Source organism: Podarcis muralis, chromosome 10 (assembly GCF_964188315.1).
Source record: "Podarcis muralis chromosome 10, rPodMur119.hap1.1, whole genome shotgun sequence".
Lineage (NCBI taxonomy): Eukaryota > Metazoa > Chordata > Lepidosauria > Squamata > Lacertidae > Podarcis > Podarcis muralis.
Genome location: NC_135664.1, coordinates 47,496,208 through 47,557,155, shown reverse-complemented (window position 1 = coordinate 47,557,155; position 60,948 = coordinate 47,496,208). Strand labels below are relative to the sequence as shown.

The window sequence follows — 60,948 nt, the reverse complement described above, 5'->3', positions numbered from 1 at the left end:
TATCCCGGGCGAGACAATCTGTCTCAGAGACAGAAGTAAATAGAGGCAATCCCCCATTCAATCACAAAATGGGTTGGGGTATTTGATTGGCTTTGGCATATGTACACTCCTTCTTATTGGCCGCCACGATCAAATTCCCGCCTTCTTTTCTCACCTACTCACCTCGGCCGTAATCTTGCTCTCTGATTGGCGGAGGCTCCACTCCCGCCTATTACTTAAATATTTGCCACGATTGGCGAGGAACTTTGTTTATCATGCATTCTTCCTTCCCATTGGCCGCGAGCAGGTAGAAAGATAACACCGCCCCGCTCCCACCCGGAGTTTCCAGAATAGAGATAAATAAAAATCCCGGTAGCGCTGCTGCTACTGCTTTTATTTTCTGAACCAGAGGAACCGCAAAAAGGGTATTCGAAGGAGGCATATGGCTCATCCATATTAATAAGCTCTAGCTGCGGGTTGTCATAGCAATACAGCAATTAATGTATTAACAGTGCTGCTCCCCGATTGGTCAACAGGGTACTAAATTATTAAGCAGGCCCGTTCGGGGGGCGGAGCTCGGCGGGCTCCTCCGGCTCGGTCGACGCGAGGGGTGGGCGGGGCCTATGCTAATGAGGCCGGAGAAGGAGGCCGGGGCTGCCAAGATGGCGACGGAGCGCAGTCGCTCCCCGATGGGGGGCTCGCCGGTGCCGGCCTCGATGTTCGCCCCGGAGCCCGCCTCTCACGGCGGGGCAGTGGCGGCCTCTTCCAGGTTCCACCGCGGCGTCGCGGACTCGGACTGCAGCGAGGACGGCGAGGTGCTGAATGGGGAGCCCGAGCTCGACCTCACCAGCAAGGTAGGCCCGGCGGCCGGGGGGCAGCGGAGACCCAGGGCCCCGCCAGCCCAGACCCCGGTACCTGGCGCCTCCGGTCCCCCTCACGCGCCCGGAGGCAGCTCCGGCACTTCCCTCTCTCTCCGTTCGGTCTGGCGGCGGTGCCTCCTCTTGTCCTTCCGGGCACTTCGTCCAGCCCCCTTTAAGGAGCGCGGAGCGGGTACCCCGGGCCCCTTGCCGACGCTCCCTCCTGAGGCGGCTACCCCCCTGCGAGTCCTGAGGCACAAGGAGGGCGAGAGTGTCGCCAAGGGGCGACGGCGGCAGCTTCAAGGGTACGGGCTGGTGTACGTGGCACGCGAGAGTGGATTCAGACGGGGACGAGAAGGGGGGGGGGCCGTAAACAGGCTTACTCGCAAGTAAGGCCCTCCGTTTTCAGTGGGGCTTACCCCACGTTTAGGCACGTTTAGGATTGCAGCCCCGCAGCCCAGCCCTGTAAATAATGCCTGCTCAGAAATAAGTTCCATTCATTTCCGCGAAGCTTACTCCCGGTTTAAGCGTAGGTAGGGTTTCAGCTGAAGTTGTTGTTTCCCCGTTTGTAGTTTCCTTAACAACAACAACAACAACACCCTCGTGCTGTGTTAATACAGCCCTTCTAAGTGCAAAGTTCAAGCTCCTCGCTTATCTTTTTATGGCATTGCTTTAAAAAAAAAGGTTAAAGTTGCAATTGTTAAACAGGTGCTGTGGGTGAAGTACTGTAAAGGGATAGCCTTTATGTTTTGTATTACTACCCTAAAGTGCAATAAGGGCGATGTTTAAACAAAAGAATGGGCAGCGATACCTGCATGGCTGTTAGTTAACCTGCTGGATGGGCATCATGTGATGTGCTCAAAAGGGACAAAATCTCAGAGCAGAGTATCCATGAAAAGTGATGATGGGCCATTTTATAAGTTCAGACATTTGGGGCTGTTGTGCTTTACATTTTGTGTGTGACCTCTGCAGTTGTGGGTAAATGGAAGTCATAGGGAAAAGTGGAGTGGCTTTTCATGTGATCTAACTCATGAATAAAATAGGAGTACCTTGAGTTTATTTTTTGTTTTAAGCCATCACAAAGCAGCATAATATTTTTTACGTTACTAAGAATTTGTTTGATCGGCAGTGTTTTTAAAATGAACACACACATACACATATATATATTATACACAGACACACATATACATACATACACATATACACTTCAGTCTTCTTCACACTGCTTTTGCTAAGCTTTCTGAATTTCCCTTTCTACTTTGTGGCTCCTTGGTGTCATATCAACCCTTTTTTATTTCCTCTGTCATAACCCGCCCCCCAAAGGACTACATTGCATATCTTTTGAGTATAAGCTGAGTCTCATAATTATGAACTCTTTGAAAAACAGTTCATAAACAATTTGAGAGAAAATCATCTACTAGTTAGTGCCAGTGATTTTGGCCCTCTCCCCCATATCAGCATGTTTAACACAGATACCTGGTTTATTTTCAGCTAGTAATGGTGAGCCCAACATCAGAGCAGTATGATAGCTTGCTGCGGCAGATGTGGGAGAGGATGGATGAAGGATGTGGGGAGACCATCTATGTCATTGGACAAGGATCAGGTGAGCATGGTTTCCTCCTTCAATACCACAAGCCAAGCTAAAGATGCTATAGTGGTTTCAGCAGAAACAGCTATTGCTTGAAGTATAGTGTTTGTGGGATGGGACAGTTAGTATATTAGATCTCAAGTGTTAAAAGCCTTTCTTTCATAACACAAATAAACTCATTGGATTATTCCTGCATGCAGCTAATGCTGTGTTGCATGTTGGCCACATATGCCTAGTAGTAACTATTTGCTTTCAGTAAACAATTCTGACCTGCGTTTTGAATAAGTATATCCCATTCAAATGACATGTGGGCTAAAGAAGGGATGTGTTTTAGCTTGTCTGCTATTAAACCATAATTTGAATGATCTGTTCCAAACCATATGCTCAAGAGCACCACTTTCCCAGAGAGGCTGGCACAGAGATCCCTTTGTTACTGTGCACTGCTGATGTGTACTATTCTCACAATCCCAGGGTGGACTCAGTACAGTTATGGCAAAATTCAACCATGAATGAACTGAGCATAATTCTAGCAGCTAGTGAATTGTTTGTTTTCCCCAAACAAACTGTGAATGGTAAACCAAGAGCAAATCTTGGTTACAATAAGTTCACCGTTTGTTGAGAGCGAGGAAAACCTCAAGCTTGGGTTTGCATGTAACACTAAGGCCAATGGTTTGGCTCTGAGTAGTGAAACAGCAGCAGGACCAGTGGAGGAGCAAAGCCGCCACGGTTTTCACTCTGGGTAGCTGCGTGTTTCGTTGTTGTTGCTAATCCCTGGTTTAGCTTAGCATTGCATGCAGCCATGGGTTTTTTCCGTAAAGCAAGTTGAAAATGTTTAGGGCAGTTAATGTTTTTCCTCTAATTGGGGTTTTGGTTTTTTTGGTAGTGCTACATATTTACTTTTCTCTGCTCCCACCACCCAGTGTAAAAGATTAAAGGGCATTTGCTGCCTTTGAAGTGACTGGTGGTTTTGGCATTGGTGTTCTTGGCTCAGGTGATGTCAGTCTGCTCAGTCTTCAAAGAAACGGGTGGGGGGAGGGGGGAAGTGTAGCAAGTGTTAGATTTGCACCAGCATAAGTTTCTCAACTGTTATCAGTATTTAATGGGTTAGGGTAGGAGGAGTCAACCACATCTTGTGAACTACAGCTCCCATCATCCCTGACCATTGGCTATGGTGGCCGAGTCTGATGGCAACAGTGGTCCAAAACATCTGGAGGGCATCTTGGCTACCTCTAGAGTAGGGTGTGGGTTTAGGTAATGACCTTCTTGCTGTGTCTTCAACTAATGGAGCCAAGGTTTTGAAGAGGGTAGCACAATTGACTCTCGTACATCCCACCTTTCCTTCCAAACTTTTGAGATGGACACTGTTTAGCCTGGAGAAATAGGGCTAAATGAACAGTTAAATGCATTGCATTGCATAAGCATTTGAAATTAAAATGGATTCTTCATTTCCTTGCCTGGCCCATTTGTGGCAAGACCCTGGTGAGGTTACATTAATGACAAAGTAACTCCTGGTCTGACAAAACATTTGAAGCAGCTGTTCCTCATTTCTTCCCCATGCCTACATTAGATGGGACTGAGTACGGGCTCAGTGATGCAGATATGGAAGCATCCTACGCCACCGTGAAGAGCATGGCTGAGCAAATAGATGCAGATGTGATCCTCTTGCGGGAGCACCAAGAGGCAGGAGGCAAAGTGCGTGACTACCTGGTGCGGAAGCGGGTGGGTGACAACGATTTCCTGGAGGTCAGGTAAGGAGATAGGTAGAAGGAGTGTTCGTCAGCATGAAGCTCACTCCTGTAACCTGTACACGTAGTGGTGAGAAGCTGGAAACTCTGGTTTGGCTATGGGAGTGACTCTGCCTCTCCTTACTAATTAACTTTCCTTTCCTCTGTGCTTTGTATACAAGCCAGTGGTTAGGATCTTGCGCACATACTTGGCTGATCAAGCAGTATCTGAATGAAAGGATTGCTGTTGTAGGTTTTTGCCCTCTTTGTGCTATGTGTAAGCCTGGATACTTTAGTTGGTTAGAGCATGGTGCTTATAATGTCAAGGTGGCAAGTTTGATCCCTGTACGGGACAGCTTCCTATTCCTGCATTGCAGGGGGTTGGACTAGATGACCCTCAGGGTCCCTTCCAGCTCTAAAATTCTAGTCTATGAAACCCCATAGGTCCTGTCTTTTACTCATTTTTAAAGGGTTTATTGATTTCGGCCATAATATCGATTTTGATGCGTGGCAAGAACTAAGGAATGTAAACATGAAATTTACGGCTTGTACTGCTTTAAAAGAGAATTTGTGGGAAATGATCTACAGATGGCATCTAACGCCGGTAAAGCTAGCAAGGATGTATAGAACAAAAAATAAGAAATGTTGGAAGTGTGGAGAGGTAGAGGGTGACCTCTACCATATGTGGTGGACCTGTAGTAAAGTGAAGGGCTTTTGGGAACTAATCTATAACGAACTTTAAAAAATCTTTAAATATTCTTTCCCAAAAAGACCTGAAGCTTTTCTACTAGGATTGATTGGAAAGGAAATTGAAAAAAAAGATAAAAACCTCTTTTTATATGGCACGACAGCAGCCAGAAATATGTTAGCTCAGAATTGGAAAACAGACATAATACCAAATATAATGGACTGGCAGGTTAAAATGATGGACTACGCAGAACTGGCCAGACTATCAGGAAAATTAAGAGATCAGGATGAGCAGAAGTTTCAAGAAAATTGGAGTAAATATTTGATGTATATAAGAAACAATTGCAAATCTTTGAAGACACTGGTAGGGTTGGAATAACTCTTACAGCGTGTAGTTGATAATAAGATATATAGAGTATGTGATATTAGAACTTTATTTGATACTTACCAAAGAAATGGAGGGAAGTCAGAGGCATGATAGAGCCTAAGTTAAATATGTAATCTTTATATGTGTAATTTATGAATGTATGTATGTGTACTGAAAATCAATAAAAAATAAATTTGCAAAAAATAAAATAAAGGGTTTATTTCAGAGATTGCACATGACCGATGACATTCTGATGGCTTCCTTTTGCCTTCCTACAGGGTAGCCGTGGTTGGCAATGTGGACGCAGGGAAGAGCACGCTGCTGGGTGTTCTCACCCATGGTGAGCTGGACAATGGACGTGGCTTTGCCCGGCAAAAGCTTTTCCGCCACAAGCACGAGATCGAATCGGGCCGTACTAGCAGCGTGGGCAATGACATATTGGGCTTTGACAGTGAGGGCAATGTAGTGAACAAGCCCGATAGCCATGGTGGAAGTCTGGAGTGGACTAAGATTTGTGAGAAGTCAACAAAGGTCATAACCTTCATTGACCTGGCTGGGCACGAGAAGTACCTGAAGACTACAGTCTTTGGCATGACTGGGCACCTACCTGACTTCTGCATGCTAATGGTAAGCTGTGCCATGGTGGTGGGATGTCAGTAGCAGCACGGGGCTCTTAACATCCACAGCACTTTCCCATCTTTTTTGTTGGAGAGTTAAGGAATTATTGAAAACAATATAGGCTAGAATTCTCACTGTTATTGTGAACAGGAGCTCAAAAATTAGTTGGAGCCGTGGGCCATGTCACTCTCAGTAAGTGGTGATTTCCTACCATAGAATGTTGGAGGCTTCAAGGTTGGGAACAAACTGCTTGGAGGACTGTTTCTTGCGGTTCACCATGTTCCTCTTTTGCCTATCTGAGGGTGATTTATGGCCTATGTTAAGGATTGAACTGAGTTCTCCATTCATGCTCATGCATCAGATACGGGTGCAAGCTTCTACATAAGTAAATGCTCTAAGCAAAAACACCATGAAGTTCAGAAAAGTTCTTTCTCAAGTGCCCCCTGCCCATGTGTCAGGGTGTCAAAGATATTGTCATGTGTGCAAAGCATTCAAGGTTCGGTACCTATTTCCAGAACTTAATTTGACATTTGTCCTTGCTGGTCTCCCCCACTCTCCCAGCAGCAGCAGCAACAACAACAAAGATTTTTTCTGCACTGTAAGGACACCTAATTCTGCCATAGTGGCTTAACACAACTTGTCTCAGGTTCTATCTGTATCAGTGGATTTATTTCCGCAACCATGAGAGGCAAACTATTCCTCCCACTGTGGCACATTCCTGTGTTGGTTTTGGAGTGTGTGTGCTTCAGTCACATAAACAAAGAATTCTCAGATTTATTGGCAAGTACGGTAGTCTAAACAGACAGGTGCTTCCTTGTGAGGAGATTAAGTGGTATAGAAATTCTTTAGCTTAGTTTTCTGTTCATAGGTCAGTATCCCATATCAACCTTTCTTATCAATAAGAGCCACAGCCTGCCACTTGATGACATGCTTGCAGAATGACATTAAGGGGTAGCTGATACACTCTGAGATAGTGGCTCAGTTGGGACATTGTTCCCAGGTTCATCAACCATGGTATATGTCAAGAAAAGGAAAACCTGTGGCCCTCCAGATGTTGTTAGATTCTCAAGTCCATTCGCCCCAGCCAGCAAGGTTGGTGGGTGGTGATTAGTGAGGTGAGGTTCTCCAGAGAATATTCTCCAGAGAATATTCTCAAGAATGAGAATATTTTTGACAATATTCTCTGCTAGAAAATTCTCTGGGGAATATTTTCCATGAACTGTAAATTCTAATGTAAGAACCAGTTTTACAACCCACATTAAAAAAATCTAGTAAATAATAAGTCAAGCTGCGATATTGCCAGTGTAAATAATGAATAATGATTTTTTTGATCCAGTTACATTACTGGGCATTGTGTCATTCACCATTGGCAGTTCTGAAATGTGAGCTACAGAAAACCTATTTTTTTTAAAAAAAAAAGTTTTAAAAATGCTATTCATTTAATTTGATGAACATTTGGATTTGTATGTATTTCAACTATTTGTAATAGCCTTTTTTCTATTTTGGTGTGACCTTATTCTTAGCAATTCTATACCCTTGGCCATAAGTGTGATTTTTTTAAAAATTTTTTTACAGAAAGTAGTTTTAATGCTTTCTACACTTAAAAGTACCTAGGCCTATACAATTATGTGTAACAGCATGTGAGGTGGCCTTGATTTAAACAGCTGACTTTTCTATATTTTTATTCAGTGCCAGTAACTGGTTTTTGCAATGCCATTCAATGGTACAGTATTTTCATTAATCGAGAATATTCTCCAAAAGATTATTCTCGAGAATTTAACATCACTAGTGGTGATGATGAGAGTTGGAGTTCAAGAGCATCTGGAAGGTCACAGGTTTCCTATCTCTAGATTGTGATGCTAGATTATTTTCCAGTTTTGTTAATTGGCATTAAACCAGAGTTCCCCAGTTTGGGGTACGGGGAACACCCATTTTAGGCACGACCTATATGTGTGCGACCGTGCACATGCACACAGCACCAGCCCTGGGAGTGACCAGGAAAGATGTCATCAAAATGGGGGGGGGGGGCAGGGCATTTCCATTGCATGTGATTTCATGCAAGCTTGCAATGACCCGGAACATAACCCCCCCACAAATCGGGGTTTGGCTGTAATTGAGAATTCTGGCTTGATACAAGCCAGGAGCTTTGTGGTGAAGCTGGCATGTGATGTGAGGAAGAAGAGTTAGGGAGGAGTGCTTGGCCCCAAAGCTAGTCCCTGACTTCATATGCCAGGGAGGCTGGGAACATCATCGGAACAGCGTCACTGGCTTCCCTACATCAAAACAGAGAAGTAGAGTTCTAGTTATGGCACTTATTTTGGAGCAGACTATACTAGCCATTCTTGGCAATGCTAGGAGAAGGAGGTAGTGGGCAGGCACCCACAAGAAGGCTAGCTCTGACACAATGCCACCTGCAAATGCAATGGTTTTTTAAAAGTGATTTTGTGATTGGCATGAACTGGGAAAAGTTTAGTTGATAGCCTATTCCACCGTGGCTCTTCCTGAGAGGATTCTGGGAATAGGACCCAGGATTCCTCTTCCATCTATTCTTGACATTATCCTGGTGAAGCAGTAGGAAACAAGCCTTTCTGGTTTACTTTGCACACCATGGAACATACCAGAAACGTTATTCCAAGAGTGGCAAGTGCTAATGTCTGAATTAGCTCTTACTCTATTGTAAGAGCGCTGGGTTTCTGTCCAATGCTGTGTGAGCAGAACTCCTGCAACCGTCTGGAGCAGGTTTTGAAGCTGTACAAGGGGGCTGAATTGGGAGGAGAGGAAAGAGAAGCTCCGTTGCCTAAATAGAAGTCTCTTGTGCTAGTGGGACAACAGTATTAGATAGAACCATTGCTCTCATAATTTATTAAAAACTGACCTCTTGCCTTTCTCTTGTGGCGTATCTGCATTACACTGCCCAGCAAAGTCGCAGCCGTATATCTAGACAGAGACTTAAAATTCTGCCTGCCTCCCCCACTCCCCACTTCATTGTGCTTTTCCTTGATACAGGTTGGCAGCAACGCAGGAATTGTTGGGATGACCAAGGAGCACCTGGGCCTTGCATTGGCGCTCAACGTCCCAGTCTTTGTGGTGGTGACCAAGATTGACATGTGTCCTGCCAACATTCTCCAAGGTATTTGCCTGTAAACTGCCCTGTGATTGTGGGGTGAAGGGTGGTATATAAACAAAATAAACTGAAGATGGCGCAAACAGCTTCTCTCTCCTGTGAAGTGTTTGCCATCTGTTTTGGTAGTGTGTCTTCAGACTCTACTAAGGAGCCGTTTAAGCAAACTCTTCTTTCTAGCCATCTCCAATTCCTGGCCTGCATTGCTTCTTACTCGTTGAGACTTATTTGACGTACAATTTTTTTTCTCTGTAGCTGGTCTCTTAAAACTGTCATATCAGCAGTTCTAAAACAATTGTTTTGCAACAGTGAAGCTGCTCAAAAGCAATGTTTTGACATGTGTTCTTCCCCAACTGCTGTAAATAAGATTATGGGAAAGAGAAGGCAGCTGAGAGTTAGACTTTTTGCCTCTGTTCACTTCCTGGTTCTTAGGGTCATGAAAGAGCCAATTAGTGTAGCCTGTTCCCCACAGGGCCCAACACGGTGCTTCCTAAAACAAAAGCAGCAACTCTTTCCTGCTGTTTCTCCTCCCGCAACTGATGTTCAGTTACATGATATCCCTGAACACTGAGAAACCATTTAGCTATTGTCACCAATAGCCATAAACACTGCAACCAAAATGAGTGCTTAGGAAATATTATTGCCATTTCCCTTGTATGTAATTATGCACTTCCAAAAAAAGAGGTCCACAAAGATGATCACTAGTGGCAGATGCTGGGCATCAGATAGAAAAGGAATGCACTTTGGGACTACACAGTGGAAAGCGAGAGAGCAAATGGTTTGCTACCAAGCTCATTCAAAATGTGCGGGCTCCTGTTCAAGAGACCCCTGTTTTTCTGGTACTGCAGTTATTGGCTTTTCTGTTACTTGCTGCATAAGATGACCCAGGAACCTCTGCAATGTGCAGCTAGCACTGTGGTAGAAAATGGAAATTTGAGAATTGGTCAGGTGGACCTAGCATTCGGTGTGCTTCAAAGTGGGCGCTTTTAAAATGTGTACATGATGTTGCATACATCTTGGCACCCATCTTTCCTGTGCACATCTTGTTTTTCACTCCTCATCATAACAGTAAGCATTTGTGGGGAAATCGGTTTATTCCGGCAAAGACAAGCTCTCATCTTAGAGGAGCATCTAGCACAACATGCAATTAGACATGGAATCCACCGCCAGGAGCAAATTTTGAGACAAGGGTTTGGCTAGAATTGGACATCTTTTCAAAGCTCTGGTAGCACTGCTAGCTTTGTAAACAAACAAAATGAAACCACCAATTCTCAAGCAGAAAACACATCCTAGTCTTTCTTGTGAAAACGATAGCCTTCCAGTCATAATATTCCATGGTTTCCCTGCAGGCTTCCTGAAATTGAAACAGGATGTGTAGTACAGAAAAGCCTATGCAAATTTCTGGATTGTATGTAATGTTTTGATAGCTTCTTAGTAGCAATACGGAACTTATTTCTCGCTCTGAGGCTTAGCTTGACAACTTCTACAATTAGAATAGCAGTGGAAATTCAATACATACTAGCTGTAATAGCTGGCTTGTTTTTCAGATCAATATCCTGGTGCCCACCAGATGCATTTACTATGGCTCCCATCATCCTTGGTTGATATGGCCAATGGTCCATAATGGGGGGTGGTAATCCAGAAATCTGGAGGTGTCAGACTGGGGAAGGTTTGTCAATGTGGTCAACATCCAGACATGGACAGAGAAAAGATCTGTTAAGGGCACAAGAAGCCCCATATTACAACCTCTAAAGCCCAATTTCACTAACCCTTTTGTGTCAAAGACTCCTGCATGTTCTCTTATATGTTCTTGATACTTAAATAGCTTTCCTTTTAAATTTAAAATCTGTAACGATATCCCAGCTTGCTCACACATACATACAAACTTGGGGCAAAGAAAGTACACCCTCTCTGAATTCTGTGGTTTTACATATGAGGACATACAGTGGACCCTCGGGTTACATTAACTTCGGGTAACGTAATTTTCAGACTGCGAATGCGGCAAACCCGGAAGTGGGTTTGGCACTTGCGTGTGCGCAGAAGCACTCTTTGCACAGAAGCGCTTTGCACCGCTGCATGCATGCGCAGAAGCAGTCCTCCGGTTACGAAATTTTTGGGATACAGCCAGGCCTCCGGAACGGATCCCGTTCGTAACCAGAGGTACCACTGTAATAAGGTCCGTTTCTTAGAAGGTCTTAAAATTAGGTAAATAAACTAAGGCACTAAAGTTGAATCCAAGAAAGGGCATATTGATCTAATCCTCTCCATTTTATTCATCAAGAAACCCTGAAGCTGTTGCAACGACTTCTGAAGTCCCCAGGATGCAGAAAGATCCCTGTCCTGGTCCAGAGCAAAGATGATGTCATCGTTACTGCCTCCAACTTCAGCTCAGAAAGGTGACGGAAATGAAAACAAAGTGGACCACTCTTTGACTCTTCTGGGATGATAATTGGTTGGGAGCACAAACAGGTCTTTTCTAGTTGCAGTATAAGGAATTTGTAACAGAGATGTGGAATATGTTTACAGGCTTAAATAGCAAGGATCCTGAATTGGTGGGATCAGCGCCTTTAGCTCTGTTGGGCAGGTTCAAAACAGATTATCCAGGTTTCTGGGCAAGAAATGCATGCGAAGAGGTGAAGATGGATGGTAGAAATGGCCAGGACTGGAGTTAACATGGACTTCAGGAATCATCTTTCTTTTTGCCACATATATTAGTTTGTTTTTCTTGCCAGTGAGTGGGAAATGCCAAGGTCAAATTCTAATGAAACCATGTGGAGTTGTCTCTGTTGCTTTGAATCCATTTCTGGCATCCACAGTTGGTGCAAGGATGAAAGCAAGCAGAGGACTTAGGAGGATGGGGGGTGATGGCTAGGAGCAGAAAATGAATGGCCCTGCTTGTGTGTAGAGGCTGAAGCGAATGGCCTTGCAAGAAGTCTGGCCAGGAGTCTGCTGCTGATCTATTGCATGAGACACCCTCCCCGCCGCTGCCGCAGAATGTGGATGCCATGTGTATGGATCAGAAGATAAGCCATACTGGAAAACTGGGATAAATGAAGGAAGTGAACAGTTGCATGAGGTTGGCAGCTAGCATTGTGTTAGGTCTGTCCTTTTCTTGAAATATCCTGGACAACTGATGATGGTTGGCATGTCTGCTGGACCATTCTCTTAATGGCTTGGTCCCAACTGCTGATGAGAGAGGGAAAGAGAGTAAAATTGTAGGAGCTAAAAATGTAAATATTACATCTGATCTAACTAAGAGCGTGTGATCTAAAAGGAAGCTGACCGTGCAAGATGACTCTCCAGTTGAGTGGGCACTTTTGCTGCCATCCCAGAAAAAACAGAAGTAGATATAAAGTTATTTAACTGAATGTCGCTAGTGTTAAGAGTACTACAGCTAGTACTTTCCTGTAGGGAATTTTCCTTCCGATACTGAGCATGCCAACCAGCACCTGTGATGTCTTGCAAGTATTAAGATCAACCTGTGAATAACTCATATGTTCTCTCTCTTTCTCTCTGTTCCAATTAGGATGTGCCCAATATTCCAGATTTCCAATGTCACCGGTGAGAACCTGGAATTGCTTAAGATGTTTCTCAATCTCCTGTCTCCAAGGACCAGTTACAGGGAAGAGGAACCTGCAGAATTCCAGATAGATGACACTTACTCTGTTCCAGTAAGGAGAGTGGTGCTGAGAGTCTCACTTCAGTCTAATTTTTTTCCAAGAGGACGAAGGAATGGGGATGTTGGCTTGATTCTGCTGTTGCTCTACCATTGTGACTAATTCATTTGCCTTTTGCACTTCTCCCTGATGCAGGGTGTAGGGACAGTGGTGTCTGGGACAACACTAAGAGGCCTGATCAAGTTAAATGACACCTTGCTGCTCGGCCCAGACCCTCTGGGTAACTTCTTGCCCATTGCTGTGAAGTCCATCCACCGCAAGCGCATGCCCGTCAAAGAGGTTCGAGGAGGACAGACTGCCTCCTTTGCTCTGAAGAAGGTGAGTGTGGACTTCATTGGCCAAGGGTATTCCATTGCTTTTCTGCTGGGAGAAAATGAGGGTTTTTTTGGGAAACTGCCAATGCAGTTATGAGAATGTTTACTTTGAGACTGCACAAAAAGTAAATCTAGTTGCGTTGGGCCATAAGAAAAAGTTCCAAAATCTACATGAGGGCAATCCCTAATGCTATAAAATAACATGCAAGCTTTTAAGTTCTGTAGAAATCTTCATCAGACTAGATGGGAAATAAAATAGGGTTGTGGGGAAAGAGAATATTAGGGCTGGTTTTTGAGCTGCCTTAATGGTGTCATTTCATCACAGTTTTAAGGTAGCATGTGGGAGGAGATAGCGGACAATCAGATGGGGTTCTGTTAGGTGCTTGGTTGATTTCCTGTTGCACCCAGAACTGTTGAGGAGAAACATATGGTGGCTGGTACTTCATGTTTGGGACATATGAAATCCAGCTGTTAATCACATCTGTCTTCATCCTTGGGCAATGGTACCAAGTCCTCCTGCATTCAGATGTGGTTTTCTCCCTAGTCATTGTTTTTAGCATTGCAACTTCTCAGGCTTAATATATGGAGCTGAGAGCAGGTTTTATTTGCAGGGTCTAATATTGCAAAGGCATGCTAGGACTAAACTTGTCTAAAGGCAGCAGTGGACATTGTGCTTTTAAGTGAGTCGTTTGTTTGGCAGAGAGAAAGCCAAAGGAATACTTTCACTATTGCATCCCAACTTCTCTACATCCATGAAGGATGGACATTTGTAATTTCTGCATCATTTAGGCAACATAAGTGTGTCTGTGACTGAAGTTTGTCCTCATAGGGATGAAGGAAGGACAGCGTTGTAGGAAAATCTGATAACATCCCTTAAGGATAGCAATTTTGTGCTGACCAAAACCATCCCTTGAAGTTTTTTTCTTTTGAAATTATTTCATTCTCATGTTTCTCCCAACACCTTTGTAAAACTCATGCTCAGCAGTATGTTCAGCTGGATGGGCATCCCATTCCATCCCAAAATAGTCTTATCTGATCTTTCATCTGTAAAAATGCTAGGAAAATATATAGATTTCTTCTTTTTAAAAAATCAGCCTAAGTGAATTAATTACTAAATTATGCTTTAAAATTGTTGCACTTCCAGATCAAGCGCTCCTCTATCCGGAAAGGCATGGTGATGGTGTCTCCCCGATTAAATCCTCAAGCGTCTTGGGAATTTGAAGCTGAGATTCTGGTTCTGCATCATCCTACCACCATCAGTCCACGTTATCAGGCGATGGGTATGTGTAGGGTTTTTTTGTATCCCTTACACACTCCTCCTGCCTTGGCCCTGGGTATTGAATTAATTTGTGGTTGCGTCATTTAAGTTCTGATACCAACAAATTTACGAGGAGCAGCAACCACAAGAGGATGGCTGAAAGAGAAAGCAATTCCTTGTGGATCAAATTTGGGACGTGATAGAAGGCTCTTATGGGATCTGTCACCAGGGGCGCTTGACTTGCACCTTCATCAAAATCCCACTTGAGCTATGGGTTCAGTGGATAGCTATAGAAGAATTGCACTTGGCCTCTGTAGCCTTCCCTATAGAAGTTATGAGGCATGGTGGTAGGGCTGGCTTGCTGAGCAGATTAGTGGTATGTACGTAGATTATCTTCTGACGTTGCCTCTCCACTGGAAATTGAATATACAGTACCTGATGACAAACATGGATTCGTAAGGTGTTTGTATTGTGAATTTAGCGGCATCTGCATGCAGCAGCATAGCTGGTGGCAGTTCAGGGTATCCTGTGCTACTGAGATTTGTCTGCTTGTTGCAGTTTGAGTGCCAGTGAGAATCTTACTGTTCACAGTGCATTGTGGCAGCATCCGCCAGACAGCCACTATCCTCAGTATGGACAAAGACTGTCTACGCACAGGAGACAAGGCGACCGTGCACTTCCGCTTCATCAAGACCCCGGAGTACCTGCACATAGACCAGCGGCTGGTTTTCCGTGAAGGGCGTACCAAAGCTGTGGGTACCATCACCAAGGTAATAGAGCTTTTGGGGTACAATAGGACATAGGTTCTCAAAGTTTGTGCATGCCATAGGTACAGTACTACAGACACCTACCTTCCCTCTAGTTAGTTACTGAAAACCCTAGCTTCTTGATAGATGATGATGGGGAAGTTGCTTGGTTTATCAGAATTTTCATACCTTCCTTGAACCCATGTCATATGCACTAGTGGCTCTGTTCTCCTTTTCCTTTTTCCCTGTCTTTAGGATAGGAGTGAGTATTGCTAGTTGATTTAAAAACAACAACAAAAACCCCAACCTTAAACCCAGACTTGCATATAACTCTGCTAGACAGAACAAGCTTTCTTTCTCTTCCACTAATTCCTGTATTCCCTTACTGAATGGGGATTATTGCTCATCTGTGCTCCCCCCTTTAAACCATATGTTTCTCAAATGGCCAAGTTTTTTTAATACTTGCCAAACTTTTCTGCCAGCCCGGCCACCTAGTCTGTGCTGTGAAGGCCTTGCTTCCTTTCTGGGTGAAGGGCAAGTTGCTTGGCATTCAAGTTGTTTCTTCCCATCTCTATAAATTACTTTTTTAAAAAAGATCTTGGGAACTTTGTGGGACCTGGTTGTTGACAGAAAGCGGTTTCATGCATGACCTGGGTTAAAAATAATAATGAAAGGAGACTATTTTCATCCTGACTTGGCGCATGGCCCAGCGAGGCTTAGATGTTGTTATCACACCTCTGCTTTACCTACCTGCCCTACTGCAGGTAATAAGAGACATGAAACAGAAAAGTGCTTAAAGAACAGAGAGGAAATTGTTGTCACTTCCCTTCCCACTGCAGGGGAAGTGGGAGATAAAGAGAGCTGTGCGGGTGTGAATGAGATTTGGTGTGTTGCTGTGTGCGTGCACCATTCTCAGTCCTTCTATTTTATTTACAGGGCAGTTTACAATATAAAAACACAAAGATACACAACATTGTAACAAACAAAACAACACATACACACACACAAACCAGTTCAAAAGGCCATAGAATGTTTAATTAGCGGAGTAAGAGGAATGGTTTTCCTTAGCGCTTAAATATGTGTCATGAAGGTGCCAGGTGAGCCTCCCTGGGGAAGAGCATTTTCTTTCCACATATTGAAGTCCTGTTTAATGTCAAAGGTGAACTTTGCTTAAACCAATTCTGTGCTTAAAATGAAAGCAACAACACAAGCACAATTCTGTTTTTTGCCTCTACCGTCCTTTCGACTGGCAGTTACTCCAGACCACAAATAACTCTCCAATGAACTCCAAGCCTCAGCAGATCAAGATGCAGTCCACGAAAAAGGGGCCCCTGACCAAGCGAGAGGAAGGGGGAGCCCAGGCTGGCATGGCGACGGCGAGTCCCACAGTGGCAGATGATGCGGTTTCGCTGGGAGCAGCCCCCTCAGCACCTTCGAGTGCCCAACAGCCTCAGGTATGCAGAACAGCCTGTGCCCTCCCTCCTATTCCATTTCATGGCTTCTTAAGCTTTTTGTAGTAAACATGCCTACCTTTTAAGGTGAGCCAGATTTCACCTGCTATCTCCTAGTCCTGTGCCTGAATACTAGTGAGTGGCTGGCTGTGAAGTGGCTTTAGGAAGGGAGGATGGTGAGAACCTTTGCCAAGTGGGCAGAAACAGCAGGCCTGGCCTGGTGTGAGGCCCTGGGCAGTTGCCCCTGCTTGCCCATAACTGTATTGTTAGCTTTCCCCATTGGAGCCCTGCTGCTGTTCTGCAGCTTACCGGTTGGGCTTTTCTTGTGCATGTCTTTGCTGTGTGCGGTAAGGACATGTAGAGCTCAGAGAAGGACCTCTTGTGCAGTTGTGCACATGCTGTAGAAGGACCTCCTTGACCAATGACAGAGCTGTTTCATGGGGCATCTGGCTGATGAATCTTTGAAATGAAGTTCTTTCTGCTGAAGTGAAATCTTAGTCCCAGCTCCTTTGCTCTTTTGTTTTTCACTTTGCTGTATTTTAAGTGTGTGTTGGCATTATTCTGAGACTCCTGAAACTGGAGGGGTGAGGTTTAAATGCTGCAATTGCAAGCATCAGCTACGATGATAATTGTAGCAAAGAAATGCTCTTTTATACATATGTTACAGGGTGCCCTCTAAAAATCGGACTGAAAGAATCTGAGCTGCTTTCTTGCTTTCCATCTTGGGTGTAAATGTGGCTTCTTGGTGCCCTTGCTGTACTCTCTTCTCCAAAGTTTGTCTTGGGGGGGGGGGCAAAGTCTGTCATAGCCTCTGTCTATATCACTGGTGCTTTGTTTCCTCTCTTGCTGTGCTCACTTGGTGGCAGTTTTTAAGGGACTGCTCTCTCCTCTGCTGATCTTTGTCCAACATCTTGGATGTCTGCTGCCTTCTGCTCACCTATGCTTCTCTTTCCTTGCTGCTTTCCTTCAGCCTGCCCTGGATGAAGAGCCCCACAGCCGAGAGGGCAGCAAGGTACTTCTGCATCCTCTGTTGCTTTGACTTGATTGCCTTGGGGAGAAAAGGCCACCCTTGCAAGACATCCCCCTCCAAAGTCTTACAATTTTCCTTTTAGAATTCCTGCTTGCTTTGGTAGAAGCCTGGCCTATTGCAAAGGTGCTCATAGGACCAGAAAGGACAAAGACAACTTCACTTCTTTCCTTCCCCCAGGGATGGGAGACCAGTGGCACTCCAGATGTTGGACTATAACTTCCAGCATACTTTGCCATGAGTCAAACATCATCTGGGGGACCACGGGTTCCCTACCCTTGCCTTTTACTTCTGGATACAGTTGGTTGACACTGTCCATTCCCGCTCCTCTTGTTCAGTTTAGGGCTGAGAGGTTCAGATCCTGCCTTCCCCACCTTGCCCTTACCTGAGCGCTCTTTTTATCTACCCCCAGGTGAAGACTGGAGGAGGTGGCCGCCGACGTGGAGGGCAGCGCCATAAAGTGAAGTCTCAAGGGGCTATTGTGACTCCTGCTGGTGGCTGCTGAACATCGTTTTTAATCACTGCGGAATTCGCACCCTCCCCTTCTTCAACCCAAAAACCCAGAGCAGCCTAACCAAAATCCATCCCAGCTGATCTGCTACTGTGGAACTTCTCCTCCTCCTCCTCCCCTCCTGGAGAGGAGCCACCGGGGGACGCAGGGTTTACAGTTTAAGCTAACGAAGGTGACAAAAGCACACGTGGGACTGACCAGCTGCTGCCTTCTCCCTTTTTACCCCCACCCCCGCCCAAACATTTTGTACATCGTGAGCTCTTAGTCATGATTTTTTATTAGTTTTTATTATGGTGGATGTTTGTGTGTGGTATGCGTGCGGATGAAGAATCGGGAGGATCTAGGTATACAGAGTAAAGTAACTGCCTCCTCTTCTCTTCCCCACCCTGTCATATATATATTTTTGAAACTGACCCTGTGTCTGTGGTCTGCAATCAAGAATTCCTGAAATCCCATTCATACAAGTATGAATATGCTAGTTGGTTCGGAAGAGGTAGGAATTCCCCCCCCCCCTTCACACCAGTCAAACTGCGTGAGCCCTGGGCGGCCTCCTTTAGTTTAAAGTACCAATGCCTGCAATTGGTAATCGACATGAAGGAACACACACACACACTCCAGCAGCATCCCAAAAGCTGGATTGATATGAGATCCTAGATCTCATAATTATGCACTTGTAAGCTTACTTTAAAAGCGAGACTTGTGGGAGGAGTTGGAGCAGGCCACAAAAGCACTGGTGGCTTTGGTGTAAAGTCAACAAATTGATTTCACACAATCCTTTTTGGGCCTTGTGTTCAAAACCTACTATTTTTCTTGCAGTCAGTCATGGGTGCCTGCATATTCTGAATCCTGCCATATCTGGTTTTCTAACCAGCTACGTCAGATTGGGGAAAGGGAGAGACATTGCAAGTTGGCTTCTTCTGACTCACCCATTTCTTCCCCGTGGTATCCAAGTGTATCTTTAAAGGCAGTGTTTCCTTCCCCTCCTCAAGAACTGACACTGTCAGTGGGCGACTTCTCCCTGCATATTTGTGTAATGCAAGAATTCATTTCTCCTCATTAGGGAAATGGGTGTTGCTGCCTGTAAGTGGGCATGGGCCTCTTAGTGTCAAGAAGCCAGCTTGCACCCCTCATTTCAGCCTCTCCTCAGAATCATAACTGTCGTGGGTTCAGACACACTCACTGTGTAAAAGCAGGAAGAGGTTTACTGGAGCCAGCTCTGAGCTGTGCTTTTAAATTTGGACACATGTTCAGGATTTTATAACTTTGATACACATTTGCTGCTTCTTTTTGAGGCACTTATTCTGAATTGACTTTTAACTGGCATCATGTTTTTGTTTAAAAACAAAAACCAGGTTTGTAGTTCACTGGTTTGTAGCTTTTAAAGTCTCTCCCCATGTCTCTCATATTGCTGTCTGCAACATCATCCTAACATTTTTGAATGGCTGGAGTTTCCCGGAAGCTAAGAGTGAACACTGATGAGTGGGTAGGCATGGCTTATGGTCTACTTTCTTGCCTGAAACTTTGTGGGCAGCATTCTAAGCAGTGACAGTATTAATAGCACCCTTGGGGAGAGAATGGGAGCGTGCTGTGGCTAAAGGAAGACGGCAGCCTGTATCACTTGGTGCCTTGGGCACCCGGTAGCGACATCCACCTCATGGCCTTCTATTTCCAAGGGAAGTGGAGACCTTGGTGTGGTGTCCTTTTTATTTTTTCTTCTCCTTTCATTCCTTAGTTCTGAAAGAGGAATGTGCAGTGCTGAAGTTTTCATTATAAAAAAAAAAAGCCACATGGTGCTGTGTTCTGTTTTGTGACCAGCATTTAAAGACTACTGAGGCTGGCATGATGTAATAATAATAATAATAAAAAAGAAAGGTTTGTTTAAAGTTTTAAAATTAAATGGCTTTGTTGTTTGTCAGTTCTTACAACTGTAGAGGGAATGAAGCAGTGACTGTGTTGGTACCTCTGAATCTGCATGTGTCAGAGGGGAGGCTTAGATGTTTTCAAGCAGGCATCATGCAAAGCTGAAGCTACTCCTTGAGATCAGGGCTGGCTGCTCTCCTGGGCTAGGAACACACCTTGGTTTTTGTGCCTAGTCAGGGGTGTCAGTAGTGCTGACCACAAGAGAAGGGTCATTTTGCTCACTGTATGCAAAATGAGCCCCTACTTTCATTATTTATTTATTTTTGCTATTATTGACAAGAGTACAAAACTTTAAGGAGGGAGGTAGTTTATCAGTGTAATATTCAGGTGAACAGCATCTACATATTCCAGTGCATGTGAACTTTGTACCCTCTGGTGTTGGCAATAGGTATTTTACATTTTTCCCTCATTTTTTCTCCAAGCAGCTCAAGGTTGGGGAGCAGTGTACACTATGACACTATGAAGTAGGTGAGGTGCAGAGACCAAAGGTCACTTGGTAAGCTTTATATGGCCGTGTGGGGGTTTGAACCAGTGTCTTCCCCAGTCCTGGTCCTTATCTGACATTCTAACCACTGCATTTCAATCATGCTAGCTCCCGTCTGCTGAATTCCTGCTATTCGTGCAGCTGTTAAAGGCAAAGCAATAAAAGTTGGCAACCGGGCAGTATACCAGTGAACTTCAGCACCTAAGCAGAAGCCAAAAGGTATTGCCAAATTTTTAATAGGAGGAAAGGGCTTCTCTCTTAATAGTGACACATGGGGAAACGCCATTAGTTGTAGCATCCTCCCTCCTTGTGAGAAGGTGCATCTGCTGGAGAAATGCTGCTGGTCTGTTAAGCCTATCAAACACATGGAAAATGATTAAGTATTGCCAAACCTTGGTGGTGATCTTTCAGATGATAGGAACTGGAGAGAATGAACTTAACATTTAGTAAATATGTTGGAATGGTAGGTTTTAATTTTTTACACTTTTGTTTTCAGTACTTGTACCCTGCTCTTATAAGTGGAGCGGTTTTCAGAGTGGCTTAAATTGTACTTTAAACTTGAGTAGCAAAATATATTGAATGGTAGTTTGCAATGGACCAGGAGGCAATGCAGTTGGAGCTCAGTTGGAACTTGCTTATTTATTGCATTTTTATAGTGTTTAAATTACCAAAGTCTCCCAAGTTAGTGGTCTGCAGTAGTTGCAAAATACAACTATGTTGGAAATGGGCTAGAACCTGCGAACGTCTCTGCAGTCATGAACCCTGTTCTGTTTCCCATCTAGGCACAGCTAAGAGAGCCAGGCTTTTGTTCGATTCATCAAAATTGCTGCAATTAAAAATAAGGGCATTGGCTGAATTTTACAAGAGCATTTGTATCCACTCTTCAGTCAAAAAGGCTCCCAGAGCAGCTTACATACAATCAATTGAAACAGGGCAGTTTCTGCCTGCAGGCTTAGAATGTAAACAACACACAAGGGGGGGATTTCTCCTTGCCCACCCTCCTTTCCCCCCTCTAATTGGCTTCATAATGTTGAGTTTGAATGCACTGCACTGACTGAGGGCTCATCCACACTTCTGTACCTCCTGTCTGAGAGGTTTTTCTTCAGTCCCACTGCTTTCCCTGGGAAAACCTGCTGTGTATCACTGAATTGGAACAAATGTCAATCAAGTTTTCTGCAGATTACTGCTGAATTGGAACAAGCATCAAACAGTGGGGTTTCCCGGGGAAAGCGGTGGACAAAAGAAAAACCTCAGGCAGAAGGAACAGAAATGTGGACGACAGCGACAACAGCTCCAATGCAACTTATTTACAGCATAGTCTCTTCTCGCTAATGCTTCTAGCCTTCACCAATGGTCAGCTTCACCTTTTTTTAAAAAATGGTTTATTGTCTCGAGTTTCTTTTGCATAGGCATAAATTACAATCCAGAGATAGAAAATAAGGAACAGAACAGTGCAGCATTTGCAACAGGCTACATACAGTCTTAGATACAAATCCAAGCACACTTTGTACATAACTGTTTTTCATAGGAGAATCATTATTATTAATACAGCACCATCAGTGTGCATGGTGCTTTACAGAGTACAACAGGCCAGGTCAAAAGTAAAGGGAGCGGGCAAAGAAGTCATGCTTTGGAAGGTGCCTCCTACTTGCTGCCACCTTGCAAATGCCATCTGAGCACCTTGCTACTGGTCAGGGAGCTGACACAAGCATGAAATGCCTACAGTGGTCATGAAGCCATTATGTGCATGACTCACCAGCATTCTTCAACTGTTGACTCTCTGCTTGGTGTGGCTTTGAGTAGACCCTAGGACCAGGAAAAGTTTCATGCTTTTCCAAATGCATTCATTCATAAGCTCACTGAATTTTCATTTGGTCACTCTAGATTTTTAATCACTTTGTTGCACTTAGGGTCTGTTAAACACATCCTTTCTTTCCATGCAACTAATAGAGCAGAGAAGCCTATCTAAATAAATTATTGTATGGAGCCCAACTGTGGGAAACTACCCCACAATGATCAACATGGGATTTATACACCCCTAAACAGACTTCTCCATTTTCTCCCAAGTACAACCTAGCCATCAACCTCTTTTATGAGGAGTAGAGAACAGGTAAAAATCAGTGCTTATTACACCCCCCATCTTTTGGAGAGTACAAAGACAAGAGTAAGTTACCTATATTTTCTTTTGCCTACAAAAACACACACAAGTTTTTATTAGAAATTCCCACCTCACCCCACCCCACCCCAATACCATAAGTTGACCTAGTGCTTTGTAGAAGCACAACAGGTTGCCTACCAAGCATGGTGAGCTGAAGCAAGCCTCTAAAACTGCCTAATTTCAGGCTACCTCGCCCAACATTGCCCCATCACTGCAGAGAATCTGGAGCTGTATCACTCCCAGCTAATAGCGATCTGCTCAAAGACATCCAGTAAGCAAAAGCCCAGCATCCCTCAAGGCAATTGGTTCCACTGTCAGATTGCTCTTACCTTTAAAGAAGTTTCTCCTAAGGTTTAACCGCAATCCACCCTCCTGTAACAGCCTGGTTTTTTCCTAGCCCTTATTCTGTATTTCAGATGAAAAAAGCAGGAAAACCTGGCCAATGTATTTTTGTAATGCAAACCGCACACACACGCCTTCCAGAATGCTGCTTTTGCATGTCAGATGCAACTCCTGCCTGATATAAAGCAAGAGTTGCTTTTGACCATGTGGTCCTTCTACTTGCTTTCTAGGAAAAAAATGTTGGAACTGGCCTTTATTTTCTTGTTGCGTGCAAGGGCATCAAAACACTTCACAAGGATTCTGCCATAGACCAAAGAGCATAGCAGTTATCACTGGACCCTGATAGAATGATGTGCCTCTTCTAATAGTGCAGGTCATCTTAACTGATCCTGCAAGCCGCATGGCTGTGTTAGCTGGAGCAGCTAACAGCACCAGACTGGGGAAGCTGTGAAATGCTTAGCAGATAAACTGTGTTGATGTACTTCCACAGTAGCTTAGCAAGAATGCATAGATAGATAGATATGTGTTTAGTTAGCAATGCTAGGCCCTTTAGTTATAATCAGGATTATGTGTTACCAGAAGCATCCAGGCAAAAGCTGTTGTTGGGGTGGAGGTGAGTGTATGCTAAATCCCACCACCACTCATGGTTTCAGGTTTAAAATAGGAAAGCTGCCCTCTTGTCATTTGAACTACCTTCATCAATCCTTATGACTTTTTTAACACTGAAGCTGTGAGATCCACGTAATACTGTTATTTCCTTATGGACATGTTCTGTTTCTTAGAATCACACAGAAGCTTGTCTTCTTTTCAACCCCTTATCTACTTGATGTGTGTCATTATGTAATTAATTTATATACTGCCAAAGTGGCTTCTACACATAACTAATGCCACTTTCCTGTTATAGCATCCTCAAAAGGTGTGCAACTGTGCCCTTGATCATATTTACTCAAGAGTCTACTTGGCCCCTCGATATAGTTGAGAAACCAGCTGTATTCTATATAGCTTGGGGAACTACTCAAGCTGAACATAGCATTAGCCCACTCCTCTTGGGATTTAGGATGAAGACAAATGCTTCTCCCTCCAGGAGTGAGAGTGGGTTTTTCTGCTATGGGGCAAACCCTGTTTTTCCTCCTACCGCACTGACTTCTCCACTGACATAACAAATCTGCGGCCGGTATGAATTTTTGCAGCTTCTCACTCCCCTTTTCAGGCACAACTTAGCTTTTGCCAGTTCCCCAAATGCCCGTATGTCTTATATTTCTAAATGTTTATTTGGTGCCATCCCTAAATGGACATTGTTGCTATAGCCAAGCCCAAATGAAAAGCGATGGGCCAGCTGTTGTGGCAATCAGCACTCTCCACAGATAGCTGGAAGGGAGGTGGGAAGGACACAGCTTCCTGCTTATGTTAAGTAGTACTAGCTTATCGGAGCACAGCCAGCTTGCCCTGAAAATAAAAGGCAGGTAGGAAAGAAGCCCTGATTGCTCCTACATTAATTTCAGTTCAGAAATTTTCATTACTCAGCACTGCCCATTTGTTTTCAGCCTTAAGTTTGGTAAAAGCCTAGATGAAGGCACTATTTTATGAGATACTGTATCCATACCAGGAAGGCTGTCCCTCCAGAGTACAACTGTTACTGCTGGCAACTACAGATACCTATTTACTATAAATAACTAGTCAGCAAATGTTAATGTTAAGCAAATGTAACAAATTCTGACCTCTATTACCTTACCCAAGTAGTCATGAGATTTCCCGTATGGGCTAGTCTATATATTGCAGAAGAATGAGGCAATCACATAAGAGTGTACCACTTCAGAGTAAAGATGGGTATGTATGCCATTTTTTAAAATACCCTTTGCAAATTAAAATAAAAACTGGCATAGCAGGGAGAGAAATCCCACCTTTATTCCTCTGCTAGTTTTCTACTAACTATGGACGGGAAAATGCAAGGCTATCCATTGTACCACCTCAGAGCTTGAGCTGCTTATACTACCTTGTCTTACTGCACATGGGGATCAGGTGCAGAAACGTGGAAAGATTTTCCTCACCCTTTTTGACCATATGAACCCACTGGGCATTGCAGCAGCATGTGAGTTAAAACCTGCAGAACAAGAGCCAAGCACCCCTTGTTTCCTTTACAATGGAAGAAAATGAAGTTTATTTGAAGCAGGGCTCATCAAGGCCCTGTAAGCTCTATTTTAAGATTGGGGCACATTCTCTGAGATAATGGGTGTCTCTGAACATGTACAGAATGCTTTCCCTTGCCACTTAACAAGCAGCCCTGCCACACCTGGGAGTTAGGCTAAGCAAGCACGACCGTGCTGGCCAGACAATATTCATTCCCTCTAGAAAATTAAGCGTTGTAGAATGGGAATGAGTTCCAACAGTGATACATATTAGCAGAGCTAAGCAGTTCCATTAGAAAACCAACTCTGAGCACTGTAAAGTAGACTCTTCTCCCATCTTTCAACATGGCAGCCTTTGTTGTTAAATACTTAACCTGACAGGGCAAGCCCATGCATGTTCACGCTGAAGTAATTCCCACTAAGCAAAATGGGGCTTACTTGCTAGTAAGCTTGGTTAGGATTGCAGCCTCTCTCATTTAAATAAACATCAATTTCCCCCTCTTGTCTTTTTCTATGTGCAGGCTTCTTTTGCAGCCAACGCCAAACCACTTTTTACAGTGTGATTAAAGAAAAATTAAACCTTTCCAACCCAGGAAAGGGAAAAACGACAGCATGGGGTCTCCTACTACCCTTATCAAAGAAAAAATCCATAGATACACTCCCCCCCCCCCATATAATATTATTACATAAACACTGATAGAACTATGACAGTATCATGGCACAGCTTTCTAAAGGAACACCCAGAAACTAGTTTTCCTTGATGGTGGAGGGGGAAGAGATGAACTGCATAGGCTTTTGTTTCCCCCCCAAAAAGCTGAATATAAAATACCAAAAATCAATAAGCCCTCTTTCTCCCTCTGTATACTGAAAGGTACCCCCACCCCTGCCCTTAGGAGAGAACCAATTGACCAGGATAGGAATTTTGAAGTCTCCATGCTTCCCCTCGTAACAAAAAGAAGCGTCACTCATCCCAAGTTGCTCTCCTTTCCAACACTGCTCTTCTCCGTCTGCCTTTTGTCAGTCTGAGGCGCAGAACTTGAGGTAGCCAGTGAGCAAGGCTGCGGCATGCAGGAGGGGTTAAGGGACCGGCTCCCCATGCACGCGGAAACGATAAATACAGGTGTACTCCGGGTGGCCCCAGTTGCTGAGAACTCTAAGCTCAATAAGCTGGAAAGCTGCAATCCTGCCTTCATCCTGAGGATGTAAAAAAGGGGGAAGCAGGGAGGGAAAAGGGAAGAGAGAAAGGCAAAATATTGAGGAGGGCCAGAGAAGCATCAAGCTTGTTTCTTTGGAGACATAGGGCTGCCATGCCGCCTCCTCTACCACCACCCTCTTCTGTGAGATGCTCTGGCACTGCTCACACTGGCATCTTCAGGTAGGGCTGAGAGAGGGCCCCTGCCCTACCTGAAACCCTGGAGACCAGCTGCCCATCAGTGTAGACAATACTGAACTAGATGGACCAAGTCACCTGATTCAGTCTGAGGTAGCTTCCTAAAAGCTACCACACTCTCTAGTTCTACCTTGGGCTAGGGTTTCGACCCACCACCGCCCTTCAAACCTTGCACCTTTTCCTTCCTTACCTGCAAGTGGAATGTTTGGATGGGATCCCCATCCTGGCTGTACGTGAACTGGCCAAGGAGGGTGCCCTCTTGCTGCCCTTCTTCTGTTAAGCCCTGTGGAAACAAAAACAGGTTGGGGAGAAGGAGGGAAGGGGGCGAGAGAATGGGGAGGGGAGGGCCGTGGGGAGATCAGAGCAACCGCAGGATCAGAGAGGGGGGAGGGACACAAGTGCGGTTAAAGGCCAGTCTTGTGGCTGCATGCCAAAATGAAACACACAGGGCTACGAGGAGGTAAGGGACAAATGGGAGCAGTAGAGGGGTGGGGAAAGAAGGCTGATGGTAGTTATGAACGTCAATGCCTCTTCCTCCTTTCCCAGAGAGGTGCAATTTTGGAATCTCACACCTCCACACCTAGGACCCGTCATTTGTTAAGGGTTCTGAGAGTGGGGTAACTACGATCCCCAGGATTTTTGAGAAAAGCCATGTGCTGTAAAAGTGTGATGTGAATGCAGTGCCTTATACTGTCTTGATTTATTCTGTCCCTCTTGAATACCCTGGGAATTGCAGTTCTGCAGGATGGGCCTTGGGCTCCAAATGAAATTTCAAGACATTCATACTACAGTTCCCAGGATTCTTAGGGAGGTGGGGGAGCTGCAGCAGTGCACTTGGACAAAGACTAACATCAGTATGCATCGTACATATGCCTGCAGTCTTGGCTCCTGGTTGTACCAACCCAAACTTCATCATTAATGATCCCAAGGTGTCTAACAAATGGCTCCTTTCACCCCAGACTCTTGGGTTGCCTGGTGCACCTGTATTCACACTGCACATCAGCCTTGGCCAACATGGGACTCTTTGGACTACAACTCCCATCAGCCTCAGCCAGCACAACTGATGGAGGTTGTGGTCCAAAACACTTGGAGGACACCAGGTGGGTGAAAGCTGATGTATATGATTGAACTGAGAGCCAGTGTGGTGTAGTGTCAGACTAGGACGTGGGAAACTAGGGTTCAAATCCCCCCTGGTCATGAAGCTTACTGGGAAGTACCGTTTGCTAAAGATGCTGAGCAACAATCAGTCCTTCTTCCCCGGGAAATCTGTCAACAGTAGCTCTGTAAGGTTAATAGGGGCCTGCTCTCAGCACACTTCATAAACTACAGTTCCCAGGAGTCTTTGGGGGGAAGCCACGACTGTCTAAAGTGGAATAATATTGGTTTAAATGTATATCGTGCAGATGGGGCCTTAAATAGCTGTGCATCTGACCACTCAGTTGGGCAAATTTATGAAGGGCATCTTGCTGTACTTTGGGGAGAGAGAGAAATCTGAGGAGACTCTTCTGGTGGAAAAGCCCTGGATGCTATTGGAACCCCTGCTAGCAAAGTGTGAGAGAAGCCTCCCTCTTCTGACTGAGAATGGGAAATTATCTCCAGTGTGCCTCTTTTAAACTTGCCCAATCTACGACATCCCCCCCCCACCCCAGTCCCAAGCAAAGAGTGACTTACATAGACCGCAAAGTCCTTGGGGGCGCTGGGAATGGTCCCTTTGGGAGAGAGGGCTTTGGAGATGTGTTCTAGCGTCACAGCTGTGGGACGGATGTTGCTCGAAAGGCGAATGACAGCAAAGCCTTGGGAGCCTTGGAACGCCCAGCAGTTCCCAGGGTGGACATCTGGCTGAAATTAAATCAAACACACAGAGTTTTAGGTAAGAGGCTGCCATATGTTAGACTTAACCATTGTATCTGAAAGCAGAAATGATGCTCCAATATGCAAGGACCAGGAGGGAAAACACAGTGATCTCTGGGTTGGTACTTGTTCACAAATTTAACACAGCCCTTGGCACCTTATGGTACTGTTATCGTATTCCATATAAAACAGGGCAAAGGGACTTTTAAACATCTGTTAAGAAGTATTTAACAAATCACCTGGCAGGTGACTAGGAATTCCATGCAGGTCAGGGAGCAAATTGCTCCATCTGTAATATACATTTCGCCTTTCATTTCCAAGGAGTTCGAGGTGGAAAGACATGCTGTAATTGACACGGGAATGCTGCTGAATATGGCAATCAGTCCTGTCACGTGCTTTCTCTCTTCCCCTTATAATGTGGAATATGGCTCATCCTTGTGATGAAGTCATGTAGACCCCCTGTTTCTTACTGCACTCACTACCTCTCTGCTTCCTACAAGGTGGTTTTATATTTACTGCCACAGTTCTGTTTAATTTTTTACATCAATATCCTGCTTTCCTTCCATCTTGGAACCCAAAGTGCCATACATGTAGTTTCTGGGCAGCCAGCCAGCCATCCAGGTATAAATCAGAGCCAGATCTGCTTAGCTTTAGCAAGGCGCCTTCAGACCACACACCGGGGCAATAGTGGCAAAAGAACCCAAGGCAAAAAGCAAGAGTTTCTCAGGAGGGTAAACTGCCAGGTTTCAGATTCTGTCTAGTGGGGAGTTTATGCAAAGCTTTGATACTCTTTGTCTGAGCATGTAATAGCACACACAGCATATTTTCTCCAGCTCAACATTTGAGACCACTATATTGATACCTGCTTGCATATGAAGTTTACTGGGCCAGTCACATACACACACTGTCCTAGCTTACTTTATAGAGTAGTTGTGGATATTCACAATACATACCAACCTTCTAGGATGAAGGTCTAAATAAAAAGGTAATCTGCTGGGTGAGGTATTGTGGATTTGAACCCAGACACTTTGGGGAGAATAAGATAACAAAGAAAAGGTAGGGCAGGGCCATTGTACCTTTAATAAAACCTACCTGCAGAATGACTCGTGGAGACTGGGAGTGGTACCACAGGGGGATCCCAAAGAGACTAAGCAATGCAGTCTTGGTCTCGTAGGTTTCTGAGCACCGGGTGCTGATAACACTGGCCCCTGTAGTTAAAAAGATATGGGTGAAGGAGAGACACATCGTTTTGCCCTCTGCTCAAAGCAGTAAGAGAGCTCATGCAGACAGCTGATAAATCTAAAAGATATTTGAACATTCCTTTAACATTCCCCACTCTAACAATAAGATATTCCCAAACTGCAACTGGGCTATTCAATGCATATTTGCATGCATTATTCTGAATGGGCAATTTGGGGTTTAGGAACTTTTCTTGGGAGAGGGCAGAAGCTGAATCTTGTAGGAGAGACAGAAGAGACAAAAATTGCTGAAATTTGAGAAAAATAGGTGTGGATATGCAGAGGGGGAACCCTTTCTGGTTTTTCAGTTTATAACAGAAACTGGCAACAAAGTTTTAGGTTATTCTTTGCCACCATGAGGGCTAGAAGCATGATTGTTGTTTTCAACGTGAAATAGAAGATTCTCAGACAATTCCTCCCTGCAGCAGTATGACCTGTAATCAACATGCCAATTCTAGCTCACGGGCCACCTTTCTTGACAGCTATCAGGACAGAAAGACCAGCCTAGCCAGAGTTTGCATACCTGCAGATTCAAGAGCATAATCAACCATTCCAATGCGATCATCGCTGTAGCGCTTCAGGGCCCGGTTGACAATGTGGTGAACTTGCTGAAACAAGACAAAGGGAATGAATGTAGGGCAAGAACTCAGGATTCCAAAACTTATTTTCCAGTTTTGTTCTATTATGCCAGGCTAGAGGTAAAGCGTGCAAATGGCAAGGCTACCTGAGGAATTCAGGTATAGCTTTGCTGGTGCAAATCCTGAGACTGGTTGCATATGCATATTAGTGGTGCATCAACAGACCACTAAGACATGAGACCTGCACCGTATGGACTGGTGGGACTGCTGTGCCAAAAATTTGCCTGGGAACATCATGCCACATTTTTTACTTAGTTGAAGAGGCATAGGGTGATATTAAAAGTTAGTGTCATTAATTTCAATGAGTAGACCCATTGAAATTAATGGACACAACTTAGTCATATTCATTAGTTTCAATGGGTCTATTCTGAGTGAACTTAGTTGCATATTACCCATAAATTGTGACTTAACCATTCCTTCCTGCCTTACACACCAAATTGTTAGTGACATCCTGAAAAATAAGGAACTGTCAAACCCTGCAGAGCTGATCACTATTTTGTCAATAACCGATACTGCCTAGGATGAGAGTTGAGGCTTAATATTCAGCAGGCAAATATATTAGCAAAGTTAAGAGTTATTACTGTGTCAGGGAGCAAAGGGATGGCTGATGGTGCCACCTAATGGATGGCTGCTGATATGCCACTCAAAATATTGCTTGCACTGTTGTCAAAGGTATAGAATCAATCGTAGAGCTGGAACGGACCCCAAGGGTCATCAAGTCTCCAGCTCCCTGCAATGTAGGAATCTCAGCTAAAGCATCCATGACAATTGGCCATCCAACCTCTGCTTAAAAACCTCCAAGGAAGGAGAGTCCACCACCTTCCGAAGGAGACCATTCCACTGTCGAATAGCCCTCACTCTTAGAAAGTTTTTCCTGTACGTTTAGTTGGAATCTCCTTTCTTGTAACTTTAAGCCATTGGTTTGAGTCCTACCCTCCAGAGCAGGAGAAAACAAGCTTGTTCCCTCTTCCATGTGACAACCCTTGAGATATTTGAAGGTGGCTATCGTATCTCCTCTCAGTCTCTTCTTTTCCAAGGTAAACATGCACAGCTCCTTCAACCACTCCTCATAAGGCTTTGTTTCCAGACCCCTGCATCATCTTGGTTGCCCTCCTCTGCACACCTTCCAGCTTGTCAACATCCTACTTAACTTGTGGTGCCCAGAATTGGACACAGTATTCCAGGTGTGGTCTGATTAGGGCAGAATAGTACTAGAACTTCCCTTGATCTGGACACTATACTTCTGTTGATGTAGCCTGGAATAGCATTAGCACTGGAGCCTCAAGAATTCCAGGGCTGTGCAGGGACAGAGACCAACCAGCTGGACATGGCTGTGCTGATGCCATAGGACATCTGGGTTGAGAAATGGCCTGGAAGAATCATGAGAGCAGAAGGGAGGCAGGGAAGAGCCTTACCAAACAGGACTGACTGGTTCAGCCCTGAATAGAAGGCCTGATCATTGGCTCCTTCATAATGATAATTGGCATTTATACAGCATTTTCAGTGTTCACTACCTGCACATAAGTCATTCTTACAAAGCCTTGCCCCATATTGCAGATGTGAGGTTGAGAGCCAAAGTTTATGGCTCAGCTAAGGCAGGTGGAGCTGGAGACATTTTAGATACTGGAGACCTACTTTGTTTTTTTACTAGAGCTTTTAGGTCCAGCAACCAAACTCACATACAAATACATATGCTAAGAATTAAGGTATACAGTAAGCCCATAACTTACATTCCGGTGATCACGCCTAAAGCCAAAATTGCGTATCGTCTAAACACGCTGGGTGCAATGGAGTGGGGGGTTGCCAGAGTCTCTTTCCCCCTGGACGCCTGCCCCCTTTGTTTTTTTTAATTTGCCAAGTGCGTAAAGGTGAAAGCGCACAAATTAAAAACACACAAATTGCAGGCTTACTGTGCCAAGTATACTAAGAAATGACACAGACTAAAAATTAAGAACAGGATGCCACTGGACAAAAATTCACTCCTGGTTTCCCACAAAGCTTTCTTCATTTCTTCAGCCAAATTTAGCGGGGGTGAGGTAGCCTTTTCATTGTTGCTCCTCAATATTACTTTCACATTCCAGACCTCTAAATATACACACACAAGTAACATTCTACACCACCATCTTAGCATCATTCTTGGAAATGCCCTTGTGAGGAACCACTTCAGCCAATTGGTAAGCGAATTCTCACCTCTTCCGTTACTCCTACGACGCCCTCCCTTTGGAGTACCACCCCGACATCTCGCGCAGAGAGCCGCTGGTCCTCGGAGATCTTGGCAAGGATCTTCTGCTCCAGGTTGAGGAGCTGTTCCTCTAATTCTTCACGATGGAGAAACATACTGCCTGTCCCGTCCCTTTTAGCCTGGGATAGGAATCGGCTGAGCCATATTGGAAACTGTATTTCCACCTGAAATCCAACAAAGAGAAGAACAGGTTTCATAAACACTTTTCCTCCTGTGATTTGCAGACCTTCAATGGAGAGAACGTAAATAGATTACTGAGAACAAGCAACAGCTGCCCTGGGCTCCCTTGGGAGTAAAGGAGGGGTATACATTTGTTAAATAACAGCAACAGCAGTGCTTCCACCTTAGAAGATTTGTTCTAAGGGGCATGATGGGTGAGGCAGAGATACTTAACAAAAATGTTTGCAGCTTTTCATCTTTTGACATCTTTTAATTTTGACATTTTGCTGATCCGTAGGCTGGACACTGACCTTTCCCCCCTCCTGCAGGCCACTTTGTCAGATGGGTGGGGCTGCCCACCTGTCATTTACCTGATGTCATCGTGACAACAGGCGACAAATTTAATAAATATTTGGAATGCATTTGTAGAAACCATAGTGTCACATGAATCAACATATACTTGAGGGAAACAATAAGCTTATATAGTTTTGTAACCTTAATTATATTGTATGCTTATTTTGTTTCTGCTGCTTTCAAAAATGTTTCTGATGTATCCTTTCCTTTTTCTATTCATTTGTTTATTTACTTTAATTTACTATAACAATATCAATAAAATATAAATAAATAACTTCAATGAGATGTGCTTTCAGCACTGATCAGCAAGCAGGGCTTGCTGTCAGCGCCCATCAGTAATGCACTTTAATCTCCAGACTGTTCCTTTGCAGCCATGTTCTTACCTGCCACACATATGACACACCTCAGATGTCAGGGAAGGTTAAGTGTGGTTTGGGGAAAACAGCCTTGCAGGAAAAATTAGGACGTCCGACAGACTTAATTTGGCCCCGAGGCTCTCCATGCCTGGTTCATGTCCACTCCTACATAGAAAGGAGCAGACCTCCAGTTCCCTGGCTATACTACACTAGAGATAAAAGCTTTCCAAGAAAGGCTTAGCTATGAAGGTCACTGGGAGACCTTGGACTGGAATAACAGGTTTATTGCAAGACTTAAAATGCAGAGATGAGAAACCATGTAGATCAGCTTGAGCTGGAGGAAAGGTATTAAATGAATGATATATAATATAAAATGAACTTACATCTTCCCGCATTTCCTTGATCTGTCCTGGCAAAGAATCCACGTGTTTTGACAATCTTTTCTGATCCGAGGCCAAGACCACGAATTCTTTTTTCAGGCCTGTCAGTTGCGCTTCCAGCCTTTCCATCTCCTTTTGGAAATTACCCATCAGACCTTCTTGTGTAGAGCTTCAAAAGCAAAATGAAAATTCAGGTGCTTCAGAGTCGGTGGTATCTTTAATCACCTCCACCAATAATGTTCTACAAAAGCTATGTTTGGCTGTGAAGATCAGTCAACAGCCACCCCATGAAAATTAACCCAAGTAATACCAGACAGCCTAATCCAAGCTATGTACCACACCGTATATTTAAAGCACATGCATTTCATCAAAGAAGCCTGTGAACTGTAGCTCTACAAGTGGTGAAACTACAGTTCCCAGGAACATTTGGAGAAAGTTGTGCTTTAAATGTGTGTGAATGTGCTTTAAATGGATGGTGTGGATCTGCTCTGATTTCCAATATGTTTTGTTTGCTGTTGATCTCATGGATGTCTCTTTGTGAGACTGTGGATGCAGAGAGGGATAAAAAAAATCAAATGAATAAATAGTTAAGATGTTCTGAATGTAGGTAATAGGGCAGCAACTGACTATGCCTCTTTATAAGTACTTGCCATCAAAAAAATAGCACATAGTTCCTAGTTGATCTTTGACTGCAACAGGACTTAAGAAAAAGCACTTTCTTAAAAGCAAAATGGTGCAAACTGCAAATGAATTAAACAAACAATGATGTGTGACCCCCCCCCCCTTCCAATCTCCTAAAACCATATTTCAGCCACTAATTACAGGTTTCTGGGCCAAACAATCAGGTTTGACTTGTAATATAAGCAAGTATTACAAGCACTGAACATAGAATCATAGAGTTGGAATAGGCCACAAGGGCCATCGAGTCCAACCCCCTGCCAAGCAGGAAACACCATCAGAGCATCTTACCAGCTCATTATATGTCAGCATCACTACTTAAAAGGTGATAAATTGTATGAACAGCATTGACAGAAATTCTCAGGTTATTCATGCACCCTGTTATTCCAAGAATACGTAAGTTTCACTTTCAAGTTAAGAACAATGTCACTTTAAACACAATTCTCTCAGGTTACATGCATTCCCGGCCCTCCTGCTATCGTAAGACAGAAACTGCCATAGGAGACAACTCTTTCTTGAGGATGCTCAAATTACCTTTGCCACTGTGAAGTCATTTGGAGCATCCGAGTTTCTGTCTCCTGTGGGAGAAACAGGACACAGGTCAGGAAATAGAAACAAAGCAGAATAAAATCCATTGCTTGTGCAGCACCGTGTGTATATCTAGAACTGGAGGAGCACAACACGCCACAGCAAGGGATGGATGGATGAATCATAACATATCTTCTATTTGGACCATTCACTACTTCTTTTTCCACTTCTCAGTGGGTGAGCAGGGGTTAAAGCCATTTGCAAAAGTGTTCTTTGAAGAAGAGCCATGCTTCTCATTTAAGTGAGCAGGCAGGCAGTAGGAGAGAGCAGAAAGGAGCCTCCTCTCTTCAACTCACCACTGGCTACACAGGGGAGAAGCAAGAGACTGCTTCAAAGACTGCTTTTGCTTCAAGACAGACCTTCCTCACCCCCTGCACTTCTGTTTCAGCTTCTGGAGAGAACAGGATGTACAGCCAATGCAGGACTAAGCCTTGTTCTTCTGCCCATCAGCTGACTTCATGCTCCCCCACTGAGTTAGAGCCCCCCCCTAGAAGTTTGGCTTGCATGCCTCATTTAATTAAATAGAGCTAAGCACATGCTTAAACCTCCCCTCCCCCTTAAATTAGTGGGAGATGTGCTTAAGATCAGCTGCATCACACCTAGAAATGTTTCAAGATGCAGTGAAACAATTGAAATAATCAATGTAAAGGTTATACATGTTTTACTAAAAAGTGAAAACTGTAAATATTCTATTTGGATTAAAAATGGGGGGAAACCCACATTACAATTACAAGAGCTGTTAAGACAGTGGTTTCAGCTACATGTAACAAGAAACCATGGTTTAGTGCAACATGAAAAAGTTCCAGGAAGTTCAAGCACAGGTTCAGGCACTTCCTCCTCCTGTGCAGTCAGGAGGACGACTTCTGGGAAGGACCACAGCTCAGACATAGAGCATCTGCTTAGCATGAAGAGGATCCCAGCTTCAATCTCTATCATCCCCCAATAGGGATGGAAGAGACCCCTTGTCTGAAACTCTGGAGAGCTACTGCTAGTGTTGACAGCACTGAGCTAGATTGGGCAACTGTCTGACTTGGTATGGGCAGCTTCCTGTTATTCTGCAGAGTAATTTCAATTTCAAAGAAATGGCATCTTGTTGTGCTGTATGAGCAAGGATTCTTGGCTTATACCAAACTCTAGTGAATGTCACAATAAACTATCAAGAAGCTTCAAACCATGGTTTTTGAAGCTGGCTTGTTTAACCAGGAATTGTGTTAAGCCAGGATCCTTGGTTCATATGATACAACAAGCCAATATTCTTTGAAAGTGAATGCAGGTGGTATGACAACCTTCCCTGCACACTGCATCCTTAAAATATGAAATCAAGTTTTACCTCTGAAGCCTGGGATACTTTCTTCAAGAGACTGTCAAAATCCTTCCGTAGCTGGGATCGAAAAGCATCCAACTCATTCTGTACGGAGACAAGAGAAGTAGTATATAGCTTTAAAAACAAGCACAAGTTTGATAACTGATTAATAGTTTGGTTTTGAATTGGTTAATCAAACAAACCAATGAACCAAAATATTGACATTGCAAAACTGCAATTAAAGCTCCAGCAGGTAATTTTTGTGCCATTACTTACAGATAAATTGCGTAACTATCTGTTTTTTCAAGCATTTGCCCTCTATGTTGTTGTTCTGCTAGAACCCTCCCCTTAAGATCCCACTTGTTGATGCTGTTTGCTGCAAACAGCAGCTTCAGGAGATCATTTTTAGGTGGAACAAATGGTGCAGAGGAAAGGCTTGACCCTTCTCCCATCCCATGATCCTGATAAAGACTGAGCAAACTGCAACTGCTATTTTAAAGCAAGGGTAGGGAGCAACATGCAGAAGGAAGACATGTTTAATGTCAACGTCAGGGTTGCCCCTGAGTAAGTGCCCTAGAGCCATTTCTCAGAAACCTCTGAAAAACAAGGATTGCAGACAAGTTAAATGGTTTCCTGAAGCAAGGGTGTTGCAGGGTTTCATCAGGAAGCTACAGGACATGCACCGATTGGAAACAAAGTAGTATGTCCACTCCAAATCTTTTGCTGGCCCAAGCAACATAGAAAGTGAGATTGTGTATAACCACCCCGATACCATGAGCACAAATCGTCATGAATGCAAAAAAGGGATCCAGGCTCTGCTCATACCCAAATTTGAGGAGTGTTCAAAACTGGAAATTAAGCAGTTATGTGCACAAGTCAACATGCTTGCAGCCCTAAAGTCAATTCTCCCCCTTGATGCCAAAATGCCCCCTTCATTCTCTGTACCTTCCCTACCTGGAGGTGAAGGTCTGACTCTGCACGGAATTCCTCTCTCAAGATGGTTTCTCGTCGTCTCACCAGCCCATCCAGAAGTGACAGGGTATCGTCATGAGACAGGGCTGCTCCTTCCACCGTCTTTCCCCCTTTTTGCAGTTCCAGCACTGAAACTGCGCCTTCCAGGCTCTCAAGATGTCTCTCCAGTGCCTGAAGCCGAGACAAAACCTGCTGCTGTCCCTTTTAAATTCAGGGCATGGGGAGGGGGGGGGGAAGAGAGAGAGAGATGCAGCTACATAAGGCTACTATCACCATAATTTATTAGAAAGAATCTAAAATGAATCGTGTAAAATGCTCTCTGCACCCCTGACAAACTGCAGCTCCCAGAATTATTTCATTTAAATGTATCCTGGAAATGTATCCTAGGCTTCAGGTGCAACAAGGCTCTTTCTTTGTTCATCTATTCCAACCCCCTGCAATGTGGGAATCTTTTGCCCAATGTTTGGCTTGAACCCACAACCCTGAGATTAAGAGTCTCATGCTCTACTGACTGAGCTATCCCTTGGATTCTTAACCCACCATAAAAAAGATAAAGTACCCCTGACAGTTAAGTCCAGTCGCGAACGACTCTGGGGTTGCGGCGCTCATCTCACTTTACTGGCTGAGGGAACCGACGTTTATCCGCAGACAGTTTTTCCGGGTCATGTGGCCAGCATGACTAAGCTGCTTCTGGTGAAATCAGAGCAGTGCACGGAAACACCATTTACCTTCCCGCCAGAGCGGTACCTATTTATCTACTTTCACTTTTTTGGCATGCTTTCAAACTGCTAGGTTGGCAGGAGCAGGGACCAGACAATGGGAGCTCACCCCGTCGTGGGGATTCGAACTGCGACCTTCTGATTGGCAAGCCCTAGGCTTAGTGGTTTAGACCACAGCACCACCCACCATAGTTCCCATTAGAATTTTATGACCATCTTAACCCCAGGTTACAGCTCAGAAGCAGCCAACAGCAAAGTATATGGCTCTGCATGAATCCACCTATGTTTACTAGAATATAATTATATCCCTGTGAAGCAAAGAGGGAACTCCCTAGCTCAGCTCAGCCTGAGGGGTGAGCAGAAATGTTGCAGGGTGTCTCCTACTGATGAACCTCTGAGATCCACATAGTACTCACCTCCGAGAATGCAACAAAATCTCTTGCTTCGTCTCCCTTTTTGGTAACAGGAGAAGACAGCTTCATAGATCCCCAAGAAAACACAGATGGGTGGAGTCCGAAGGGGTAAAAATACCAGGCACCTAAATGCGATTAGTAAGGAGAGTTCAGTTACGGTTGGGTTTATCCGATGGGTCTTTACCCGGCTATTCTGTCAAAGCAGATGTCCAGTCTGACTTACAAAAATCTAGTTAAATATAAACTTCAGAATATACACCAATATTCAAATGAGGGCTTACGTGGGTAGGCTGATTTATATAACTCAACCTCATAACACCAGAACATACGGTCACTCAATAAAATGGATTGGCACCATAGTCAGCTCAGGACGGATAGAAGGAAGAACTTCACATGTTAATTTGGGGAATTCACCATAAGATGTGGGAATGGACACCAGTTTTGGAGGCAGTCATGGTTCTTCTAGCTCAATGCTGCCTCCCATGGCAAACCAATCCTGGCAGCCCCAGCCAGCATGGCCAATGCTCAGGGATGGTGGGAGTTATAGTTCAGCAGCATCAGGAGAGCCCCAAGTCTGGCCTTCCCCCATCCATCCTGGAGATGCCAGTGGTTGAACCTGAGACCTGCATGCAAAACACGTGGACCCCTACTGAGCTACAGCTTCTCCCCAGAAGGGGAAATTTTAAAAAAATTAAGAGATCAGACAGAATCTTGGAGGATATTACTAACAAAAGCTACCAGCAGAGGTAGCAAAATTGGAAGCCCAGTGTTCAGATGCAGGCAGATAAAACAAAGGAATAATTGCCATCATGCCTTGTCTGTGAGCTTCCAGAGGCATCTGGTTGGCTGCTGCAGGAGGAGGAGGAATGGTGGGTGGTCTGATCCTGCAAAGCAGTCCTTATTACACTACAGTTCTCCCCTTCCTGAAACTAATCATTAAGAACCACTTATTGATGTGCAGGAGGACCTTGACAGCAATATGGAACTCACTGTAGCCAATGGCAGTCAGGAGCAGCAACAGGAGCAGCAGCAACAGGAGCTTCTTCAGGATTGGATAGCTCCTGGGCACCAAGGAGCAAGAGAGAAAGGGAGAGGATAAGATGCAGTGGAATTCCACAAAGGCAAAACCTGACAAAGAAGCGGAGCAGCCACTGTCTATGGTCAATTTGCCCTTCCTCATAATGTCTACCATAAGGGTGGGGAAATCTTTTTGCAGCCTGAGAGCCACATTTCATTCTGGGCAACCTTCTGGGGGCCCCACATGCCAGTGGTGGACAGGGCAAAAGGCAAAAGCAGGGAAAACAATGGATTTACCTTTGTACAATGTGCTAAATTTCTACATATGCACTGCCACAACTCTCTCTAACCTCCATCCAGGGAAGCAAAAGGCATTATCCAAGTATCAGGGGTGCAAAGTAGGGAGAGTATGGGGTGGGGCCTGGGAGAGCTTTGAGGGCCACACAGTGAAGCACAGAGGGCCACATTCAGACCCCAGGCCTGTGGTCCCCCACCCTTGGTCTACCACAATGCAACATGTAGTAAGTAATTATTGCACTGCCCCTCTCCGAGACTGAGATTACTAATCTCTGGACTACCACAACATAATGTGTCAGCCATCAGACTGTGGGCTTTCCCACCCCACAATGCAAAAGGGGACAGGGAAATATGCAACATGACATCTTCGCACAACACTTTGTGCTATGGTTGCCATTAGTGAGAAGAGGAACCAAAGAGAGCTAGATGGGCAGCAGCAGTTGCAAGTCTCTTGCAACCTGTGGCTCCAATCTCAGCCCCAGATACTGGGTTGCATATGGTGACCCCTTAGTTCAGCTGTCTCCAACCTACTGTCGTCGTCCTCCCAATGCTGTTGGGACTCCAAACTCCCATCAGCCCCAGCCAGCATGGCCGACAGTCAGGGATGATAGGAATTGTAGTCCAGGATCAGCCATGGGAGAGGCCATTCCAGCAAATAAGGGGCAGGCTGTATGACATCAGAAAGACTGCACATATTTAGTTTATTTTTCAAATGGCTACCCCCCCCCCCTAATTTTCAAAAGCAGCTCAAGGCAGCTAACAAATTCATCATTCCAACCACATAACATACAAACAATTTATTATCAATTAATTAATTAATTAATTGTATATACACAGACTGACTATAAAGTGTCATTCCAAGTTGAATATCAAAATCAAAATAGTAATGCCACTGCAACCACATCAAAGCTAATACATCAAATACAAACCAGAAAAAGAAAGAAAAATAGTTCAGCATGGCCAATTTTCAGGGAGTCAGAGTCTATCAACTCCTGGGGAGCAAGAGGCTCCTACTCCCTCCCGTAGGGCAAGCTTTGGAAACCCTGCTGGCATTTGCACTTTTCAGCTCCCACCCAATTGCTGCCTCTCAGCCAGTTCAGAAATTGCTGCCAGCCGCATTCCTGAACGTTCTAAATTCTCTGCCACACTGACCGTGTTAAGACGAAGACATCCAGCAGGGAGGCTGCAGTGGTCAGGCGGTACCATGCGGTCCCCATCCACCAGTATAGCAATCCAAAGACCCGACCTGCAAAGTCACCAGAGCAGCATGAAAAACAGCAACAGGCCATGTCAACAGCTCAGCTTGTTTCAAGATCTAAGACTTCATTTCCTGCTCTGGCAAAGTGGTATAATACCAGCTTCCCTTCACGCACTTCCCATCTCCCCAATGTAGCTCATCGGAAACAGGTCTTGGCACACAACTTCCTTTATTCGCTTGCCATGTAGGCAGATCTGGCAGCAGAAATGGCAACAGTCAGAGAAACCAGAACATCTAAATCTTCTGCAATGCTCCCACTGCTGTCCTAAAAAACTGCCCTTCTGTTACAGGAAAGTCAGGAGGAGACTCCATCGTGAAAGGGTTGAATTATATCAAGAGATTTGATTCCAGCTCTCTAGGCACAAAGAAGACATTTGTGATGTGACAGGAAGCCAATTTGCTTAGCAGTGCTAAGACAATAATGTTATCACTAACTACTGTTGTCACAAATAGTCATGTAATTGTATTGGCACAAAAAGATCTTCAAGAGATGTATGGAAGCCCAAAGGGAGGGTGTCTGCTGCATCTCTGCTGGCAGAGTGTTCCACAGCACTGGACCAGAAACACTAAATGCCTGATTTGTAGTTGAGGCCAGCCAAGCCTGTGTAATATGATGGACAACTAACAGTGTGATCTCAGTGGGGATAGAAGGGCTCAGGCTGTCTTTTCATTTCCATTTGCTAACTTGCATGATGAAAATCACTCCTGTAAATAAAACACTTAATGGCTTGTCCATTTACCTGGTGACGTAAGCACAAGCCACAGAAAAGAGCCTGCTTTGGAGATTGCATTCCTCAGCACGGAACCAGAAGTGTTCTGGTCCAAGTAGGTGTGACCTGCAGGAAACAGAGTATAGGTTTGTCAGCAAACAGGACATCACTTCTTCCTCCTTCCCTCACACACTTTGAATGGAAGGAAAAGACATTATTTCTTTATGATCCTATTTCCTTGGTTCCCAAAGTAGAAGAAACCTGTCCAAGGAAACAGAGGGGACTGATAAAGCATTTACCAACCTGCCTGAGTTTTAAGAAGTACAAGGGAAACTTTGGTGGTGGTCCCTACGCCGAATGAGGAAGGGGGCACATGGATGGGCCTTCCCTGTGCTGGCCCCACACCTTTGAAACAACCTCCCTTCTCAGGCCCATCCAATCACAACACTGTTGTCATTTTTTCAGCAGGTGAAAACTCACCTTTTTTGCCCTGATGTGGGGTGAGGTGTCTTGGGCATCCAGTAGCATAGTGGCAAATTCAGAAGAGCAGGGTTCCTTCATTATAGTCATACCCATGCCCCCTCACAGCCTCACTCCTTCAAATATTGTACAACCTTCTAAGATTATTAGGGATGCCTTGCAACTATCAGCACAGACCTCCATGTGCTGCCCTTCAGCTAGAACTACTGTTTCCTGTGCACATAGCTCTCTCCTTTGGAGTGACTTAAGTTGTGGTTCCTGTGAAGTTCCATTGTGCATGGAACTTGCACACCATTCTCTTCAAAATGAAGCAAAAATGTGCTTTCAGTGCTCCTTCACTTTGGAGCATACAGCAGCTAAAAAGCTTCCCTTTCATGCCGATCGGTCAGCTCTAGGATGCTGGAGACGCAGATCCGCTGCAGAAATAGCAACTGGTCTTGCCTCACCCCCACAGAACCCTAGAACACAAGACCAGTATGGGCATCTAAATTATTGTCGCTGCAGCTCGCTTAACTGAATTGAAATATTGCATTATGTGTCATGTCGTTCTTATTTTATTGTTTCTTTTTTTACGAAGGTGAGCAGCCTTCCTGCAGCATGAGGGAACGGCAGGTGGGTGAGAGACTGATGCCAAAACCAAAGGTTTGCCAGTGTGTGTGAGGAGCTGCAAAGCTAGGATGACACTACAGGCAAAGGGACATTGTGAAAGGGTTATCTCTGTTTTCACCACAAGAGACATAAAAGCAGTCTATGCTGTGGGACAGGGCTTGGTGCAAGATGATTTTTTTTTTACATGAGTTTTCTCTCCTAGGAGGTTTCTCATTACAGAGCATCATTGCTACTGCCTTGGGACAAAGAGCACTTCTGTACCTGCATAATCATCCTCAGAGGAGTAGCCAGATGATGAGGCGTAGGTGTCGTAGGTTTTCCTTTCAACCAGCCCATTGATTTTTTTACTGGACTCCGAGCCTCCAGTACCTCTCCTCCTCCTTGCTGACAACTCCTCGCCTGGCCAGGAAAGAGGAACTTCTTTAGGAACATAGGAAGGTGCCTTATTATACTGGATCAGACCATCAAGCTCAGTATTGTCCACACCAGGGGTGGAGAACCAATGGCTCTTGGGCCCAATCTGGCTTGCTAGACCTTCTGATTTGACCCATGAGACAAATTTGGGCAAGCTACGCCCACCTGATGTCAAATTAGCCATTACCTCCCTTAACTATAACCTGTAGCCAAGGTTTGTCCTACAACTACGGGCTGTGATTAAAGAGAAGAAACCTTAACCACAAACCTCAACTAAACTGTTGCTTGGCTGCCATCCTGCACCAACTTAAAAAACCTGTGGAAGAGCAAAGCGGATGCAAGCTCTTCTCCAGATGTTTTGGACTCCAACTCTCAGCAGCCTCAGCCAGCGCAGCCAACGGGCAGGAATGCTGGGATGCCCTAAACATCTGGAGGGCACCAGGTTGAGGAAGGCTGGTGTATTTAAATTCTTTTCCTACTTTGTTCTTCAAGCTAACAACATCGCACACAGCAATACCATGAAATTTACAGCACAACCATTTAGTATACCTAGAATCATAGAACTGTAGAGTTTAAAGGGACCACAAAGCTCACACAGTTCAACTCCCTGGAATGCAGGAATCTTTTGCCCAATGTGGGGCTTCAACCCACAACCCTGATTCCTATCAATATAAATAGAGCAGTCATAATACTATATAATTCTAACAGAAAAATATACATATGATCTGCAGAGCAAGCAGATATAAATATTTCAGAATAAGTAAGAAGTAGCTGAGGAGGGTGCTAAGCAACCATATAGAACCTCTCTACAGCTTATACTGGGTGGTAGACTGGTATCCCCCCCCAATGTTGGAATGATGGGAGTTGGAGTCCACCAACATCTGGAGGGCAACGGATTCCCCAACCTCGGCTTAAGCGGAAAAGAAATACTCACTCCAGTAAGAATTGCGGTCTAGTGGATCATCCAAGAGGGCGCTGCTTCTGCCAGAAAGTCCCCTGCCATCTCCCAGGTAAGATTCGCTGACCACTGACTCGCTATAATAGGAGGTGGTATGGGCAGCAGGGTTGCTTCCCAGGCTAGGAGCCGGAGATGGCCGCTTCACACTGCTTGATTTCCTTCTCAGGCTCCGGCTGCAGGAGTAAAAAAAGGAACACACTGTCATGCCGATGTGTGTCAGTGTGATAGTGGTTAGAATGGTGGACTAAGAAATGGAATAACCAGGTTCATGTGGGAGTGGTGCATCTAAAATGCTACGGAAATAGTTAATGTAGCATATAATTCTATGATGTCACTGCAGTAGGCAGTTTTTTCAGTTACGTCTGTTATCAACTGTAGAGCGTTAGTGAGTTTGTTGTATGCTGCTATGTGCCTCAGAAGTCTGTAAAGTCTCATAGGTCTGTCAGTCCAAGATATATACGGTAAATAAATGCATGTAAATATGTTTTAGTATACTAGGTAAAATAATGTGTTATGTTTAAACCCTAAACAGAGTGCCTTGTGCAGTCTTTTCTAAGACAGAAAAAGAGAACTAGGTATATCTTTTAAAGGGTCAAACGACCTGGGGCAGCTTTCGCACATATAAACCCCCACTATGTCATGAAACAAACTGGTTGATTGAGACCTTCTCAAGCAAGCCTACCACCAGGGATGGGTGAATCTGACCATTTCTCATTCTTCCAGTCTTAAGTTCAGTTCTCCGCACTTCCATGTCAGTTTGGAATTTTTATTTTAAATTCATCAGCATTGTAGTGCTAATTTCTCCTAATGTACACGTTTTTGTATCCAGTTCTGTTCAATATGCACATTTTTGCAAAGCAATTTTCTCTGATATATGCATTTTTGCATGCTATTTTCACAGTTATGTATATATTCCTCTAATATTTGTATTTTTGGACATATTACTTGGCTGCAGAACTGTACCGAAGAATCCAGGGAACTGCAAATTTTGAAGGATGGCTGTGTTTTGATTCTTGCATTTTGGAAAGTGTGAATTCAGCAGGTCAGCCCTTAAATGCAAACTTTATCTACTTTCTCTCCCATTCCTAACTACCCCACAGGGTTGTCATGAGGGTAAAATGGGAGCTGGAAATAAACCCACAAACGCTACCCCGAGTTCATCAGAGGAAAGACAAGATACAAATTTAATCAGTCAATAAATGTGTGGGAAAGGCAAAGCTCACACACATGAAGCTGGTAGTATGTAATGACTAAACTCTCACCACTTAACAGACATGCATCTGGGGGCTGAACTTAACAGGACAGAAAGAGAAAAGGGGAAATGATGCATGTTCAAGGTTAGTGTGGATCTGAAAGGGATTAGAACTGGCTTTTGAATGTCCATTATGTGGTGATAATTGTGCACTGCAGGTGGGTGAGATACTCTGAAAGGGGAGTAAGCTGTAAACTTGGTCCAGGGAGGGACTGGTTCAAATCCCTGCCTAGCTGTGCAGCTCAATGGCTACTAGTAATCATGGTGGCTGGCTATGCACTACCTGCAGTATCAGAGACAGTATGCATCTGGAGACCAGTTGCTGGGGAGCATGTGCGGCAGGTGCTGTTATGCTCAAGCCCTGCTTGTGAGCTTCCCAGGAGCATCTGGGCAGCCACCATGACAACAGGGATTCTTCTTACTAGGCGACCTTGGGCCAGTCACACATTCTCAGTCTTAGCTGCCACATGACATTTTTGTGAGGATAAAATGGGAAGGTGGACCCATGTGCACTGGAGAAAGGGTGAGATAAAGATGAAAGCAACAAGTCACCAACTACCATTTGTGTATGACATTTGGCTCGCTTTTGTTTTTATTAAAAAGAATCTCTGCAGAAGAATGCAAATAAGATCATGCACAGATAAACTGCAAGCCCCAAGTTAAAGCTATTTAGAAACTCAAAACTTTGAAAGGCAGGCATGCAATAGCCACTGCAAAATGCACAGACTACCTTTTGCATATCTGCAAAACATCTGCTGAAACATTCCCCCTTCTGCTTTGATCTTGCAGTGGAAGGAGCTGCAATTGTACAGTTTGCATAAGCCTGAAGCCCTTTCCCCTCTTCGTTGAACAGATGATGGAACCCAAAGAGGGCTGGGGGCTCCCTTGGGGAACCCATGCTCTATACTGTACACACCAAAATATTCTCGGATTATGGGGATTACGGGGCATGCTTGATGCTCCAAGTGGGGAAAGGATCCTAGAACAAGTTTCTCTGTGGGTGGCTTTGTTCTATTCCTTTTCTTATGCCAGCATTGGAGCAATGTCTCTGTCCAGGCATTTGTACACACTATACATGCTTTGAACCATATCACTGACGGACTGCGGATGAACTGGGGCAACCCAGAAGTTTTAAAATGTGTTACGAGGCCTGAAGCTTTAAACAGGGCCAGACAGCCTTTTTTGTACAAGGGACACATTTCCCTGGGGCAATCTATTGGGGGGCTGCCTACCACTGGTCATCAAAACTATTGGAGGTTAGCTCTCTCAATCCCGTGCAGGTCTACTCAGAAGCAAACCCCACTCGGTTTGACAGGGTTACTCTCAAGTAAGTATACAAGGGAGCTTAATACAACAGATCAATACAGCTAATGTTCTGGAAAGCAAGTGAAAGCAACTCCTTTCTGACTTTAGTGTGCTATAAACACATTCTCATATCCTTCCAGTTGTTCTGAAATTACATAGAAAGAGGGGAGACACACTTTAAGAAGCCAGGCCAGAAAAGAAAAAAAGAAAAGAAAAAAGGAAACAAAGAGGAAAGGAATAACCCCTGACAATATAGAAGAATGAGGCAATTTCAGGAGCCACAAAATTGATATTGAGGCCACAGGTTGCCCACCCGCACTTTAAAATTTCAATAATAACCTCACCAAACCAGTGGCTCATATTTGCTGTGGCATGATAGATACGTCCAGTCTCACCTCTCTGTCTGTAGATTAGGTGTGACGGTTCAGAAAATAGCCACTGAGGGATCAACAACGTGTTTCCATTACAGGAAGAAACCAGAACATGGTTTTTTCATGCAGAATTAGGAGGAATGCCCAGGGTAATACAGAGATATACAACTTTGCTGCTGAGTGCATTTTTAAATAGCACAAGCAGCTATTTCTGCCTGGCCTATTTAAAAAATGATTTTTAAAAGTTGGGGGGAGCAGAGGCAGATGACAACATTTCTTAGCCGCCTACGGATCTTCTGCAAAGCGAGAGATGTGCTCAGCACACAAATAGACTGCTCTGCTTGCTCTTTCTCCCACCTCTTACTTCCTGCCTGCTTCCTCTGCAGCAGCTGTGGTTTTCCTGGATGGCTTAGCGTCTAGCAGCTGCTCGTGGTGAAACAGGAAGGAAGGAGGAACGGAAGAGCCCTGCTGGACTAGGCCAAAGCCCCACCTAGTCCAGCATCCCTTTCCCACAATGGCCAACTAGATGCCTCTGTGAAGCTCACAGGCAGCGCATGAATGCATTACCCGCCCCGCCACCCGCCTCAGGAGCCAGGCAATAGCTACTCCTAAATGGAAAATGGGGTTGCCAACTGACTGGGCCAGGGGTGAGGGGGAAGAGAAAAATCCTGACAAGCCATTTGCCTGAAAAACAAGGAGCACAGCTTCCCCTCACCCTCAGCCTTTTTTGTAAACTGAACTTCTTTGGTCATGGGGAACCTGTGGCCTTGACCTGTTTGTGGACTCAAACTTCGAGAGAGAGAGAGAGAGAGAGAGAGAGAGAGAGAGAGAGAGAGAGTGAGTGCAGGATAGTGGTTTGAGTGTCACTGCACTTGTCAGTCAGCTCTTCCACCTTTCCTCCTCCTCCTAAGTACAGAGGACCAGTAAAAAAGGTTACAGCCAGCAAATAGAGGCCACTTCACATGGTGACAGGTGTGGTGCAGCAGTCATAGTGTCGGACTAGGCTCTGATTCAAATCCTCCCTCAGCCCTGAACCTTCTCTGGGTGACCTTGGAAAGCATCTCTCAGCCTAACCTACCTCACAGGGTTGTTGTAAGGATAACATGGAGAGGAGGAGAGCAATGTATACCACCTTGACCTTCATGAAGGAAAGGTTTAAAAGCAAAAATAGATAAATAAATTCAAGCACAGTGGGCACTTGTAGTGGCCAGCCCATGTGACATCAGTTATGGCTGGCAAGCGGTTGAACTCCCTAGCTGTAACAAGCAATAACTTTTTTTCATTTTAAAGAGGATAGGTTTCTCTTTTTTTCATGGTGCATTTTGTGGCTGTTTTCTGTGGCTCTTGCTTTTAACTAAGCCACCTTCAGTCCCATCAAGGAAAAAAGGCAGGGTATGTATGTATGTATGCATGCATGAATGAATAAATAAATAAATGTTTTCCCCATACTGTGCCATTGTAGTGCTAAGCTACTGCTACTTTCTAAAAGTGAAACGTATAAAGCAGGTTTTGAAAATGGGCCCTGTCAAGTTTTTTTTTCTTTCAAAGCAACGTACGTTTCCCACAGCATAACCACCTATTTGTGCCAACTGACTGCTGCACCGTACATTCTATAAAAGGCTAGGATGAACTCTAGTGCTGCACTTAATTTTTAATAACACACTGAAGGGCCTTAAGACTTCTGTAATAAATTTGTAACTTTGGAAATGTCACATCCAGCAAAGCTGAAGAACTAGAAAAATTACTTCTCCTGTACTGCAACCCTTCCTTTCTCCTCTAATCAAGTAATGTGCTGTGCATCAGACAAGGTGTGGCTATATTGCTGCTTGGGAAAAAACTGTGGAAACAGGGAGGGTTATCACAAGTCAGATGTGGGAGAATGTGGCAAGAATTATACTGGTATTCTGCGTAGGAAGAGAATCAAGTTGAGAGTCTTCTAAGAACCACTTTGAAGGATGCAGAGTTAGAGCTCTGGGCAATATAGCTGTGATTAATATTGCAGTTAAACCTGTTTGGGCCCCGCTTGATGTTAACAATAAATTTCCTAAAAATACAGCAGTGCTCAGATTTGAAATTCAACCATGCTTCAGCTCTATAAATCTGATATCCAGTTTGAGGTCCGAATACAACTTTCAGTGCTGAAAATTCTCAACCAAATGTCTAAAAGCAAAATGTGATTTTTCAAAATGCAATATCTATCTATCTATCTAATTTGTGAATTTGGATTGCACCATGCAAACTCCTATTAGTTTCTCCCACAACACAAAATGCCTCTTCCTATCCCCAGCTCATGCCACTTACATATCACATGCAACCCTTGGATGTGAAAGGCAGCAATAACAAGCTAATGTTTTATAATGAGCTGCAGAGAAACTTGGCAGTGCATCAACATTTAGGAGGGAGGGAAAGGTGTGGGTTCCCTTTTGCTTTGTTCTGACTTACCTATCAGAGCCATCTTTATATAGGATGTGCTGACTACCCAGCAATGAACTCCCGCCACTATTACTGATGTTGTCATCATCTTCATTTTGGTAATAGCGAACAGTTCCAAGGCGCTGGCTTCGTCGGGACATGGTCAAAGGAAAACCACCAGACCTTTGTCAAGATACCTGGGGAAGCAATAGAGAGAAGAGAGCATAAGGTCCACAAACTCAGCAGCTGGGACAGCCACAGTAACATTCCGCACTGTGCAATTAAAGCACAAAGCTTCCCCTAAATAAACTTGGGAAATGCAGTTAAGCCTTACAGAGCTACAATTCCCAGCACTCTTGAAAATCTACAGATCCCAGAATCAGGCTCATGCAGAGCTAGTCTGGGGTCCAGGACAGGAGTCTTGTCCTTGGCATGACAGCGTAGGTTTTAGAGGTGTAGCAAGAATATAACAGTCACCCTGATGGATCACAGGGTTGGAAAGACCTTGGGGTCATCTAGATCAGGGGTGGGAAAGCTTTTTCAGCCCAAGGGTCACTTTTCCTTCTGGGCAACCTTCCAAGGGCCATATGCCAGTGGGGGGTGGGGCCAGAGGCAAAAGCGGGCTGAATAACTAAATGAAAAATTTATGTCTGGACAGTAGGCTAGTTTCTACGCACTCAGAGAACCCTCTCTAGCTTCCATCTCAGTTGAGCAAGTGGCAATATCAGAGTTCATGGCCACATTCCAGAATCCATTTGGGATTCAATCACATACTAACAAGTTTAGGCTGGTATGTGTGGGAGGTTTCGCACAACAAACCCATTTCCTCCCCCAAATCAGACCTTTTGTGATAAGGAAAGCAATGGAAAAATGCACTGGGCTAACACTTGCTGTGACAAAATGTCACCTGACCGCCATCCAAGCGGATCAGAATGAATGCTCCACAAACAGCTCATCTGAAAACACTCGTAAAAGGGTAACTGATGCAGATCTACTAATTCTACTTGAAACAGGAGGATTAGGGGCATTGCTACTTGTCCAGCAGGAAGAACTGCGACCTGAGATTTAGAAGTTCCTGCTACCTTACAGGCCCCTTCACTAGAGCCTCCGTCTGGCTGGCCTGAGCACGTGAGCTCAACTTTCTAACCAGCAGACATATGAATCACATGCTCCTTTTCAGAGCACCAGGAGCCAAAACTTGGCAGGGAGCTGCAGAGCTCTTGGCCAAGAAAAGAACACATGTCCCAGGCCAGCCAAGGAGAGAGCCATCTCAGACTTAAGTCAGGCTCATTTAGGTGACCCTCTGGCAGCGGCTGTATTTATACACCACCAGGCAGCCGCCCTGCAGATTTGCCTGCCAAGATGCAAAACAGTCCGAACAGCAGAAACCTAGCCTGACTCTGCTCAAAATATCCACCCCTTATACGGTTATAAAGTCTGCCTCCCTGGCTCTCTACAATCACAGCAACAAGCAAGCAGTCACCAGGCTGTTCATAGGCAACCACTTATGAAACTTCAATAACAAAACCAGTCAAATCTCGATCATGTTATGCCAGCCTGCGTTTGTAATCCTGCACCACAGCTATTCTGGGAGATGCGGCCAATTCTCTTCAGGGCTACATTGGCAAAGCAGCGCCCTGACAGTTCACATGCTTGCCTGCAGAAGATCCCTTTCCCTGGATCCTTGTAAAAAAATTAAAAATAAATCCCTTCCCTCCAAAGAAGCAGGATGCTCAAGCTGTTCCTGTACTTGCCTAGAACTATACTGCAAAGAGGGCTGCTTATGCTCCACACACCCCTTTCCATCATTTTACAGCAGCCCACAAGAGACTCCTCCCCACTCCATGTGGGCGCAAAGTAAAGAGGCATTTACATCAAATCCCAAAGAGCAAAAGAAAAGTACAAAGGCATCTGTTCAGTGCTATTAGGAAACAGCACTTATCCCTGGGGGGGATACAATAGAAAGCATGTATGCTAACTCCAGGGATCAGTTTTGGCCTCCTTTCAGAACAGGAAGGGGGAAAGCAGCAGATTATAAGGGACCTCTGTCAAGTTACTTCCTATGCATGTGCCAAACTGCCTTGCTCCTTCCTTTCTTACCAAGTTTCACCCCCACCCTCCCCCCAATAAGGAGAATGACTGAGACATCTGGGGAAAAGGGAGTCCTTTCAGGGCCCAGTTCAGGTTTTTGCAAAGGCAAAAAGAAAGAACAAGTCCTGAAACTTGCTCCCAATGTAAAGGCTGACTCTCTAACCTTGGAACATGTGCAGAAGCCAATGAACAAAGTATAACAGCAAAGGCTGTCAGTACAGTACAGTGGTTAGTGTGTCAGACAAGGACCTGGGAGACCAGGGTTCAAATCCCCACTAGGCCATGAAGCTCACTGCCTCTCAGCCTAATCTACTTCTCAGCCTAGTTTGACACTGTAACCACTACAACACACTGGCTGTCTTGACAGGAACTGAAGTCCAAATTGTCCATTGTCATCCGCTTCTCCATCATGGTTGGACAAGGACTAGTGGTAGCAGCCAGGATTGTGTTCAAATCCTGTCATGAAGTTACCTGGGTGGCCTTGGGCCAGTCATTTCACTCTTCCAGTCCAACCTACCACAACAGAACTCAGGATGCCATTTTACCCTCACAAGTTCTGTATGGGGAAGGGGTGGAGTAGCAAACACTCTTCAAAATAGTCCTGTTTCCCCCCTCCCTAATAATGAGCCACCACTGAAGTCAGGCTTTCAAGTGGGTATGAACCTCCCCACCCCCTTTAAAATTCATCACTAGCAACAACTCTTTTGCTTGTCGACTGAGTGCCCTCAGACGCCCTCCCATCAGATGTCAAAAAAATAAACAACTATCGACTTTTAGAAGACATCTAAAGGCAGCTCTGTTTAGGGACGTTTTAAATGTTTGATCACTTTATTATTAATAATACCAATATTCTGTTGGGAGCCACCCAGAGTGGCTGGGGAAACTCAGATGGGTGGGGTATAATAAAATTTATTATTATTATTATTATTATTATTATTATTATTATTATTATTACTCCCTTCAGCCCCTGCCAGCACGGCCAATAGTCAGGGGCGATAGGAGTTGTAGTCCTGAACTTTATGGAGGGCGGGCACCAGGTTGGCAAGGGCTGCCGTTGCGAGTTACCGGTCGCAGGGCTAACGGTTTCTGAAGGGACCACTCAAGCCAATTACAAACAGTAAAAGAAAGAGCGAGCGGGACCCGGGAGCAGATCTGAGGGGGGAAATAAAAACGAGCCAGTCGAATGAAGCGTCCTGAGTTACCCGCAGCCGGCGGCCACGCGGGGAGGGCGGAGGGAGGGCGTCCTCAGGAAGTCCCACCCTGCTCCCTATTCCCCTACCCGCTTCGCGTTGCTCCCTGCAACACCCTCCTCCGGCGGCGGCAGCCCCTGACTTCCAAGAGAAAGTCCCGGCGAACTCGAGGAGCGTTACACCCAAGCAAAACATGCCCGGGATGGGGCCGCTCCCCTCCTCAACGCGTCTCCCTGCCAAGGAAAAGTCCCTCCGATCTGCCGCAGCTGCCAGTGCCTCGCGAGGACAACAACAAAAGCAGCATGCGCGAGGCGGGTCGTCGCTGCTCCTTGCAAGGACGGGGCGGGGGGATAAGCCGAGAGATAAAGGGCGGAACAATTCGGAGCGTCTTTTCATATTGTTGTTTAAACGGGGGACGTTAAAAGAGGCGGCAGAAAAGGAGAAGAAGTGGCGCTTTGTTCCGGGCCAGGGAAAGAAATCAAGGCTAAGCGCGAGGGGGGCTCGCCTGGGGTGACTTCTGGGGAATGGGGCGGGGAGGACTTGGGGCAGCACCACAAGGGGAGCTTGACTCTGGGGCAGAGGAAAAAACAAGACGAAACAAAAGGGCGCCACCTTTTCTTCTTCTCCGGTCTCCTCTTGTCCTCTGCCTCTCCAAGACGGGATTCCTCCTGAAGCGCACAAACTTATCCCGCAAAGCGCCCGAGATGCCGACAACAATAAGGATGGGAAATAAAACCCCCCAAGAGCCCTTTTGCCTCGCGGGGATGTGCGCGAGGTCAGCTTGCTGGATCCTTTTTTGCAATTAATTAAGTTAATCCTCAGGAGCTGCCGCCGCCTCCGGTCCCGCCTGCTCCGAGCGCTAAAGAGAAGCCGCACGGCGACAATATGGCCCGGGTTTTGTGTGCGTGCGTCTGTCAAATCCCAGCAGCGGGAGCTTATTGGCAAGAGCCGCACCTGACCTGCGCCGTCAATCTCTCCCGACGGCCGGCGCCCATTGGAGGGTTTGAACAAAAAGCACGCGTCAGGCCCGCCTCCTCGCCAGCTCCCTTTCCTGGCTTCAGCTGCCCGGTTGCGTAAGAGGAGGTCGGCCCCGGCGGCTGGTTAAGCTGCGACAGGCCGTGGCTCCGCCCCTCTCCTCCGCCCCGCCCCTTGGAGGCTGAGACGTATTAGGAAGGCCGTCGCGGGGAAAGCGCCTCTAGCGGGCAGAAATTACAGTAAAACACTGTACGTAATAGTAATACAGTATTTTTAAAAATTCCTCGAAGCGATTATGGGAAGCGCCGCAAAAAACGTCCAGCAGGAAAAGTGAAAGCGTATTTATTTTTTATTGCAATGCTGTTCGGTAGTAGACTTCTCTGGACGGGGAACAATAAAATGAAACAGCTGAGATATTCTTCCTCGTTAACCATGATGAATAGTTCTGACGAAACTCGAAACCGGACGCTTTTTTATTTTTTAGAAAAGCATGTTGGCCCTAATGAAAGCATTGTTCTAATGTGGAGCTCATGCAGCATCCTGTCAATAAATCATGTTGAAAGTGGAGGGGAGGTGTAAGATATAAATACTGGTCCCCTAGGACTTAAGTCCTAGGACCCCTTCTGGGCAGCAAAGTCTGGGCAAAGTTGATGAAGCAGCAATATTTTATTAAAAGTACACACTTGCAAGATCGGTGACCTGAAAAAGCAGGCACACACCAAAACATGAATATATATATATATATGGGACGCGGGTGGCACTGTGGGTAAAACCTCAGTGCCTAGGACTTGCCAATCGTATGGTCGGAGGTTCGAATCCCCGCGGCGGGGTGAGCTCCCGTCATCCGGTCCCAGCTCCTGCCCACCTAGCAGTTCGAAAGCACCCTTAAAGTGCAAGTAGATAAATAGGTACCGCTCTGGTGGGAAGGTAAACGGCGTTCCGTGTGCTGTGCTGGTGCAGGCTCGCCAGAGCAGCGATGTCACACTGGCCACGTGACCTGGAAGTGTCTTCGGACGGCGCCGGCTCACGGCCTCTAGAGCGAGATGAGCACGCAACCCCAGAGTCGGACACGACTGGCCCATATGGGCAGGGGTACCTTTACCTTTACTATCTATCTATCTATCTATCTATCTATATATATATATATATATGCAGGTTTTGGTGTCCTCGGGTGTCTTCCCGTGTAAAAGTTGGGGTGTCTAGGCGACGTTTCGACGAGGTCTCACTCGTCATCTTCAGGCTGGTGCTTTCGGCTTCTTGTTACTGGAACAGAGCAGGATCTCAGTGTTTGAGTTCCTATAAATACTGTTGAGGAGGTGTTCCCAGGCTAGTGTGCCTTTTCTTCTTTTGTTCCTTAATTACTTGAGGGATATCTTGAGTGATTTCTTGAGTGATATCCTGAGTACCACTTAGGTGGGTCATTAGGTGTGGATTAGTTGCTAAGGCCTTTGTGTCTTGACCTCTTGAACTTTGTGAAGAGTTTTTCTGAGAAGATGGCTGTACTGAAATTAGTTGTGTTCTGGCTTGGCTTCGTGTATAGGGGCGAGCTGTGGTTTTGTGGCCTGTGCCAGCCAGATCTGTGTAGGGATTGCAGGGGGGTGCAGCATCCGGAGGTGCCACCATGGTTTGGCTACTGGATGGTGTCTGTAATTTATCTGTGGAGAGGGTCTGGGTTAGGGTCTGGTGTGGTTGATTGGTGATGGCGTTCTGTGTGCCTCTGGATCTGGTGTCAGTTTTTGTGGGGAGGGCTAATTTCCAGATGTCTGGCAAGCGGGATGTGTCGTCACGCTTGTTCATGTTGTGAGGGTGTTTCTCTATCTCGATGGCTTCCATGATTATTCTCTTGTGGTGATGTTCCATGTTAAAGAGCAATTTGGAATCTGCAAAATTAATTTCGTGTCCTGTTTCTTTCATGTGTTGGAAAAGAGAGGAAGTTTTTTCTTCTTTTTTGACGGCATTCTTGTGTTCTGCAATACGTGCATTTATTCGTCTGTTTGTTTGTCCAATGTACGTGGCTGGGCAGACTTTGCAGGGTATTTCATAGACCCCTTGGTTTTCCAACTGGATTTTATCCTTGGGGTTTCTGAGGATATTGGCTATTTTTTGGTTGGTGCAAAAGGCTGTTTTGATATTGTGTTTATGGAGGATTTTGCTAATTTTATCTGTAGTGCCCTTGATATAAGGAAGGAGGGCCATGCCATTGTTTTCTTCTGTGTCTTGGTTTTTGGGGGGTGTTTCTTTTTGGATTAGCTTCGTAACCCTGTTTTTCTGGTATCCATTGGCAATTAACACATTTGAGAGATTCTGTAACTCAGTTGTCAAGTGGTCTTTGTCAGCCAGGCGTTTGGTTCTGGAGATGAGAGTCTTGGCTACGGAGTTTATTTGTGCAGGGTGGTGGTGTGATTGTGCATGAAGAAGAAAAAACTTCCTCTCTTTTCCAACACATGAAAGAAACAGGACACGAAATTAATTTTGCAGATTCCAAATTGCTCTTTAACATGGAACATCACCACAAGAGAATAATCATGGAAGCCATCGAGATAGAGAAACACCCTCACAACATGAACAAGCGTGACGACACATCCCGCTTGCCAGACATCTGGAAATTAGCCCTCCCCACAAAAACTGACACCAGATCCAGAGGCACACAGAACGCCATCACCAATCAACCACACCAGACCCTAACCCAGACCCTCTCCACAGATAAATTACAGACACCATCCAGTAGCCAAACCATGGTGGCACCTCCGGATGCTGCACCCCCCTGCAATCCCTACACAGATCTGGCTGGCACAGGCCACAAAACCACAGCTCGCCCCTATACACGAAGCCAAGCCAGAACACAACTAATTTCAGTACAGCCATCTTCTCAGAAAAACTCTTCACAAAGTTCAAGAGGTCAAGACACAAAGGCCTTAGCAACTAATCCACACCTAATGACCCACCTAAGTGGTACTCAGGATATCACTCAAGAAATCACTCAAGATATCCCTCAAGTAATTAAGGAACAAAAGAAGAAAAGGCACACTAGCCTGGGAACACCTCCTCAACAGTATTTATAGGAACTCAAACACTGAGATCCTGCTCTGTTCCAGTAACAAGAAGCCGAAAGCACCAGCCTGAAGATGACGAGTGAGACCTCGTCGAAACGTCGCCTAGACACCCCAACTTTTACACGGGAAGACACCCGAGGACACCAAAACCTGCATTCCTGTACCCGTGAAAATCTACGAAAGCAAATATATATATATATATATATATGCTTTCGTAGATTTTCACGGGTACAGGAATGCAGGTTTTGGTGTCCTCGGGTGTCTTCCCGTGTAAGAGTTGGGGTGTCTAGGCGACGTTTCGACGAGGTCTCACTCGTCATCTTCAGGCTGGTGCTTTCGGCTTCTTGTTACTGGAACAGAGCAGGATCTCAGTGTTTGAGTTCCTATAAATACTGTTGAGGAGGTGTGGTGTATAGCCTCCAATGTTCTGGGCAGAGAGGAAGTTCCCAGGCTAGTGTGTCTTTTCTTCTTTTGTTCCTTAATTAATTGTGGGATATCTTGAGTGATTTCTTGAGTTCCTGAGTTCCACTTAGGTGGGTCATTAGGTGTGGATCCACCCCAACTCTTACACGGGAAGACACCCGAGGACACCAAAACCTGCATATATATATATATATATATATATATATATATATATATATGCAGGTTTTGGTGTCCTCGGGTATCTTCCCGTGTAAAAGTTGGGGTGTCTAGGCGACGTTTCGACGAGGTCTCACTCGTCATCTTCAGGCTGGTGCTTTCGGCTTCTTGTTACTGGAACAGAGCAGGATCTCAGTGTTTGAGTTCCTATAAATACTGTTGAGGAGGTGTGGCCTCCAATGTACTGGGCAGAGAGGAAGTTCCCAGGTTAGTGTGCCTTTTCTTCTTTTGTTCCTTAATTGCTTGAGGGATATCTTGAGTGATTTCTTGAGTGATATCCTGAGTACCACTTAGGTGGGTCATTAGGTGTGGATTAGTTGCTAAAGCCTTTGTGTCTTGACCTCTTGAACTTTGTGAAGAGTTTTTCTGAGAAGATGGGTGTACTACATTTAGTTGTGCTCTGGCTTGGCTTCGTGTATAGGGGCGAGCTGTGGTTTTGTGGCCTGTGCCAGCCAGATCTGTGTAGGGATTGCAGGGGGGTGCAGCATCCGGAGGTGCCACCATGGTTTGGCTACTGGATGGTGTCTGTAATTTATCTGTGGAGAGGGTCTGGGTTTGGGTCTGGTGTGGTTGATTGGTGATGGCGTTCTGTGTGCCTCTGGATCTGGTGTCAGTTTTTGTGGGGAGGGCTAATTTCCAGATGTCTGGCAAGCGGGATGTGTCGTCACGCTTGTTCATGTTGTGAGGGTGTTTCTCTATCTCGATGGCTTCCATGATTATTCTCTTGTGGTGATGTTCCATGTTAGAGAGCAATTTGGAATCTGCAAAATTAATTTCGTGTCCTGTTTCTTTCATGTGTTGGAAGAGAGAGGAAGTTTTTTCTTCTTTTTTGACGGCATTCTTGTGTTCTGCGATACGTGCATTTATTCGTCTGTTTGTTTGTCCAATGTACGTGGCTGGGCAGACTTTGCAGGGTATTTCATATCTCACCTCTACGGGGAGGAAACCTTCCAGCTGACAAGAACCTACGAGAAACTAGAAATCCGAAGAGCCACCATCTTATGTGATCTCTTGTTCCTACGCAACTGCCGAGACAACAACTTAATTCCCACAAGCTTCCAACTTAAATACCACTCTAAAACCCCAGCTACCGAAAGGATCCTGAAACGAACTGAACTATCCCTAATCAGAAACGAACTACACAAGAAAAGATACCTACTAAACCAAACCAACAAAGATCTGCTCACTCTTCACCTCAAACTCTGTAACAAAATCCACCCTGCACTCTGGGACAAATGCAAACAACTAGCCGTCTGGAGAGCTGAAACGGAGACCTCACATAAGACAGACACACACACCAACAAACTCCACAAACTAGAGAAACGCCAGAAGCCCAGCCACCCTCCACAACAACCCATGAAACAAACAGTACATAACATATCAGACAGGATCCTCACCTCAACTGAAACCAAAGTACTCTCCAAAGGTTTCAACTTTGCAGTCGCCCCGAGACGCATCCCCACGGAAAACATCATATGCGGAGTCGAAGCTAGCCTAACCAAAATCAACCCAGATGAAGCCAATAAAATCAGACTTGAAGTCACCAACATCCTCTGCTCCAGCAAACCACCCAGAAGCAATTTACACAAAGAAGAACAGAAAGCACTCACCAACCTGAGGAAAGACAACAACATAATCATTCTCCCAGCAGACAAAGGTAATGCCACTGTTGTGATGAACACATCGGACTACCAAGCAAAACTATCAAATCTACTCCAAGACCCTACCTACCAACCTATAAAAACAGATCCCACCACCTACCTGGAAAAAACCACCAAATCCAAAATAAAAGCCTCTCCTATCAGTGAAGAAATCCAGCTAAGAATCATCCCCAGAGAAAAATCATCCAGATGCCCCAAACTCTACGGCCTCCCCAAGATACACAAAGAAGGAACACCACTCAGACCAATAGTCAGCTCCATAGGCTCACCTCTACAAAATCTCGCTAAATTTCTCGCCAAGCAACTCCAGCCCTATGCAGAATCCATCTCTTCACACGTTCCAAACTCCTTCCAGTTCATAGAAACAATAAAGAAGCAAAACCTACATCCCAATGACCTACTTGTGAGCTTCGATGTTGTATCTCTCTTCACACAAGTGCCCATTAATGAAGCCTTGACAGCCATTCAAAACAAATACAATCCCCCCGAATACATCTTGGACCTGACCAACCACTGCCTAACCAACACGTACTTCATCCACAATGGACAAAGATACAAACAGATAGAAGGAGCACCTATGGGATCACCCCTCTCACCGGTCATCGCAAACCTGTACATGGAACACTTTGAAACCAATGCTTTAGACAAGTCAGAACACAAACCCAAACTTTGGCTCAGATATGTTGACGACACCTTTGTAATTTGGCCACACGGGAAGGAAAAACTGGACAGCTTCCTCACACATCTCAACAGCCTACACCCCAAAATACAATTCACTATGGAAATAGAAGCCAACAACCAACTTCCCTTTCTTGACGTCCTAATCTACAAAAAACCTGATGGCTCCCTAGGACACACTATCTACCGGAAAAAAACACACACCAACCGCTACTTACATGCACAATCACACCACCACCCTGCACAAATAAACTCCGTAGCCAAGACTCTCATCTCCAGAACCAAACGCCTGGCTGACAAAGACCACTTGACAACTGAGTTACAGAATCTCTCAAATGTGTTAATTGCCAATGGATACCAGCAAAACAGGGTTACGAAGCTAATCCAAAAAGAAACACCCCCCAAAAACCAGGACACAGAAGAAAACAATGGCATGGCCCTCCTTCCTTATATCAAGGGCACTACAGATAAAATTAGCAAAATCCTCCATAAACACAATATCAAAACAGCCTTTTGCGCCAACCAAAAAATAGCCAATATCCTCAGAAACCCCAAGGATAAAATCCAGTTGGAAAACCAAGGGGTCTATGAAATACCCTGCAAAGTCTGCCCAGCCACGTACATTGGACAAACAAACAGACGAATAAATGCACGTATCGCAGAACACAAGAATGCCGTCAAAAAAGAAGAAAAAACTTCCTCTCTCTTCCAACACATGAAAGAAACAGGACACGAAATTAATTTTGCAGATTCCAAATTGCTCTCTAACATGGAACATCACCACAAGAGAATAATCATGGAAGCCATCGAGATAGAGAAACACCCTCACAACATGAACAAGCGTGACGACACATCCCGCTTGCCAGACATCTGGAAATTAGCCCTCCCCACAAAAACTGACACCAGATCCAGAGGCACACAGAACGCCATCACCAATCAACCACACCAGACCCAAACCCAGACCCTCTCCACAGATAAATTACAGACACCATCCAGTAGCCAAACCATGGTGGCACCTCCGGATGCTGCACCCCCCTGCAATCCCTACACAGATCTGGCTGGCACAGGCCACAAAACCACAGCTCGCCCCTATACACGAAGCCAAGCCAGAGCACAACTAAATGTAGTACACCCATCTTCTCAGAAAAACTCTTCACAAAGTTCAAGAGGTCAAGACACAAAGGCTTTAGCAACTAATCCACACCTAATGACCCACCTAAGTGGTACTCAGGATATCACTCAAGAAATCACTCAAGATATCCCTCAAGCAATTAAGGAACAAAAGAAGAAAAGGCACACTAACCTGGGAACTTCCTCTCTGCCCAGTACATTGGAGGCCACA

At 45.0% G+C, this 60,948-nt stretch overlaps 2 protein-coding genes across 4 annotated transcripts; one reads left to right on the top strand and one right to left on the bottom strand.

Annotated features, from left to right (window-relative positions):
• Positions 1 to 434: 434 nt before the first annotated feature.
• Positions 435 to 19,822, top strand: GTPBP1 (GTP binding protein 1). Of its 2 annotated transcripts, XM_028746808.2 has the most exons (13): positions 435 to 833; positions 2,328 to 2,439; positions 3,992 to 4,172; positions 5,481 to 5,829; positions 8,827 to 8,950; positions 11,223 to 11,337; positions 12,468 to 12,612; positions 12,754 to 12,936; positions 14,077 to 14,212; positions 14,782 to 14,960; positions 16,190 to 16,390; positions 17,358 to 17,399; positions 17,827 to 19,822. In XM_028746808.2, the coding sequence occupies exons 1-13, from the start codon at positions 603 to 605 to the stop codon at positions 17,917 to 17,919; spliced, it is 2,091 nt and encodes a 696-aa protein (XP_028602641.2). In that variant the 5' UTR covers positions 435 to 602; the 3' UTR covers positions 17,920 to 19,822. The 2 variants fall into 2 exon arrangements, with proteins under 2 accessions (XP_028602641.2, XP_028602642.1); XM_028746809.2 differs by lacking the exon at positions 17,358 to 17,399 and having other exon boundaries at positions 451 to 833.
• A 5,940-nt stretch (positions 19,823 to 25,762) lies between these two features.
• Positions 25,763 to 53,553, bottom strand: SUN2 (Sad1 and UNC84 domain containing 2). Of its 2 annotated transcripts, none has more exons than XM_028746805.2 (18): positions 53,213 to 53,553; positions 49,350 to 49,516; positions 43,956 to 44,152; positions 42,869 to 43,006; positions 41,549 to 41,644; positions 40,703 to 40,796; positions 39,227 to 39,297; positions 38,240 to 38,361; positions 37,087 to 37,305; positions 36,160 to 36,237; positions 34,776 to 34,819; positions 33,567 to 33,732; positions 32,263 to 32,478; positions 29,958 to 30,042; positions 29,289 to 29,404; positions 28,017 to 28,184; positions 26,536 to 26,628; positions 25,763 to 26,149 (listed from the first exon to the last, which is right to left on the bottom strand). In XM_028746805.2, the coding sequence occupies exons 2-18, from the start codon at positions 49,478 to 49,480 to the stop codon at positions 26,033 to 26,035; spliced, it is 2,151 nt and encodes a 716-aa protein (XP_028602638.2). In that variant the 5' UTR covers positions 49,481 to 49,516; positions 53,213 to 53,553; the 3' UTR covers positions 25,763 to 26,032. The 2 variants fall into 2 exon arrangements, with proteins under 2 accessions (XP_028602638.2, XP_028602639.2); XM_028746806.2 differs by lacking the exon at positions 53,213 to 53,553 and adding an exon at positions 52,690 to 52,840.
• Positions 53,554 to 60,948: the final 7,395 nt, after the last annotated feature.

Excerpts from the sequence above, each read along its gene's own strand:
- GTPBP1 (XM_028746808.2), top strand. The coding sequence starts at position 603 with ATGCTAATGAGGCCGGAGAAGGAGGCCGGGGCTGCCAAGATGGCGACG. Across the intron at positions 834-2,327 it reads AGCTCGACCTCACCAGCAAG|CTAGTAATGGTGAGCCCAAC; the intron begins GTAGGCCCGGCG and ends GTTTATTTTCAG. Across the intron at positions 17,400-17,826 it reads ACAGCCGAGAGGGCAGCAAG|GTGAAGACTGGAGGAGGTGG; the intron begins GTACTTCTGCAT and ends ATCTACCCCCAG.
- SUN2 (XM_028746805.2), bottom strand. The coding sequence starts at position 49,480 with ATGTCCCGACGAAGCCAGCGCCTTGGAACTGTTCGCTATTACCAAAAT. Across the intron at positions 37,306-38,239 it reads ATTTTGTTGCATTCTCGGAG|GGACAGCAGCAGGTTTTGTC; the intron begins GTGAGTACTATG and ends TGAATTTAAAAG. Across the intron at positions 36,238-37,086 it reads AGTCAGACCTTCACCTCCAG|AATGAGTTGGATGCTTTTCG; the intron begins GTAGGGAAGGTA and ends GTCTCCGTACAG.